General features: G+C 43.4%; 2 long non-coding RNA genes across 4 annotated transcripts; both read left to right on the top strand.

The window, feature by feature from the left end:
• The first annotated feature begins 1648 nt into the window (after positions 1-1648).
• On the top strand, positions 1649-25027 carry LOC120592966 (uncharacterized). Its single transcript, XR_005650263.1, has 4 exons — positions 1649-1739; positions 2348-2464; positions 7183-7269; positions 24912-25027. It is a non-coding gene; the product is annotated as an uncharacterized LOC120592966 (long non-coding RNA).
• A 9649-nt stretch (positions 25028-34676) lies between these two features.
• LOC120592946 (uncharacterized) lies at positions 34677-51120 on the top strand. Of its 3 annotated transcripts, XR_005650252.1 has the most exons (4): positions 34677-35103; positions 42040-42138; positions 43538-44113; positions 50189-51120. It is a non-coding gene; the product is annotated as an uncharacterized LOC120592946 (long non-coding RNA). The 3 variants fall into 3 exon arrangements; XR_005650253.1 differs by lacking the exon at positions 50189-51120 and having other exon boundaries at positions 34677-34917; positions 43355-44564; XR_005650251.1 differs by lacking the exon at positions 50189-51120 and having other exon boundaries at positions 43538-44564.
• The last annotated feature ends 9828 nt before the right edge of the window (positions 51121-60948 follow it).

Here is a 60948-nt window from a genome sequence, read left to right as displayed (position 1 = left end):
GCCACTGTTCAAAACCCATTTTCTATGAATCTGGATAAACAATGTAGAGACAACATTTTCTCAGCATCTCCACATAGAGAAAGGGTACCTCCCTATTTCTTGGCCTGCACCTACTCTCACATGTGGAGTACAGGAATCCCACATGGCTACTTTTCTCCACTGTAACAATCATTCCTTATTTCACATGGAGAGCTGGGACTGAGACATTTTAAAATGAATAAGAAGTCAATGAGAATTGAGTGAGACCAAGTCATCAGCTTATTTGTCAGCCTTGATTTGGAGTTCCCAGTGTCCTGAGTGGGGTGAGTATAGGAAGGAGTAAGAGTTGGCTGTATCCCCAAGATCCAGCGACTTTTCTCAGCATGCTAACAGAACGGGTGTGGACTTGGAGTCAGAGGGATGTAAGTTCAGACCTGAGCACTATCCCACACTTGCTATGTGATCTTAGACAGTTATTTAATTTTTTCGAGTCTTAGTTTTCTCACTAGTCAAAAGGATACAGTTTTAATCAATTTCTCAAAAATGAGGCTGCTTTAGTTTGGATTTGGCCGGAAGCAGACCCTTAGACAAGGATACAAGTGCAAATGATCTATTTGAGAAGGAGAAGGAGCACAAGTAGAGACGGGGGCAGTGATATCGAGAAGGGAAGGCAACCAGGTAAGTGTTCGCTGTCAAGCCAGTTACCTCTGTGGGCAACTGCACTTTAATTCCAACAGAGACACTCTTGAAAAGTTCTAAAACACATGCCTCAAAAATTATCTTCCTTGAAGGGTATTTAAACACCAACTCCTCTCAGTCATTGGCTGAAGGCTGCTCCCAGAGAGTGCTAATTTCTCGGCTCATCTGGATTGATCCTGGTTCTGGAAAAAGTCATCAGGCCTAGAGATGCAGATATTGGTAATTGGAAGTTTTCTGGAGCATACCAAAAAGGTGAGTTGCAGGTCACAGGTAGCATTCAGCCTCTATTAGAGAGGATTGAAATGTGCAAAAAGCTAGGATACAGCAGGCACCCCAAGCAATGCTAGCGCATTTCTCCTCTTCCCTGTCTTCATCACCTCAGCCCACAGTGACCTTTGCCTAATGAGACTTTAGAGCTACAATGACTCTCCAAGGGAAGAAGAAAGAAGAATATATTCCGGGGAAAAACAGTTTTCCAGTTCCCTTTTACTCTCTGCAATTATTGGGAAACAAACAAATCCTGCTGTGTGTTATTTCATATTTAGACATTGGTGTTAACCATTAGGTAGGTTGTGGGGGCATTGAGTAATTTATGGAAGGTATTCTCTATTGATTTAAATGTGTTAATTCTCATCGTAACTCTATGAAGGAAATTCTGTTATTTCCATTTTACAAATGAGGAAATTAGGTACACCCTGCCCAAGGTCACACAACTGCTAAATGGCAAAGCCAGGATTTAACTGGATTGTCTGCTCCAGTAGCCATAAGAATGAATGCACATAACACTGTTTTCTAAATTAACTGTAGAGCAGCATAGTGTCTGTGTCTTGAATCATTTTTCCCTTTTAGCACCAGTGTTCAGTGAAGCAAATTCTTGTATGTGGTCATTTGGAAATTGGTACCGATGAATCTAATATTATTGCTTTCTGTATCCTTTCTTCTATATTGCTAAAATGTCCATTGTAATGAGAAGTTCACCGAAGTGCTTAGCTGGATGCAGATTGATTTCCCAGTGTCGTATTTGCTCTGAAGACTATGATTCTTGGGGAACAGAGGATTTGGTAAGTGCGTCAGAACCTGAAGGGGGAGTCAGGAGGCATGGGTTTCTGTGCAGCTGGAGACTCACTTGGAGGATGAGGTGGTTTGAACAGTAAGATGACCAACTGTCACAGTTTCCCAGGACCGAGGGGTTTCCTGTGATGTGGGACTTTCAGTGCTAAAAGTAAGGTAGTCCTGGAAAAATTGAGGTGATTGGTTACCCTAACTTATATGCCAAAGTCTTAAATAAAGATATTTAATAAGGAGGTTCTGGTTTTTAACCAGAAAACAAGAAGGAAGAGCTCTATAGATTTTCAAAGTGTTGAGAAGACAGCTTCCAGAGGTATCTCAAAAGTCAAGTTTCTGAGACTGAAGAAAGTTACAGTAGAAGGAAATTTGAGCCAAAAGACCCAGAGTCCTACTTATGACACTTTTTTTAAAATCAGATTTATCGGGGTGACATTGGTTAATAAAATTATATATTATTCAAGTGTACGATTCAATAATATGTCATATGCATATTGCATTGTGAACTTTACGTTGTGTAACTTGGGAAATTATTCTAACTTCTCTGAATTTCAGTTTGTTACCTGAGAAACGGAAATGATAGCCCATCTGGTCTTACTTACAGGGGTTGTGTCTGCCATCAAGCGATATAATGGAATTGGAAAGTTTATTCATCTGCAGATGCTCACCACATTCCTACAAGATGACTAAGAGCTGCAATGAACAATCATCATGGAATACAGTAAGTTTAGGTCATCTTGATGAATAAGTAGGAGGTCAGCCTCATGAGGAAATATATCTCCACACACAACTCTAATACCATGTAGAACAAGTCATAGAATCCGGTGAACTGATGAACCAACCATGGATCAGCTGATACCAGAGAATACATCAATCCCTTTCGAGGTCTCCAAGATTCAATATTTGTTCCCAGAAACTCGGAGGGAACTATATTGATTAAAATGAAATCCATGCCATTAGAACTCTTATATCCCGCAAGAATCTGTAATAACCTGCTTAGTCTCCTCCCTCCACCTCCCTCTATCACTGCTCCTGTGACCTAGGTCCGCTGCCTGAAAGCCAGGACTGTGATGTCACCTGCAGCCCATTTCCCTCCCTTTGGGGCCTGGTGGCCCTATTTATTACTTTAGATGCATGCATTGGTCGTGCTTCCTTGTGCTAACATCTGCTGTGATCTCAGCTAAAGTCCAGACTTGGCTCTAGATCCAGCCTCTCCCATCTGCCTTTTCCAGAACCAGAGCTATGGATGTGAATGAAGCCTTGGAGCCTGGGATCACATGACTTGGGCTCCAATACATTTCTGTGTATCCGAGTCTCCTCTTCTGAAGGAGGCCAGGGATTGGCTGCTAGAGGACATACAGAGATAAGGTTTGTGTGACTGTTCTGCAGAACATTGTGGGGCTTCCAGATTTAGTGGCTCTCAATCTTGGGCATGCAGAAGGGCTGCCCAGAGACCATGTTAAGGTGCAGTTTCCGCATCCTATACCCAGAGTTTCTGATTCAAAACAGGAAAAGAATCTGGGGTTTTAAATAAGCTACTGGTACCTGTGATACCTGCGCTCTATGAGTTATGCTTTATGGAACTACTGCTGGGAACTGGGGCACTTTAGCTAGAGATATTCAAGTTAAGCTAGAAATATAGAAATTAGTTTAGAGATTGAGAATGTGATATTTAAAAAGTAACTTAGTCTTTGGTGCTTTGCCTCAGGGTACTGTTGTTGGCTGAGGTAGTCATTGTTTAGAATTGAAACCTAATTTGGGTGTTTTCCAATTTCTGACTGGATGTTGGTAAAATGGAAAATTGACTCAAGATCTTGGACACCTTTGCAAACATTAACTCTTCTGTCCTCCTGACGTTCTGGAAAGTGAGACGCAGAGATTATCGTACCCATTTTATAAATGGGAAACTCAGCCAAAGCTTTAAAAACCCATACATGTGCATTATTTTACTATTTCAAAGCACTTGGATGCACATTCCCTTACTTGACCTCCACAAGAGACTGTGTTGCAGGTAATGTCATTGTCTCTGTTTTATAAGGGAAGGAGTCTGGGCTCAAAGAAGTTATGGGGCCTGCTCAAGGTCATAGCGTGAATAAGTGATGACACCAGGACCCACTAGCTGCTCTGGCTCCTGACATCACTCTTTTCAATATATCCAACTACTCCTCCAGAGAAGACAGCAGTACAACTGAGATTGGAGCCAAGAGACCCTGACTGTTGGGGAAACAAATGGTTTTTCCAGGTCTGTGGACAACTCTGCTCCCAAGATTTAAGATCCACCGTGACAGTTTGCTGGATCCACCCACTATATCATCTCCCAAGCAGGGAAAAATGTAAAGATTCCTTTAGGATTTCCCCAATGAAACAAGGACAGACGGCAACTTAATTTAAAAGAAATGTAGAAAAAAATAGAAGATAAAAGTGACAAACAGACATGGATGTGTTTTGCAGACATGACCTCCCAACTGTGCACCCGCCTCCTGTCACAGCTTTTTTTCTATGTCTGACACCCTTGTCTCACCTCCTTTGAGGCACCCAGGGAGGTGAGATAGTGTGCATGACAGTTGTTGGAATTTATGGGGCCAATGCAGCCCCTCTTCCCACCCTTCTGGTAGGAAGGGGAAGCATGATCCATTTCCTCCTGGGTAAACATTTTCACAGGAAGCATTTATCAAATGTCAGCAGGGGCAGTGGAGGGGTCTGGGATCAGTGAGACAGGATCTGCTTCTCTGCTACTCCCTGGGCAAAGGCTGTGGGGTTTCTCTGGCACATTCACACCCTCTCTGTCTCCTGTCTCACCTTCTCTCAACTAGTTGAGCTGAGGGAGCAGAGGACGGATACTAGAACACCCCAAGTGCACTCCACCTTTCCTAATAAATGGAGTTTCTGTCAGACTGGGCACCTCTAATGAAGCTGATTGCCCAGACCTTCCAAAAGAAATGCTGATAAGGAAATGTCTGGAAAAGCCTCACGCAGATAAACTTCCATTACTCCTCGTGTGCTGGACTCTGATGGTCTTGGACTCTGAAGCCATCTCTCCTGCCCTAGCTGGCTACCTGTGACTCAGAATTGACTCTTTCCAGGTTGAAGAAGCCTGGCCCAGTACGACCACTGATTCAGGGGTATCTCCTGGATTTTCAGACTCTAGCCCCCATGTACCGATGTAGAGGGAAGAAGCCTTCCCTCACCGCATCTGCTTTTACCTCATGGTGCCCATAGCCTGTCATCTTTTCTTTTTTGAGAAGCAGGATGAAGTAGTTCATAAACCAGAGGGATCAGAATCTCAACTCTTCTGGATATTAACTGTAGGACCTTAGGCAAGTTACTGCACCTTCCTGTGCTCAGTTTCCTTATTTATCACTGCTTTTTATAAATTTACTGAGCACCGTCACTATCCTAGGCACTGTGCTAGGTGCTGGATAAAAACATTACCTCCTTCGAGATGTGTTGGGTGGATCAAATGAGACAATTCGGTAAAACACTTAGCAAATTGTCGTAGAATAAGTAAGTTCTCATGACTGTTAGCAAATACAGTTATTCTCACTATTATTATTTCCATTCACATTATTTCATCTCACTGTTCTTATTTATTTGTTGGAGAAGCGTAGATTTGAAAGGCCGTTTGCAGCCTTTCATACATCTAACCCTCCATGCCATTGCACAGACCCCTCTGGCTATTTTCATTGAGCGAGGGCTGCAGTCTTCCCAGACTGCTCTGTGGAACCGAGGCCAGTTTACTCCCTCTATTTCAGTCATTCAACAAAATCGCAGCCAGTGTGTCTTTTGCGCTGCAAAGAAGAATAAGAAAGCATCAGCCATCATTCTCACAAAGGTAGGAAGGGGTGAGAACTGGGTAAATAACCAACCGCAGCTGAATTGGGGATAGAAAAAAGTGAGGTGCTGGAAGACCTAGAAAGCCGCACTCCTTCAGGGGACGAAGAGGGCTCTTTCCGGCCAGGGGTTTGGAGAAAGGTTTGAAAGTCTTCACAGAGGATGTGGCATTGGGCTGTGCTTTGAAGAAATCACTTTAGCTCAAGAAAATGAAACCCTTGGTCTCTGGGCTGACAGTTAATTGTGCAGATATTTTAAAGCTTCCATTGTACTTGCGGGTCATTTTTCCAATATATTATATTGTTTAAATTTCACAAAAATTAAATGAGTCAGACAACGCAAGAATTATTATTCTCACTTTCTGGATAAGGAAATTACGACTCAGCGAGGTAAAGGGATTTAACTAAGTCTGCGAAGGTGGGCAGTGAGTGTGTGGTCATTGAACCCCGGTCTGTTGCCTCCACGTCCAGAGCATTTTCTGTGGCATAAAGCCATTACCTGCCTCTGCCTCAAACCCATCCACCCAGGCTGGTAAAGCTCATCTTTGGAGCCAGAGCCCTTCGAGTTGGTCCCTCGGCCTCAGCTGAGGTCTTGGCGGCACTTGCCAGGATTCTGCAGTAGCATGCTTAGAGGTCCCTGCTTCCATAGGATGGCCTCTAACCATCTTTGATAATCGCATCTTCTAAACAGAGTATCTTTTCTAAAGCCTAGACCTGATCGTGCTCTGCTCCTGCTTAAAAACCTTCAATAGTTATCCTGCCTCTTAGAAGACCAACTCAAACTCCTTCACTTGTTCTTCTAGGCTCTTTAGGATCCATCCTGCTCCTTTGGCCTCCCCAGCCTCCTTCCTTGCTGGCCAGCCTCGCTCGCGCTTCCTGTGTGTGAGATACTGAATTTCTTATAGTTCCCCAAATGTTCTGAGTTGCCCCTCATAGCTTTGTGTACATATGAGCTCTGGAGACAGACTTCTTGGATTTAAAACTCAGACTCACCACTTAATTAATTGCGTAATTGAGAAAAGCTTCTTAACTTCACTCTGCCTCAGCTTCCTATCTGTGAAAGAGGGATAATAATAGGGCCAATCTTGTGGGGATGTTTTGCAGATTCGATGGCTAAATATAGTAATGATTAGCCCTCGGCTTGGTACGTAGTAGGCGCTCAATAAATATTGTGGTTGTTCCCATTGCAGGAACGACTTTCTCTGTTCAGTGGATCCACACACACTCTCTCAGGCCCCTTCTCCTGGCCGCTTCTGGGAAGCTTGCCTATCTGGGATGAGTACTCCCTCCCTCTCTCCTGTGTTCAGAGATGCCTTGTACATGTCTTTCCCGCACTCCTCACACTGTAATTATCTGCCTAAATTGACCTCCTCACCATAGTTGGAGCTCCTTTGGGACAGTCTTGTCACTTTTGAGAGTCAGGTCCATGTCTGAGTCACTGTGGTTCTTGGCAGGCTCAGCATGGCCCTGACATAGTACACTCTACTACAAGTTTGTGAAGGGAAAGCGTGGCATACAGGGCTGGCACTCAGGGCCCTTGTCTGTGGCACAGCCACTGACGTGTAAGGTGACTGACCACATATACCTCTCTACTCCCTTGTTTCCCCAGAAATAAATGGACGGCTGTCCTCCCTGGTCTGACAGGTGTCTCAAAGATCACAGTGCCTACAGGACCACGCAGGCACAACTCTGGAAGGTATGACAAGATTTGGAAATGAAACGCTTAGTCAATATCCTGTCATAGGACGTTAGCAGGTTAATCTGAGCAGATTTTCTGGGAGGTAATAAAGCTCCACTATCAGGCCCCTCATCTGCGTAGGCTCTTTCCAAGGCCCTGTGCTTTGTGTTATACTTGTCTTTTTGTATTCTTTTTCTTAAAGATACCCTCCAACTGTACAAGCTTCAGAACCTCCAAATCCAGGTTAATAGCCCCTGTAGTTAATCCTTCTCTGCTTCTGATACTCCCAGTCAGGGAGGAGACCAGGAGCCAGCCCCTGTCACACTGTGCCCTCTCCTGGCTCCCCACACTCACCTGTATCTGAAGGGCAGCTGTGGGAGTTGCCTATGATGGTAAAATCCAGGCAGGACACTTGCTATTGCCCATGCCCACTGCTCCTTCCATCAGGTTTCTTGGGTTCTCAAACCTCCCTGTTGGTTTTGGCTCTGAATCATGCCCTACCCCACCCCAAGTATCCCCCACCCCACCCCATCTCATTTTGGGCCAGCCTTCTTGAGTGAAGGCTCGCTTGGACTTTGAGCATTTGAGCCTCTCCCAGGGCATGGTTTCCGGCTTCATAAACCACAGCCACAGTAAACGCTCCTTGCCCCTAACTCGCACTGCAGGCCCGTGGGTCCAAAAGGCCAACCTGCCCCTTGACCAGTTCCCATGTGTGGGAAGGGAGTGTGTGGGGGGGTGGGGCACTGTTAGACACATTCAAACCATTTCCTTAGGGAGGAAATGTCATTTTCATAAATACGCTATTTGAAGGCTGCCTATACACACCCCACAGGGTGCAGTTGTCAATCCTGGTTGCACTTTTGAATCACTCGGGGAGCTTTAAAATTGTAAACTGATGCCTGGGTCCCACTTCAGAGATTACCGTTTTAATTGGTGTGGGATGCAGACTATGTACAGGGACTTTTTAAAGTTCCCAGATGATTCCAACATGCAGCCAAGCTTGAGAACAACTGCTTTAGGGAACATTCTGTAAACATGAAGGCAGATGAAAAGTGAGGATTTGGAGCAAAATGAGTTTTAGCATGAGTGACATAACAACGCTTGATTCCTTTGCCTCCCTGATTTGACTTGAAGAGAGACACCATAGCCTTTCCTTCCTTCAGCTGACAGGGCGGGAAATGGGCCCAGAGTTCTGGATGCTGGGTGAGGGTCACACGAGCTCAGCCCACCCGCCACCCCGAGGACGGTATGAGTTTAAGGGCAGAAACAGTGACTTTTAGGGGAGCAAGTCCAAGTCATCTTGATTCGGGTGCTAGGCCTGAATCAGAGGTCATGGTCTTCCCGGGTGCTTGAGACAAGGATTCAGCGTTCACATTGCAGCCGAGCCCCCTGGGGCTGCCCATGCCCGTCCCTCCTCCTCACTCTTGGGCTCGGAGAATTGCAGCGTCATTATCTTGGCTGTTTAGCTCTAAAACTCACGCACCTTGGACTCTGCCTCAACTTCCCTCCAAATTCAGATAATCACCACATTCTATACTCTTCCACCAATCAGTCTCGAAAATGCCCTTCCTCCCCGATGCCACTGTCCACGTCCTCCTCGTGATCTCCCTTGCTTCTTCTGCTTGAAGCCCCTGAATTAGCTTCCAGGCTGCTCTGGACTTCCTGTTTTCTCTCTCTACACTAGATCAATGTTCCTGTCTCAGTAAGAACATTTTTTTCTCTCTGTTTCTTTCTCTCTCACACCGTTTTCATGTGATCCAAAAGCCAAAACCTTCTGTGATTTTCCTTGGCTTAACACAGTGGTTCTTAAAGTGTCTTCTGAGGACCAGCAGCGTCAGCATCACCTGGGAACTTGTTAGAAATGCAAGTTCTCAGGCCCCAACCCAGACCCACCGAATAGGAGCTCTGCGGGTGGATCTAGTAACCTGTTTTAACAAGCCCGCCAGGTGATTCTGATGTCTGGCCTGGACAATTCAGTCCATGCTCCTGTGTGTGGCATTCATAGTTCCCACACTCTAGTCCTAATTTGTCCAATTCTCAACTGTCACATCTCTCACATATCCCTTCCCAATGGACCCGGGCCATGCTGTTTCCTCCGGTGGAAAGCCTTTCACCAGTTCCATATAACCAAGTCCTTTTCTCCTTCAGATCTAGCTCAAATATCATTTCTTTTGATAAATCCCAAGATTTCTCCTACAGGAACATTATTCCCTTCCTTGACCTCCATAGCATTATTTTTTTCCTCTCTCTCTCTCTCCCCTGAGTTTTGCCTTGAAAGCAGGACTTCTCTCAATCATGACTACATATTAAAATCACTCAAAGAACTTTAAAAAATATGTATATCCAGGCTATACTTCAGAGCAATTAAATCAGAACTTTAGGATGGAGCCTGTCGTCATACATTTTTTAAAATTTCCCCAGATAATTTAAAGTGTACCTGAAATTAAGACCCTCTTTTCTAAAGCAACCAGAGGGAAAACCACGATGGAAGGAGGTATCAATTTAAAGTTAGGAGACCCTAGTTCTGCTCAGGACTCTATCCCACCTGGCTATTTAATTTTGGGCAAGTCATGTCCCCTCCATCTCGGCTTCTGTCTCCCAAACTGCCAAAAGGGGCATTGTTTTAGATCAGTGACTCTTGAAGTTGGCTGATGCTTGGATCCTACCCCTAGAGCTTTCTTAATCTTAAGAATCGATCTAGGGGCTTAGATTCTAATGTGCAGCCAGGGTTGTGAAACACTCTCTTAGATCTCATCCTAGGGCCCATGAAACTGTTTCCAATGGTTTACTTTTAGGAACAAGGATGTCTGCCTCTTCAAATTCTTGGACTTCTCTGCCATGGCACCTATTACCCTTTCTTCCCCCCTGAGGATGAACCCCACGCCTGGTGTCAATAATGAAGGGCAAGTGAAGTTTCCTTATCTGAAAGCAGGAGAGCCAAGGATATTTTCAGCCTACAGCAGAAGAAGACTATGTTGGGTGTGATTGGCTGTTGTGGCTGGAGGTGGATTAAGAATCAGATGGACATCCTCACCAGAGGCCTGGCAGGGACTATCCTTCATCAACCTCAAAGCCTCACCTCATGCCCCTCTCAGTTCCAAAAAAATCTTTGTCATACCAGCACAGACAGAGAGATAGGTTTTCTTCACGATCAGGTCAGGGTCTTATTTAAAGGCAAGTATAAAAAGACAACTCATTAAGTAGCAGAACGCAAGTTCACCAAGGGCAGTTGAGGTCCGAAACTGAATGAGAAGTCAGGCTCCAGCTTGAGGAAGGCGAAGTGACCCAGCTGAGAGAGGGGCGGGGTGGGCAGAGGAAACAGTGTGCTTACTTAGGGGGTGGGGGCTGGGAAGGGAAGTGAGTGCTTACATAAGTGCCTCTCTGATGGAGGTGTTAGGGTCCCCAGAGACACCCAGCAGTCATTCACAATGAGCCCCTCTGTTTATCCACACATCAAGCTGTTCCCCTGCAAAGGGAATTGGCCCAAGTGCAAGGGAGCTGGGAGCAGAGCCCCTCCACTGCAAGGCCAGGAGAGTGGAGAAGGTGAAGATGGGAGACACTCCCTGAAATCTTCATGGCCTTCCCTCTCTCCAGGCAAGGAAGCAGGCTATGCAATGTATCCTTTGCTAACTCTCTGCTGTGTTCTTCCACACCCTTTCCCACACCAATTCCTCTCCTGAAGACAGGCTGGTTCCTAAGTCCAGCTGCCACCAGGAGGGAGGGGGTGTGTTTTGCCAGGAGAGGTGATGGTGGCCTAGAGAGACCCGAGTTGTTTTGCAGGTGGGAAAGCCGTCCTGGAGGTGCGGTGTCTGGCCCAGGCCAGACCAGGGAGCCAGGACAGAGGTCAGGCTGTCTGTTTGGAGCTTAGAGCACTAGACCATGCTTCCTGATGACTTTACAGTCTAAATCATTGAGGAAGAACACGTACATGGAAAAGCAGCTTTGTTTTGACTTCTTGACGCTGGCTGGAACCAGCTCTCCCTGCAGGGGGTGGGGGTGGGAGGAGATGGGGATGTCACAGGGCAGTAGGTTTGACGTGTTCCCATTCCAGGCCGTCCTGCCAGGTGTCTGCTGAAGGCTGAGGTGGGTAGCTCCCTCAGATTAAGACTCGTGGGGTTGCTTCAGGTACTCTGAAAGATTTTGGACTTGAATGTTTGTCAAATAAAGCTTCCTGGTCCCTGGAAAGAGAGAAGTCATAAAAGTCACGCAACTCATGGCTTTGGAGGAACTGGATCTCCTTTGGTTACTTTTGAGGTAAATGGATCCGATCAGTCTGAATCCATTTCCTTGGCACAGGCTGGGGTCGGCAGAAAGGAGGGGAGGGACAGCTGGGTATGGCATCCGAGGTTTGGTGTACCCCAAGCACTCCATGCAAATAGAAAAAGGCCAAGGGAGTCTTTTCAGACCCTTACATTGTAAAGTAGTCAGATAATCCCCAAATTGGAAGGGAGCTTAGGTCAGTTTAGTATCTGTCTACCTCAGATGGCCCTACCTGCCAGTTTCCAGATGAGGAGACTGAGGCCCTGGGAGGCTTGGCGACAGGCTCTCCAGAGAGCTGTCGGCAGTCAAGCCTAGAGCATCCTTGCCAGTGTGCGGCCCCAGGCACTCTCCTCGGCTCTCTGGATGCTCTCCTCCTCAGGACTCGACTTTGGCCTGCTCATAACATCCCTGTGCCTTGGGAGGGCTAAACCTGGCTCTGTGATTTTTGGCAAATCTCTTAACCATGCTATCACTCAATCCAAACCAGCTGGGAAGCCAGGCATGACCCAGGCTCCTGGGAAATCAGCTGTGGCACCTAACTGGCCCTTCTCTGCCAAATCCTCCACAGCCTTAGAAAGAAGTACTGACTGGGGAGGAAGATTGGGAAGAGTTTGACATGGCTTAACAATACCCTGATAGTCTTGGCCTACGCAACCTCCCACCCCACCCTACTCCGCCAAGGGGAAAAAAAAACACTAGAAAAAATGTAAAGAAACTTCCTAAACGACGAGCCTTCGCAAGATCTTCATTGGTTCCTTCCCACGCTAATTCACAGGATTTGTTTTAAGAAAAAAACAAAAAGGAGGAAAAGGTTTGAAATGAGGCCAGACATAGTGACTGCCTCCAGAGAGAACCAGCCAAGAAACAAATGCCAACCGCATCAATTAAGACTGCCCACGAAACCCATTGAAAGACTCACAGTTTAAAATGTTATTTTTTCTCCCCCAGAGCATTTTACAACTGGCAGACCCCTAGGTTCTAGCTCACCCTAAAAGGGGAAAAAGTAGGTTCAGGGAAGGGAGAGGTGTTGTCCAAGGTCAAGCATCAGGGTGATAGTAGCAGCAGGGTCAAGAGAAACTCAGCTCTTTCCTGCCTGTCTAGGACTCAACTCCATCACACGGGCTGTTTGCACAGGTGAAGATTAAGGTCCAAGGTCACATCTTTGTGTTGCTCAGCAGCCACTGATGTCAGCCTGCCAGATGAATGCATGAGCCAGACCCCTGGCCTGATTCTGGGCTAATAATGAACTTCTTTGATTGGTGGATCACACTACCTTTTGAGCTCTTGTGGGGAGGTTAGGGGAAAACACACATCCTGAGATGTGGATACAATTCTAAGACTCTTCTAGAGCCACCCGAAAGGATATGAACAAGGAAGAGAGAGAGTTTGTATGATTAGCTCTGCAACCTGAGGCTCTGTTTAGCATCCCTGAGATGCCCCTTCTTAACAATGGAGTTCAGGCTGCTGGTGAGCAGACTTGGCAGAACACCTGGGAACTGACAGGTGCACCAGGATGGGATTTATGCTAGGGAGAGACGCAAGATCTATCTGATGGAAGGAGCAAAGTCCAGTGAATGCATAGAGGTGATGGGGCCGCTTTGCTAGGTGGTCAGCACAGGGGTGGTTCTAGCAAGGGAGACAGGCCTCAGCTGTGGAGGAGGAGGTCACAGGCTCAAGAAGGTAGGCAGGTCGGGGTTCCCCTGTCCAACGCAGCAAGTGACCAACTGTGTCGGAGCCACAGAGCTTAGAGGATAAGAAGACAGGCTTAGCAATCAGACCGAACGCTCTGACTCAACCTTTTTCTAGCAGTGTGCACATGAGGCAAGATACTTAACCCCTTTGAGCCTCATTAGTAGGGGTGGGGCTTAGAATACCTACCTCACAGGTCAGTATGACACATGTCAAATGTTTACCACAGGGCCTGGAATTCAATATAGAATTATTATTATTACTTTTTTTCTTTCAGGGATTATGACCAGATCTCATGCAGTTGCTGGTTTATAAGCCAAACATCTTTCTTTTGGCACCCAGGAAAGATAAAATAGAGGGATAACAGAGGCTATAGTGCCTTTTTGTGGGACATCTCCTGTCTAAGTGTTACTTTTTACTTCAGCTAGAGTATGTATGTGCAATAAGGTGAGGAGGACTGTGGCTACGTGATCTCCTACATATGCTTCCGAAGCACAAAGAAAGGTTTCTTCTTCCTTAGGATGTGGACTAGAAATAGATGAGATCTCTCTGTTCCTTACTCTTACTCAGGCCATTCTTACTCCCAAATCCCTCCCACACTGTGATATTTTCTTCAGGTTCCTTATAGTTGGCCTCACAGCTTAGATAGCTAAAGTTAGGTGTGGTTCAGGCCTTGCTTGGCTGAACATGACCTACCTACCATTTGCCTCTGGGAGCTGCCGGGATCTTGGTACTTCTTATCTGGAGCCTCCTTCTCTCTGAGGACGTGGGCTTGCTGGGCCTGTGTGGCTCCTCTGGGGGAATTCTGGACCTCATAGAGGCCTGAAGACCTTTCCTTAGCCTTTAGGTTACATTGTGCCCAAAGGCTCTGATTTGCATGAGGTTTAGGAAAATGCTGCATTTATAGGCAGCCCTGGAAAAGAGCTGAGAATCTTCATCAGATCTGGAGGCTGTTCAGGAACCGGAGCGAGGGTTTGGGCAGGATTTCCTTAGGTCAAAGTACAGCTCTCTTCCTTCCTACCTCCACACAGATCTCAGTTTTGCTATAAAATAAACTTTGAATAAATATTTAAAGAAGTGAAAGAAAGGGAGCAAATTATTAATCTTCCTGAGGCAGTCACAGGTTTTGGTATGAACCTTACTTCATGACTCCTTAAAACAAACTGTGACAGAAACTGCTGGTGTTCAATGAAATCTTGTTCTCTTCTTCCTGATTATAAGACTACATTTCCCAGACTCCCTTGCAGCTAAGCATGGCCACATGACTGAATTCTAGCCAGTGGAATATGAGCAGGAGTAATGAGTGACACTTCCAGGTGTGGCCAATCAGACATCCCAGATGCACTCTTACATGTTTCTTTCCCCTTTGGGCCAAAAAAGGAAAATGCCCAAGTACCCTTGTAATGGCTGTGTCCATCTCGCCTGAATTCCTATAGAGCTGAGTGGAGGAGAATCACTGGGTTGATTCACTCACCAGTTCAAAATTGATATCTAAACAAGAAATAAACATCTATTGCCTATGAATTGTTATGAATTAGGGGGTTTGTTTGCCAGAGCAGTATACTTATACTAACTCATATATGTATAAACATTTGAGCTAGAGAGACAGCCTCTAGTCCTTGCACTCTATACAATCTGTTCTCCTTATTCATGGTAATTATGTTCTGTAAAGTTGCTGTGAACACTGAATTGACAAATACTGAGCCATTGCTCTTAGGAGGAATAAAGAGTTAGCTTCCTGTGAGCCTCTGGTCACAACATTTTTATCAATCGATCAATATATAATCTTGTTTTACACGTGTTTCTGTTTAAAGGCACTTTATTTAGTATGTTTTGCTGAATTGAGCACATAAAGACACTTTATTTAAATATATTATTGATTCTTTAACAATGAACTCTCAGCCAACAGCACTATAACTCATGCCCGAATGAAACTTATCTAACACATGTATTATTTGCTCCATGTGGCACACTCAGCCTTCTTGCCCTAAGGAACACTGGACAGCACTTCCAAACCACACTTGGGGATCTTTTTAAATAGTGATATCATTTTTTAAAAAGGCATGAAAATGTAAAATAAAATTATACTAAATAGATTGTGGAAAGGACATTTTATAGTATGAGAGCTAAAACAAAAATGCACAGCATGGACCTCAGCTGGGAATGTGCGCATCAAAGGACACAAGTTTTTCATTGCTCTGCAAATGTCCACAAATGAATGCCAGAGCACCACGAGTATTGATGTGAGGGTTACAAATAAGTGAATCTGAAAATGATGAGGGTCGACTGTAATTAGATGCCACCAGAGCTCTTTGACCTGATTTCTTTTGGGGCAAATCCTGGCTAGTAAGGAGAATTTGACAGATGGATTGAAGGAGGTTTTAGGCTAGTACTAGGACTGGGGCAGTGGGTGTAGAGACCATGTGTGAGGCTCCCAAAAACTTGGCGGGTCTGAACCTGCTGCCTCTACATGCACTGCTCATATGAGGATGCTTTTGGGATGAAGATGGCACCAGTGTCTGGCCATCAGGCTACAATTAGTTTAAAAGGGATGGCAGGATTCCTGGCAGGATCCAGGGTTACTATGCTGCTTTTTAAGGCAGGACCAGGCCATGGGACCATTTTGAGTTGCATGAAAGCACCATGTTCTTTCTTACTTTAAGTTTTTTGCACATATTCTCTCTGTGTGGAACTCTATAACCTCCCTCTTCTTTTTCTTCTTTTCCTCATGTTGCCTGCCTGATGCTATCCACCTATCAAATCTTGGTCAATTCTTTCAAGTTTGGGTTCCAAGTTTGAATTAGGGGGCTCAGCTCTCTGCCCTTCAGTATCCTACATTTCTTTCAGTTTAGTATTCATTATATTATGTACTTTTCTCTCTCTTTGACTGCACTGTAAACTCCCCAGGGGCAGGAGACATCTTTTTTTTTTATCCCAAATCAAATCTCTTTAAATAACAAAGACGTATATTAGCTCTTGGAAATAAACATTCTAGAGGGTAAGCCTCAACATTGCTTTAATTCAGTGGCTCAGGGATGTAACCAAAAACCCAGTTTCTTTTGTTCTCTCTTCTCTGCCATTCGCGTGTCAGTTTCACCCTATTTTGGTTAAATGGTGCCTGTTAAGAACCCCCAGGATACCTGCTTTTTTTGTCAATGTGCAGAGAAAGAACAAAAACAAGCACAGATTGTTTCTCCTCCAACCATAGAACAAAAAAAGTCTTGGGCTTTCTCTGATTGGATGATCTTAAGTCATATGCCCACTCCTGAATTGTGAGAAGAGGAAGAGGATTACCATGATTGCTTTAGATCTTGCAGCTAGGTTGGGACCAGTTGTACAAGACTGGATGACTATCATTAAGTAGGGGAAGGGTGGAATGGGTGTTGGGGAGGGCAACCATAGTATCCAGGAGAGTAAGGATTGGTGGCAGAAAGATCCCTAAGGTCTGATCTGAGTGAGCACTCAGATCAGACCATGGGTGGTTCTTGAATGATCAAGTCCTGGGGCTGATTAACCTCTTAATATCTGCAAGTGTTTGAAATTTCCTGTATGTGCCTCAGCAACAGCCTCCTCTCAAATGTGTTCTGGAAATTCTGCAGGGTGGCCTCTCTCCCACAAAGTGGGACCTGTTCTACAAGGGCCGGAGAAGAAGGAAATGTCAAACAGGTGGAGTTATGAGAACTACATGGAGAAAACAGTCAAAATGTCACCCTATAACTAATTCGAGTGTAATAGAAATTTAATAATGTACAGTGATCCATTTTGCATTTACATATCATCTTTCATCTGAACATGGAAAATATTAATCTTTTCAGTCCTATGGTTTGCTTTATGTGAGGAGTCCTGTCCGTGTTTTGTTTTGTTTTGTTTCCTCCTCCCCAATGTAAAGAAAGAGTGACTTATTCAAGTTCACACAATAGCTCCTCAGATTTGAGAGAAGTCTGAGTTGGTGTTATTTTCAGGCCCCAGGGACAGGACAGGGGGTTGGAAAACAAAGATGGCTTTGCTCTGGCCAAATGGTCACCCAGTGAAATCTTTTCCTGATGGGCCAGCTCTTGCAGGTAAGCATACCAGTTCAGTTAAAAATATGAAAACAAAACAAGACCAATGTGGCTGGTATTTTTCATATGTTTCTGGGGAGAGGCGAGGGTGTGGCATGGCCTTTGGTTTCTTGGATCTCTGACTGACAATTTAAGAATTTGTCTGTTTTATTTCGTGAATGCTGCCAAATACTTGGCAGGGCGTAGTTTAGGGGTCTCAGGCGGGTCTTTGAAGGTAATGGTATCAGAGTTTGGCGATAACAAGAAAACGTTAGCAACATCAGGAAGGCGGGGTGGGGCATGTTTTATTTTGTGATTCCATCTGCCTTCTTCCCAATTCCAATTAAACTATGTCTGGGGAACAAATCAAGGCTTCTAAAAGCTAAAATTTGATCACTTATGGACCTCACTAAGATTTATGAAGATCATTTGATCTCTCTATGTATATATGTATGTATGTATGTATGTATGTATGTATGTATCTATTTATTTATTTACTTATAATTTACATCTCATCTATTTCCATAAGAGATTTTAGGGGTCTTATAACCAATATTTGAAATGAAAATCGAAGCTTGAAAACAACAGAAAAAGGGAGAGAAAGATGAATTGCAAGTCGTAAACTAATATAGTAACTATGATCAGGTAGTAGCTTTAATTGGGAACGAAAAGGCTCACATGGAGAGAAGGGAAATGCAGCAAGTTATGTGTACATTTTGTCTGGTAAAAAGAAACCTGACAGTTGTTCAGATGAGAAGACCTTTATCTAGCATCGTATTGCTTTCTGAAGTAAATGCATGTCAGAGATCTGTATACCAGGCACTATGAGAAACATGATGACTATATTTTTAACAGCACTTTTGTTAACAGTGTGTGTATGTGTGGGGACAATTGTGACATTTCATCTGTTACTCCCAGGAATGGCCGTCTGTCTCCCTCCTTTCTTTGAAGACAAAGGAGGTTAGGGTGGTTGGGTGCAAGCAGGTGTCTCTATTACAAGTTTTGGTTGCAGGCAATAAAAATTGTTTTTGGCCAACTCAGCAGAATAGGAAACCTTTCAGAGTCCTGAGTAGTAGAACCAGGCCTGGTTACCTCCCAGCATCCAGGCAGCAGGTCCTGGTGGACAGTTTCTTTGGGGCTCAGCAGCTGATGGAGGACGTGCAGCTCTTCCTTCTGGCATTACTGTGATTGCAACAAAAATCCTAGAAGAGAGTCCAAGGGGCAAAGTGTGGGTCACATGGTAGCTCCTTGGCAGGGGATGTCAAGGAATTTTGACAGCCTCACTAAAACTCTACACAGTGAGGACAGAGGACAATTCCCTAAGGGAGACTGGAATGCTGGTACCCAGCAGGGTAATCTAACTCCACCCCACGCTGGCTTTACTTAAGGAAATTTCTTGATTCAAAAATAAAGAATAAATCAATGCTTTTTACTGTTTCCATTATCTGAGCTTATCTTATCGATGCTTAACCAATCAGATGATTGTCCAGTGATCTATCCAAAAGCCAGGAAAGTTTGAATTTTCTATCACCAATAAAGCGATCTATTGGGCAGTTTCCTAGGGCTGTTATAACATGTTACCATAAACTGGGTGGCTTAAAACAACAGAAATTTATTCTCTTACATACAGTTCTGGAGGCCACAAGTCTGCAATCATGGTGTCAGCAGGGCCATGGTCCCTCTGAAGGCACTAGGGGAGAATCTTTCCTTGCCTTTTCCTGCTTCTGGTGGTGGCCAACAATCCATGGCATTCCTTGTGTAGAGGAAAGACTATTCTATGACGTGACTGCTGACTGAGTGCCCTCGGACCTGCCAGCTAGATTTGAGGCAGGACAAAGATCGCTTCCCTTAAATCCCCTCAGAGACTGTCTAATCAACCCCTCCCCTGTGCCCCACAGTGTGCTGGTTTGTGCTGCTTCCTAGAACAGGCTGTTGGGGGTGGGTCACACCCCAATACCCCATTCATCCTGCCCCAGCCTATATAACTGCTTAGCACTTGCCTCGAGGCACAGAGGATATCCTTGGCACCTCTCTGCTGCCTGGGATGCACACTGTATGTAAGTCCCCTTAATAAGCTCTTAATGTAATCATAGAGCTGTCAGTCTCTTCCTTTGGTCTTTTGGCCCCGGGATATTTTCCCAGCACATGAACCCGTGACTTGCTCCTGTATCACTCTAATCTCTGCCCCTATTGTCATATGGTCTTCTTCCCCGTGAGTCTGTGTCTTCACATGGTGTAACCCTCTCTGTGTCTCTTCTTCTTTAAGGACATCGGTGACTGGATTTAGGATCCCCTCTAATCCAGTATGAATGACCTTGTCTGCTATGTTCTGAATGTTTGTGGCACCTCAAATTTATATGTTGAAGTTCTACCCCTAAATGTGATGGTATCAGTAGGTGGAGCCTTTGGGAGATGACTAGGTCAAGAGGGTGAAGCACCCATGGATGGTGTTAGCACTCTTATAAAAGAGACCCCAGAGAGCTCTCTAGCCCCCTCCGCCACATGAAGACAGTGGCTATGAACCGGGAAGAGACCCTCACCTGACCATGCTGGCCCCCTGACTTCTAGCCGCCAGAACTGTGAGAAATAAATTTCTGTTGTTTCTAAGCTACCCAGCCTATTTTTGTTATAGTACCCTGAACAGTCTAAGAAAGAAAACCAGTACAAGCTCATCTAAACTTACACTTTAATTTCATCTGCAAAGAGCCTATTTCTAAATAAGGTCAGATTCACAGATTTTTAGATAGATGTGCATTTTAGAGGGACACTATTCAACCCACTACAGGCAAAGAATGAACTTTGCTCTTCTGGTGCTTGATGAAGTCAATTTAAGATACAAAAAAAAAACCAACCAAACAAAAAAAAAACCCAAAACCCCAGATAGATTAGACCCGAAACCCATGGAGAAGGAAACTTCCTGCAGTGGGATTTAATGGAGACTTTTGTTTTCTGACCGAACACCTTTTAAAAGTGCTTGGATTATATAATTTGGGGGGAAACAGGTATGATAAAGTTCTTGGGCTGGTATGTCAAGACTTAATTTTTAGGGACTCTAACATCAAGTCAGTTTAAGTTGCCCTGCCATAAGAAAAGAAAAGAAAAGATTTTTATTTTTTCTTTTGGACTAGTTCATGGTTTGGAGCTGGGGCATTCCTAGATCTTAATGCTTCCATTTATGTTGGTGTGTTGTCCCCTCGGCTTCAGGCCTACTTTTGTCTCTGTTCTGCCCCTTCTCACCTTCCTTTCTCCAAATTTGGAACTGACAATCCTTTGAGTTACTTTGAAAAAACAAGGGGTCTGGTCTCTAAGGGAGATTCAGGAAGAGAACAGGAACTCAGAACCGCAATGGGTTTTGTCCCTCTCAGCTTTAATGTTCACTCTGGGCTAAGTCACAGAGATGTGGTTCCCATGGTGACCTACCGGCATCACCATAGAGACTTTGCTGGTTGTCAACTCAGCTATTTTTTCCTAATCTCATATAACACAGCAGTCATATGGAGAAATGCAACTAGGCTTGATTTTAACATGGCTTTTTATTTTTCCTGACACAGGTCTGGCTGGCAGGATCTGGGGCGGGGTTTTGAGCAGTGAGGCTAGAATGGTGGATCAGGGCCAGATGACCAGGGGCACTGAAAGCCATGCTAAAAGTAGACTTTATCTGGAGGCCTCTTTTTCTCAATTCGCGCCGTCAGACCACCTACATGAGAATTCCTTGTGGGAACATGTTAAAATGTAGATTCTTGAGCTCCACCCAGACTTCTTAAACCTGAATCCAGGGAGAGGCTCAGAAGTTCACGATTTGTGTCAAACACCCAGGGGATTCTTGTGCAAACTAAAGTTTGAGAACTACCGCCACAGATAATGTGGAACCTGGCAGGTGGTGAGCAGACCTGAGTTTTAGCAAGAGTCTTTTGATGTTGTAGGAAGAGAATGAAGCTGTTTAATAATCCAGCATTTTATGAAACACTTACATACTGTGCTTACTATGTGCCACGCACTATTTTAGTTGCTTTAGAAACATTAACTTATTTAATTCACATAACAACCCCAGAAATAAGTTCTGTTATTATCTCCACATTCTGGAGGAGGAAACTGAGGCACAAAAACTTGCCCAAGGTCATATAGCGGTATGGCTTCAGAGCACATGTCTTCAACTTCTGTGCTCTGCTGAATTGTCAGAGTGTGGCAATCTTTTGGAGGAGAGACTTGAGGAAGGGGAAATCAAGTACAACCATTAGCCAGAACCTGAATCTGAAGGTATGCTGGGTCTAACGTGCTTATATTACCAGTACCTCCCCTATTTGTTGTGAGCTCTTTAAAGGTGGGATACTGAAATCACTGACAGCTTCCAAAAAGTAGCACATGTCTGACTGCACAGGCACCAGACTCAGAACTAGGGAGTCGATACCCTAGAATCAGATCTGCCAATAACCTGCTGTCTAGTGAGTTGCTGAACATCAGTTTCTTTATCAGTAAAATGAAGATGCTGGATAGATGATGTTTCTACCACTGCAAAATGGAGAAGGCTGCAGGGGTGCACTACTCCAGGGCTGCCTTGCACTTGGTGCTCTCAAAGATAATGTGAGCAAAGGTACCTGGGATTGGACAAGGTGGGGTTACCGAAGAGGGGATGATAGGAGTACCTGCTGGGGATTAAATGAGTCAATACAGGTAAAATGTTTAGATCATGCCTGGGATATGCAAGTGTTAGTTATTATTCTTGTTTTTTAAAAATCTCTTCCAGATTGAACAGCCAGTGTCTGAGATCCTTTAAATGGTTCCTCCCCTCACCCCCACCTGAGAAATAAGGAGAGTGGATTTGAACTTGAAAGACAAAAATCATTTATAGGCAGATGATTTTCTCTCTTAAATGGTTTGTTCCTCCTACCCAGTTACTTCTATTAAATTCCTTTGGATTTCTTTCTAGCATCTACTTCCCTAGAAATTTCCATCTCTAGGTAAGTGAGGAAAACAGGATTTGGTAGAGTCTGACTTGACCAGCTCCTTCTCTGCCTGGCTGGCTTAGTCTCTGTAGTTGATCAAAGTCATCTGTGGACAATAAATTTTCCCAATGAATGCCGCTTTGCCGAATGTTAAGCACTTGCTGCTGGGACGTCTGTACATTATTGCAAAAAAGCCTGGAGGAATAGACATTGGTTTTCTTAAACTACTTCTATGTAATGATTTTCTGAAGATATCTAGACTGAAGGAAGTACTTTCTACCGTTCCTAAACAATGTTAATCAGGCAAAGACACTTTCCTGAGGACATTTCCTGAGGATGTGTGATCTCATACTTAAATTTGGAAATGGGGTTTTCTGCGGAATTTCAAAAAATTCAGTTTCTTATTTTTCATTATTTCGTTTATTCATTCATCCAACCAACTTTTATTAAGTGTTTATTGACAACTTGCCAAGCACACATCACATGCCAATTACCCTGTGCACGATTTATGTAGATGTGAGGTCAGAAGGTTGGTTTGAAAATCCTCTACAACCCACTAACTTCGCTAACTCTGTGAGCTTCAGTTTTCTATTCTACCTCATAGCGACATTGTTGGGGGTCAAATGACTCCATATACATTATGAATGTCATGTGCAAACAGTAGATGTCGATATTAGGAATATAAGGATGTGCTGTTAGGGGCAAGCCTTAACTTTGTAGGTAACCATGGAATGATTTCTGATTAACCACACACTTCAGTGACTTCTCAGGACAATCAACAGATTCTCTATGTTGTTATAATAGGGAAAGTAGGCTTTAGGCCACTTGCTTTATCTCTGAGCATGAATTAAACATTTAAAACTTTCTGACGATTTGGGGATGCCCTATTTTTCATACAATTTTCCCAAGTCGGTAATCTTCTAAGACTGTGTGACTTCCAAAATTTTTCGCCAGCCATTCATTACTTTCCCATTTTACTGTCTTAACCATTAGTTCCTTATATCTCATCGTTGTAATACACTTACTGGTCTGCAGGAAGAATTCTCCTTCCCACCTTCGTGGTGATGGACTCCCAGAAAAGCCAGCGTGAAAGGAAAGAGAGGCAAATGTTATTTCTAATAAGAAATAACATTTCTTATTAGGCCTATGTGAGTCCTGTTGGGCATGGGCTTAGATGATCTGGCCAAAATTCTAGCCAGTTAGCGGCCAAAGAGAAGGCTGAGCTGAGGGCTCTGTGTTGGTGCTATTTACCAAGTCAGAGCTGAGTGGCATGAGAAAGATCAGTGCCCCTTTTGGGCTGCTCTGCCCTTTAGTCATACCCTTGGTTCATTCATACAGTTTTTAATTTGGAAAGGCATCGTCTGATGGCACTCTATTCACAAGTGCCTAGGCTGGTTGGTCTAGGAGTCCCAGAAGGCACCGACTGCTCTTGAGGACCTCGCGAAAATCTCTTTAATTTCTAGCCCATCCTACTCATTCATTAAACTCTCAGACTTTTGTTTGGAGCATGAGACAGGCCAGTTTCCCAGGCCACTGTGGACTGACCACTCTCCAGATCTCCGCTGTCTGGTATGGCAGCCATTGGCTCATGTGGGTATTGAGCAATAGAAATGTGTTTGGTCCACACTGATATGTGCTGTAAATGTAAAATAGTCACTAGGGCTTGAAGACTTAACCCAAAAATAGGAATGTAAACTATCTCATTGACAGTTGTTAAATATTGATTCCATATTGAAATAATATTTTGACTATATTGAGTTAGATAAGGTATATTTTAAAATTTCCTTTTTTTTTTTTTTTTTTTAACGTGCCTACTAGGAAATTAAAAATTGCCCTTATGGTTCACATTATGTTTCTATTACTGATTCTTGGTCTCGGTTCCAAGGCTCTTGTCTGAAGAGTCTTAGAACCCAAATCAAGGGTGTTGGCCAGAAGAGATAAGACGTAGATCTACTTCAACTGGGCCATCTTTCACTTGCTCTTAGCTCAGGCCTTTTTCAGCCTGGGACAACATTATGAACTCAATTACACTTCTTATTTGACTCGTTTTAAAAACTCTGAAATCCTACTAAAAGTACTCTTTCTAACTATTATGGGCTGAACTGTGTTCCCTCAAAATTCATGGATCGAGGTCCTAACTCCCAGTGCCTTGGAATGTGACCATATATGGAGATCAGGCCTTTGAAGAGGCAACTGAATTAAAATGAAGCTGCTAGGATAGGTCATAATCTCACCCAATGGGTGTCCTTAAAGAATAAGAAATTAAGACACAAAAGGAGACACCAGGAAAGTGCATGCTCAGAGGAAAGATCCTGTGGAGATACAGAGAGAAAGCAGCCACCTACAAGCCAAAGAAAGAGGCCTCAAGAGAAACCAAACTTGCCAGCACCTTGATCTTGGACTGCTAGCCTCCGGAACTATGAAAAAATTAATTGATGTTGTTCAAGCCACTCAGTCTGTGGTATTTTGTTATGGTAGCCCAAGAAAACTAATATACTAACCTATTTCTTGGTAGAGCTGGAGAAAGCTTAGTGACAAAGAGAAAATTTCTCCAAGGGCAGAAATCTGTTTTTCTGCAACAATCTGTCGGAACCTCAAAGAGAGCTGTGAACATTTCTCTCCCGTGTTGCCTCTGCCGGAGATCAGCGTCTGTTTTCCAGTCCCCATGTCCATATTGCATATTTCTCTGTCTCTTCTTCTATTAACAGTCCTCTTTGTCCTCTGACAGATGATGAAGATTTAAGAAGCAGTAGCGTCAGAGAACTGGCATCTTGAAGATTTGAGGAAAGGTCTGACCTCAAGGTTTTACATCTAGGTCTATGTAAACACACAAAATCCTTTATTCCCTGTCTAAAACTTCTTCAATAAACTTATTTGAATGAAAGATAAAGTCATACGTATTAAAATATCCACGAGAATCTGAACATGTTTATTTGTAGAAAAAAATTTATTTTCTCTAAGACTTATTTCTGCTAGACTGTGAGAGTAAGGATGCTGGGCCAAATGACCTCTATAGTTTTCTTCTAGCTCTATTATCAACATGTCTATAACTCTCTGGTCTCAGGGTTTCATCCACTCTGGGTGAAAACTATCTCAAAGATGGAGAGAGAGCATTCAGACAGACCAGGTATATCTCAGGGCTGGTGAACTTCAGTTGAAGCTTTATCTTCATAGACATTTGCCCTCTAGAAACAGAGTTAAGGTCAATCCCTTTGCCAAGAAGTCAACAAATTGCCTCCTCATCTAAGTCAGTAGAATAGACATAAAAGACCCCAAGTAACATCAAATCTCCTTAGACTTTTTGAACTTTCAGAACATGAGTCTATAAACTGGCTTGGACCCAGAATTCAATGAAGGAAGAAAAAAGAGACTGATAGAACCAGGGATTATCTTTTTGGCATTCCCTAGAACAGCTGTCTGGCAAATGTTACACCATGTCTGAGATTATTTTAGAAACTTAGTCTTGAAGGAGAACGTCTAGGGAGAATATTAGACAGATTTGCCGACCCCCACTTTTTAATCACAGAATAAGAATGTCAAGGACATTTGAACTTTCAATGAAATCATCCTGGTGATGGTCTTATTATTTTTTGAAACTTAAATCAAGCGTAGTTACTGCCATGAGTTGATACCAATGGCTAATTAGGTTTTCTTCCTTCTCTTCTTGTTGCTCTTCCTCATTATTATGATAAACAGAACATTCTAAACGTGTTTTAAACGAGAATTCCACCAAGTATCAGTAGAAGCCCGTCCTAAACATGTGTTTAGTGGTGCAATGATAAATGACACCTGTTTCTTAAATTTTCATTCAGTCCTAAATTTCTGCCCAAATCTCCTATTTTCTGGGCTCAGTGAGATAGATTATGAGAGAGCGGGGTGGTGGTGGTGGGGGCAGGTATATGAAAGCTCTGAAAGGTGGAGTAAAAATTACAGCAAGACAATGATCAGAGTATAATGAGACTCTGTGTAGGCTCTTGGGGTCTATACCTGTAGGGGTGAGAGAGAGTGGCCTAGCATGAAATCCTCATCATATTCTTGTTCACATCACAATTCCAAGTGAAGGAGCTATTTGTCAACATGGATACTTAAATTAAGGTAGTGTCTGAACCATGAACACTTGACTCGCAGCCATTACCTGAAAATGCCACTTTAGCAGTTCTGAAGAAGTTTGAAATTCTGTGTGTGTGTTGGCAGTGGGGGGAGATGAGTTAGTTTTTATGCTAATTATGGGGAGTTTTTGTGGCTAATCTAGAAATCACAGTATAATTTTTAACATTATTTCCAAGCTCTAAGTAAAAGAGAACTTTTGTGAGTTGGGGACAGGCTGTTCCACTGAGAGAGAAGGGAGAGTCAGTACAGCTTCCTATGGAACACTGTGAAAATATTCCAAGCATTCCCCAGCCATGTCGTATCTTTGCAAAAGAAGAGTTGAAATACTTAGAGGTCTGAGTTAGACCCAGCGCACATGGAGAACGCTTGATGCTTGCAGACTTTATTCATCCTTTTCACAAAGGAAATGGGTATATGCTAACTGCATGTCTCCTTTTATTCACAGCCTTCACTTTCTCTTTTGCCTTCCCCAGGTTATATAAAGCTTAATTATAGGTTCACTAGGTATTGTAGATTTCCGAAAGTCTGCAAGAAAAATAGACTTTCTCATCGACCCAGACAATGCTGAGTGCATTAAGACAATGAGGAAGGAAGGAAGGGAAGGAGGGAGGGGGAGGGCAAGCCAATCATTGGTAGACAAGAAGAGATATACAGTATATAATATTTCATTGAAAATTCATCATTTAGCAGGAAGGCAGGAGAGAGCACAGAAGAATCCAAGGCAGGAAGGCAGATTGTTCCGCGTGGTCATAAGTTGGTGTTGTTTTTGTTCATCTTATACTTCGATGATAGTACATTCATTTTTGGTGGTCCTCCTTATGACGAAAAACAGCATTCACATTACAAAATTAGATTAAAAATTTTATTTAAAAGTTCTTAAGATGAGCACTATTTTAATATCCTTAAGTGTTTTATTTTTCAGAACTTTTTAAATTAAAGGGTCAGATTTAAAAGTAAAGTAAAAGAGCCATTGCTAACTAAAGGTTGCTGTAAATGATGACCAGGCTTTATCAGTTTAAACTGGTGAGGATGTGGGACTTGTTCATAGATATTTATTGCACACAAGTCTTTCTAGAAGTGCACCAGGCTGCCTCATCAGGCAGGTTACTACCACCAGGTCCTTGAGCGAAACAGCTTATTTTCTGGAAGTAGCGACAAGAATGTGTTTAAAACTATTTTGGTTTGCTTGTACCTGAATTTCTTCTGTGAATTTTTTACTGGGAAATAATTACATATTTACATGAAAGTTGTACAAAAATACCACAAAGAACTTTTTTCCTGAACCTAAATACTTCAATGTGTAATTCCTACAAATAAAAAATTCTCCATGATTATAATGCAATCATCAAAATAAGTAAACTAACACTGATGTATTACTACCATCTATTCCTCAGATGCCATTCAAATTTTGACAATTTAATGTTTGTTTTAGCAAAAGGATCCAATTCAGGATCACCTGTTGCATTTAGTTCTCATGTCTTTTTAGTTTTCTTCACTCGGAATAAGTCCTCAGTCTTTCCATGACTTTTATAACTTTTGAATATTACATGCCTCATATTTTGTAGAATGTCCCTGAATTTGCATTTGTCTGATATTTCCTCCTGATTAGATTTAGATTATGCATTTTTGACAAGCATACCACACAGAAGCAATGCCATGTTCTTACTGCATTCAATTAAATTATACATGATTTCATTTTGACTCCACTATTGGTGACATTTGCTTGAATCACTCAGTTAAGGTGGTGTCTGTCAGGCTTTTTCATTGTAAAAGTATTTTTTTCTCTCTGTAATTTATAAGAATTTTGTGTGGAGGTACACAGAAACTTCAAATTTTCCATTTTTGTCAAACTTTGCCCACTACTTTTAACATCTATTGGTGATTTTTAGCTGAATTAATTATTTCTATGATGGTTGCTAGATGGTGATTTTTATAAATCCTTAATTTCTCCATTTATTAGTTGACATTTTACTGTAGGAGGAGATTTCTCATCTTTCCACTTATTTCTTTGTATCAGCATGGGCTTATAGATTGCTATCTTACTCAATGATTACAATCCATTACTATCATTATTTATTTTGATAAATAAATTGTCCCGGATTTGGCCAGTGGAAGCATTTTCAAGCTGTATCTTTGACATTTCCCCATCTTTGCTCTTTTGTTAATTTTTTGAATGATAGCTCTGCTGGGCTTAAGGGAAAGTAGATTCTTCTTAGAGTCTGAAGGCCTAAGATGCAGTCTTCTTGGCTTCTTTCATTCCTAATTGGGTATCCTTGGGAGATGGCCCTTCTGCTTTAAGGCTTAAATTGGAGACAATTAATCTTTTCTGGAGCAATTGCTGTGAAATTCAAGCTAAAGGAAGGAGATTATAATGTAGGCTGAATTCCATTCCTAGAGACTTTCTGCAATCATTCTGTGCATTGATATTTCATGGTGGCCTAATAAGTTGCAGGGGAATCATTTGGAAAATCCGTCTGCCTGTTCTGTTTGTAGCCTGTAAGAATTATATGTTTCAGGTAAATAAATATATGTTCGAGTGGTTTTTTTTCCTCTCCCAGGTGTTGATGCCGTGTAGGCTGGAATCCTCTTCACAAGGGTGTCCTGTCCTGGGTGGTATAGAGGTCAGTACAGCAAAGTCATTTTCTGGGAGGACAAGTCCCAACTACTCTGATGCCTGTCTTATCTTTCATCCCCAGCAAGGTCCTATCTTAGCTGGCTTTGGGCCATATGAACAGATGGAAATGGGTGTGGCCGAACACATGATTTCTAGTCATGTCAAGTGGGCCGTTTGGAGTCAGGATTCCAGAACCAGGAATGCCTCATGGTTGCCTACGGTGCAAGTGGCAGGTGGAGATAAGAATGGCATATAAAGTCACTTGTAATCTGGCCCTAGCTTGGTTTTCAAATTTTAGAGGAGATTGTGGACATGGAAGTACCTGGCTCAGTGTGCGACCTAGTGTAGACACTTAAAATCCAGTCCCCTGCTACTTTCCTTACCTACGTGCCATTCGCTAGATATTTCACACACTGACACCCCATTCTGATTAACTTACCTACTACACTCCTTCGTGTGAAGGCTTCTAATACTTCCCAATCCAAAAATTAGAAGGCAAGCTGGAAATTAATATCTGTATTGGTTGAATTAAATCTGTACAGAAGGACGCATGGTATCAGTCTTATTAATCATGAAATTTAGTATTCGTGAAAATTTCATTGCGTTCGAGAGCAATCTATGGGTCTGTATGATGATTGCCGAGCACATTGTAGTAAATCTAAAATCAAAGAAGTTACTTATAGGCAATTACTTTCAAAAGCAAAAATTATAAAAGAACCATGAAAACATTTTAAAATAAAAATGACGTTTAATGTGGGATGAGCATGCATTTTAAGATGTTTAAATTGATATGGAGCTGTGCCCCCAAACTAGGAGAGTTGAGGCCTTACAAGGGACCTAAGCCAGCCAAACCAGATAGGAAGTGAGCCCCCTGTTTCTGGGGTGAGGGTGTTGAGAGAATACCATAGAGTTTAGACGGCCAGAGTTTCATGCTGAACTAAGCACTGTCCTATGTTGGATGGTGGAATAGGAATCAGCCCCTAATTAGTTTGTGACCCTAGGCAGATCGTATCCCTCTCTGGGCCTCAAGGTCCTCAACAAAACCAAAAAATAAAAATAAAAAACAAAAAACAAAACAAAACAACCCACATAAAAACCCAAATATGCAAAAATCCTTTAAGCTCTTATTCCTCTAAAATCTCTGAAGATGTTGGGCATGATCTCTATCTTCAAAACTCTAAAATTCTATGTGCCATCTCCCGAGCTTTGATTCCAGGAGCTATTTATTTTGAGCATCAGTTACTGCATAGCCCATAATCAAGGATTCAACCTCTCTCACTGCTGGTGTCTCCTCTGGAGAGGAAGTAGACAAGTCGGATTTTGTGAGCTGGCGTTCTCCTCCCCACTTTGAACATAATTGAGGCCCTGCCCTAGGGACTGGGTAAAAGAAAGAGAGGCTTTCTTCCTAATCCATTAGTATACTGGTTTGTAGTTCTTGCCTTTAAGAATTATGTTAAAGGGAAAAACTCAGGAAGAAAGGATATTTTACAAGGAGGCGTATTGGTTTTCTATGGTTGCCATAAGAAGTTACTATAAACTGGGTTGCTTAAAACAGCAGATATTTACTTTTTCACAGTTCTGGAGGCCAGAAGTCTGAAATCAAGTTGTCAGCAAAGTGTAGCCTCCCCCAGGGCTCTAGGGGAGAACCCTCTCTTGCTCTTTCGACTTCTGGTGGCTCCTTGTGTTCTTTGGTTTATGGCTGCGGCACTCCAGTTTCTGTCCCGCCTTCTCTTTATCTTTTTGTGAGGGCGCTTGTCATTGAATTTAGAATGCACTTGGGTAATCTAAGATGACTTCCTTTAGAGATCTTACTTAATTACATCTGCAAGGACCTTTCTTCCAAATAAGGTCACATTCACAGTTTCTGGGAGTAAGGATATAGATATCTTTTGGGGGTTACCATCAGTCACTACAGGTGGCATGACTGATGGGCTACTGGCTCCTAGCTGAGCTCTAGGGTGTATGGGTGGTGATGGATGTGGAGGGTACTGTTAATAGTGTTAGGGAGAAGGAAGGATAGAAAGAGTGAGGAGTGTGTACATGGCCCCCGCTGACATTGGCCGGTGCTGTCATCAGCAGCCCTGCAAGATAGTGAGGGCCATTCTGAGCACACATCTCTCTTTTCCTTTCCAAAGGAGGATGTTGTACCAGTAAGTTAGGCTTGGCTCTTCTGTAGTCACAAACAACTCCAAAATCTCAGCGGCTCACACACCAAACATTTTTTCTCAGCACTCGCCTGAGGTATATGACAAAAGGACCACAGGAGCACTCCAGGTCACCTTCACTCTGGGACTAGGCTGATGGAGTGGTAGACTGGAATATGTCCAGTCTTGTGGCAGAGAGAGAAGAGTGTGCATGGTAAACCTCAGGCTGGCTCTTGAATCTTCTGCCTGGAAGTGACGGATGTTACTTTGCTCATTTCACTGGCCAGGGCAAATCTTGTGGCCAAATTTGATGTCAATGAAGAGGACAAATATTTTTTCCAGGGGAGAAGCAGTAAATATTTATGAACCACAGTAAGGCAGGCGACAAGTGGTGTCGGAAGAGCCCCCTTATCTGTTGAGAACCTGCATAGCTTCCTTTATCTCCTCCCACACAGGAAGATTGCTGCTCATTCAGGCTTTCTTAAAACCCTTAGCACTCATTTCTCCAAGGACTTTGATGTCTGCATGTTCTGACTACATCTTATTCTTTATTCTGTGCTACCTAGGCTTCCCAGCTGTCCTCATTCCCCATCTCCCAGAAAAACAAAACAAAGCAAAACAAGACAAAAAACAATGAGTTATAGTTTCATGCCATTGTCTTGAAGAGCTGCTGTTGGAACTATGTTTTCCAATCATAACCTACATGGTTATTTTCATGGCAGCCATCGGAAAAGACCCTTTTCTTCTTCCTCTGTTTGCAGAGGCTCCGAGAAATGGTCAAGGGCTTGGCCCTGATTTCATCTGTGGATTCTAAAAGTCTTCAACTATTAAGGCCTTAGAGAGGCATAGTGCAACTTCCACGAATCTATGGTCCGCCGATGGATTGCCAGGGTCTCATAAGGTGCCTGAATTGTAAGTAAAATTTTGTGAGAGTATGTGTCCAGTGCATGCATATTTTCTTGGCCAGGAACTATAGCTTACATCTGATTCTCAAAGAATCTGTGAACCCAGGAAGATTAAAGACCACGGAGTTCAATCCAAATCGCTTCATTATAGGGGTAATATAGAAATTGAGGTTTGATTCTGTGCACCAAATGGACTGACTCTATTTAATATATTAGCTGATTACTTCATAAAAAGCTTTTCCCCAAACCTTGGTTTTGTTTCAGTGAGTTAATTTCCCTAATATTACAACTTACCCTGGGAGAAAGGAAGACTCTTTGGAAGGTTACATTGACTTTTAAAGCCACAGGGGTATCATTTTGTACATTCTTACCCTGGCAATTATTACCCTTAGAGTGCCTGCAGAGCTACCTCCAGCCTTCCCGTTGGTCCCCGAGGGGACTTATTACATTTCGAACAGGCAAGTATGAAGACTTACAGGGCTGGCTTACCAGAAGGTTTTGCTTTGGGGATTTCACAAACAGGGCTGCTTCTGTCTTGTAAGGAAATTTACATCCCATGAAGCAGAATAGGGAATGACTATGGCAGTTGACGGTAATAGGGTTGCATCAATATTACATGTCTACCAGGCAGAGAACCAATATGTTTTAATAGCACAAGTCTATTTCTCCTCCACCTCTTCTATGAAGCTTGTTGGAGGTGAGTAATATTTCCTTTTTACAGATAAAGGAACAGAGGGTCAATATTTTGTTAGCCTCTGGAGCAAAGATTTTTAACAGGATCTTTGGATGGGGCTTTAGGGGTCTGTGGACTCCAGAAATGATCTGCAAAGATAACTATATAGCGTATGTGCATTTGGGGGTGGGGAGGGGAGAAGGGAGAGCATATGTTTTTCATCAAATTCTATAAAGTTCTATGACTATAAAAGGTTCAGAACCACTACCCTAAGGTTTCCATTCTTGTAAAATAATTGGCAGATTAGCCCAATCTTGCCATTCAGCCCTTTTTTTGATGAGTTCTCTTGTTTTTATTTATTTTTTAAATTTAAGCGACGTTGGTTCATAACATTATTTAAATTTCAGGTGTGCAACATATTTCAACATCTGTATATAGTACATTGTGCTCACCACTGAGAGTCTAGTTTTCATCCATCACCATGCTATTGATCCCTATTAACCCATTTTGTTCTCCCTCCACCCAGTTCTCTCCTTTTTTCCTTGGTTGCTGACCTCCACGATTGCAGACAAAATAGAAAGCAAGAACGGTTATGGAGGAGTCACATTTACATAAGTGTCCTGTCTCTGTTCTGGGCAGTTAATATCTTACTTCTACTCATGATAGTCCCACATATGTTAAAGTCCCAGTATAACAGAGTAGGAAAAAACCTTAAAAATGATCAGAATCCATGGATGGGAAAACTGAGGTGAAAACCTTAATCACATTCGCCTAATAAACCAGTAATCGAGTTAGTGTTCATTGCCTTTTAAGAAATAAACTCCAATCTCAACTGGGAACCTCTTGCCAATATTTCTTAACAAATGACAATTCAGTATGACTCATTTTTCTTGACATTATGCAAATGAGAGAACTAAGACTGAGTGGCTTTCTGTCCAGAGAGCAGGAAATGAAGCCTATCTGGGGTCACATGTTCCCTTGGGACACATTGTAGTGTCAGAAATGGGTTCTCGAAGAAGAAGGCCTTTGTTCGCTTTGGGTTCATGAGTGAGCTCCCCCTCTTGGCCACGGCTGGAGAGATGGCTCCCAACTCATGTTCCCCTGGGGAGAATCTCTTCAGAACTCTCATCAGGTTCTGCTACCTCTGGAGCTGCCATCAGAAGCCCCTTCACTCCCCAGCCATGCTTCCCACTGAGGGAAATGTTGAGTTTCCAGATTAAACGTTCTCGGCCACCCAGTCCCTCTCATATGAAACAGAGCCACAGTGGAAAGGCAGCTTACACTCGGAGCCCTGAGAAGTACTGGGCAAACGTGGTTAGTTTGCTGGATTTTATTTTTAAATGTCTTTTGGACTCACAGGCGGACTTCACTGTGCCCGGAGGGACACTGGACTTCTGTAACCTCCATGAGGGCTAAAGACTAGTGTTAATCTCACTAATGAGGGGTCAGTTACAGAAACTGACCACGCCCCAGTTTTCTCCACTGGGACATAACAGTGTTTCTTCAGAGGGACATGTGATAAGACATATCTGAAATGCAGTGATGTATAGGAAGGATGTCATTTCCTACAGAGTAGGAAAGCTGGAGGATCCTTTTAAATATCAGTCACTCATTACACAGACAGATAAGGAAAATGAGGCCCAGAGAGGGGTTAATGGCTGCTCCAGGGAGGGTAACCAGGTGACTAGAGCTGGGCTAGCGACCTGGGCTTGTTCTTTGGGGTGCTCTGCACAGCCTGTCTTTCTATATTCCTTCAGACTCATGGAATCTTCCTCAAACTTCAGTCTTGAAGTTGTACTACAAGTTAATTTGAGGGCTCCCAAGTCAAAATTTTAAAAACTAAAGGATGCAGATCATTAAATCTGCCAAAGAACATCTAAGAGACTTTTGAACACACTGTCTTTTAAATGGAGTGGGGTCCCTCCCTTCCTTTGCAATCAGAGTATTGCAGGCTCCCTCTGCCTCTAAATACCTAAGTGCCAGGCTTGGGGGCTCCTACTGTGACTTGGCCACAACAACCTATCATCCACACATGTCCAAGTCCACTTCCGTGGGAACCGGTTCTCATCACCTGCCCCTAGAGACTTCAAATCACCTCTCTCCACTCCCTACCTACCCCATTCCAGATCCTCTCAGGTTGTGCAGGAACCACAGGCACAGGCCCAACCCAGGCCAGAGGAGCTTGACCTGAGGCAAGAGTAAAGCATTCAACTCTCTGGGCGAGGAGGGGTGGCCCCGCCTCCAGAACGAACCCCCCGGAGCTGTTCCTAGAATCCATAAAACAAAAGGTGATGGGTTTCTGGGCAGGGGAAGAATGCTTGATTATTTATGGCGCTGGTCTGGAGGGGAGGAGAACACGGAACTCTTTACAAGTCGGAGTGTGATTCATGTTCCCCCGGGAGTGGCGGGGCCGAGCGGGCGTGTGCGCCGGCAGCCTCGGGCCACCGCACACTCTGGCCTCCCGTTTATTTACGGTAGGTTATCAGCGGCTGTGCCTGGTGATAAAGTTTATGAAAAGAGGCGGCGTCTCCAGCAGGCTGGCCGGCCCGCGCTCCTTTCCCACACTGATTAGGATCAGCCAGGGCTTTGCAAGCTACAGTTAAGGATCTCGGGTGCCCGGAGCCGCGTCTCCCCCTTCCTGCCCGCCCGCCGGCTGGCCGGCTGCTGCCCCGCGTGGGAGCCGAGGTCAGGGCTGCGGCCGGGACTGGTCAGGGGAGGGGAGGAGGCAAGGCGGGGGAGAAGCGGCCCCGCGGGGGAGGGAGAGCCAAGGCCAGGGAAGCTGGAAAGGAAGAGAAAAACTCTCGTCTAAATAAAAATGCGCAGTTCCCATGTTAAGGTTGAGGTGGAAAGGGGGCGATGGGAATTTTTCTCCTCTGAAGGAGTGGCGAATTCTCACCTCTGCGTTTACTTTTCTACATTCCCTTCCCATCATTTCACCTACATTTTCTTTGTCTTTTCATTTGGACTTGACTCACTTTTTTTTTCTTATGACCATGTTTTGTTATCTCTTCAGAAGATAGTAATTGAACGCCTACTTTGCAGGACACCCGTAAGCCCCAGAGAGAGACACACACACATAGAGAGGGGGTTGGGGAGGGAGGCGTAGAAAGAGAGAGAGATTCAGAGAAGAGGAGAAGAGGAGAAGAGGAGCCCTGGTCCTGGTCCTCAAAGTTTCCGAGGTCACAAGCAGACAGTGGAGTAGAATGCTTGCAGCCCTGGGCTATGAGTTGAGAACAGACACTGAAGCAGGTACCACTTAAACGCTGTAGGGGACACTAACTTTTTAAATCCTTACAGTGATTTTAGGAGGGAGGTGCTATTATTCTGCCATTTTGCAGATGGTGAAACAGAGGGTGAGTGACAGAGGGTAGGAAGGAGTATCATCACAAAGATGGGTAAGGTAACTTCTAGTTGAATAAGGAAGATTCAAATGTGCTCCTATAACATTACAGTACTTCCTGTAACAGTACTGTTAATACTGGGTGCCCTCAATAGACTGGTCGACCAGACTAGCATCATTTAATCTAGAAAAGAAAAAGATAAAAGGTGACTTAACTGTCTAAGTGCATGGTAAAGTAAGCTGAGTGCCCCTCAGGTCTCACCACCTGAGGAGAAATAACTTCTTAGTGGCACTGTACCCAAAGGCTGCTTAGAGCAAAGGCTCTGGGCTTCTCTGAGTTGTCTCAGGAGCCCCTGAGGCCATCTCCTGCTGGCCACTCCAGTTCCCATGGGGCACCCCTAGGCACTCTGGAGCCACAGCTCTGAGGAATGAGGAAAAAGGTTTTCCCCTTCTTCTCTCTCTCTCTGCATGACAGTCCTGTAGTGTGGCCCTAAAGCTCTGCTGTCTACGTGCTGATTTCCTGCCAAACTCCAACAAATCAGTCTTTTCTGGTCCCACTGCTCTTGATAGAACTCAGATATGAGTCCAAAGCATGTTTGGCCAAGGAATACTCAGAATTCATTGCTCTTCTCCTCCCAGGAACAGGACTGTCTTCTTGAGTCATCTGGGCTTCTCGGGTTTCCTTTCCCACAGAATGAGCTCCTCCCAGGAGTTAGTTAGCAGATATGCTGAGACACGTCCTATTCCAGATCAGGTTCAGAGTAGGACCTCGATTCCTCTCGTAATAACTAGCAAGTGTTCAGCCGTTTTGATGAAAGATTCTGATCTATTGTTCTGAAAGGAAGGCCAAACAAGAGGCTGTGGGTATAAATGATAGCAGGAATGATTTTAGTGAGTGAAAGGGAAGGATTTCTTATATCAGGATGCTAACCAGGAAAGTCATTTTGATCAACCTGAGGAAAGTCTACCGCCTTTCCTGAGTAGTTCAGGAATAAGAGTCAGTTCTTTCCAAGCTGAGTCCTTGGTATTCCTGAGATGGACTAAGATGCTCTACCTTTAAAATTGAATAGTGCAGCTTTTTTCCTAATTTGGGTAATATAGTTTTTCTGTGTAATATTTTTCCATACATTTTTCTTAAGTCTTAAACCTTTAACACCTGCAGGCAGCAAAACTAATGAACTAGCAGTAAATAGATATGAATGAGAAAGCTTGAAAACTGCCGATCATGCTGAGTTTGTTGCTTTTTTAAAGAACATGTGTGCTTGTGGTTTTATATGGCCTGCCCATAATGTAGCCATATTTTCTGCTATTAAAATTGTTCCTAGTTCGCGGATGGAATGAAACAGACCGTTATTCCAGGGTGTTCCCGGAAGAGCCTCATGTTTCAGGAAGCACACACCACGACTTCAGTTTTCTACCACCTGAGTATACTTGAGCACAGCTATTGTAGACTCTCCAGTATTAATTTCCTTTCCTCCTCCCCCTGTCCCATCATGGCCTAGACTGACTCCGAACCTCCGCCAGGCTAAAGATAACCTCTCCATCTGGGATATCATCCACAGGCTAAATTTATTCTCAGGGGTGAGTTGGGGCTACCCTGACCAGTGACTCCAGGCAAACATTTGAGCACCCATGGCTCTATGTCATCCTAAGAGATGGAAGGAGCTTAGGAAGGGAAAGAGACCCACAGGAGGGGTAAGGAAGGGTAGGAGTAAAAGATTCAGGCTGAGATTGACAGGAAGTTGGCACAGGGGCTTCAGAGCAAGGGTGACACGCTGTGAATACAGCATAAGCTGAGTTAGTCTGAGGGATTTGACGGCTCCCGGCAAAGATTCCTTTTTTATCAGTTATAATGTTACTGTAATACAACCCCCAGAGGGAAAAGCCCAGTGCTAATCAGGGCTGAAGAAGTCAGTGGACCTGATGTGCAGAACGGGGTGTTTAATTTTATGATGTGGCTATGGGTTACATGAGAGACTAAAAAAAAAAAACCTCCATAAAATATGGCTTGGAGCAATGGCGTTGCAGCTTCTACCAGAGAGTCAGCCATGCTCAAAAGTGGTTTTAGAGCAGGACTGATATCTAGCTGGTATGCACTGGTATGGCCATTCAGGTTCTTAAACTGTTGAAAGCCTTCCATACCGATCGTTGACTAGCTGCTGCACTTAGCTTCCTAAGAGTTTCTCTGCTGCACTGTCTGCCCTGCCCCCACTCTGGGACTTTCCCAGCATCCAACAACCAGATACAGAGTGCCCGCAGATCCTTTTTATGCTGTGTCTTCAACACCAGATTGTTTTGGAGTGGCTGGTGCCTATGCAGTATCAGTTGTCAAATACTTAAAATATCACCCATCTTACAGCATGTCTTCCATTGGATTGGGCCTGTCACAAGACTCTCCATAAGACTCTCCTTCATAGACTCAAGGCCAGCCCAGAGTGCCCAAAGGAAGCTTTCTTAAGAGATGCTTCTTTCTCCCTTGGTTGCTACACGAACACACCCAACCAATTATTCTCTTGAATAGTCTTTGGATGTTCAAAAGAGAATTTTAATAGGCATAGAAATGACTTCAGGGTTGACAACTATTTTTAAAAGATAGAGACAAATTTCCATAAGGTTTCCGAACCAGAAATGACAATTCCCTTAGAGTTTGAATTAGAAAGATTCTTAAAGGACCTCTGGTATCTCTTCACCACCAGTATGGAACCCTTCTTTATATACACCCTCCACCCCTCCCCGGAAGACAGCCAGCCCCTTCTGGGTCATATCTGTTACAGGCAACTCAGCTCTTTGAAAGAAGTCTTCTATGTGAACCAACAGGAGCTGAAATCTTCCTAAATAAATCTGAGAGTGAACTCTTTTTGTTAAGAAGAAATTTCTCTATACATCACAATTTTTGGTCCCTCACTTAGATGGAGTTGCAAGTCCAAAGATGGCCCCAAAGCAAGCAAAGCCATCTACTAACATATCCTATGGTATCAAGTGAGCTGAGAGATCATCCAATCATTCATTTGTTCAACCAATTTTATTTAGCGGGCACTAAGTGCCAGACAGTGTGCCTGGCTGCCATTTCCAGTTCACTGCTGGAGATTCATCAGTGAACTGGAAATGGCTCTGCTCTGAGAGACTGTCTAGTTTACTAGGGCTAGTACTAGAGAGCCGGGGAGACCAGGGGAAAGAGGGGGGCTGAGTTTTCCTTCTGAACCCCTTTCCAGGCCGGGGTTCATCCTCATTGGAGGCTGTCCTGAGTGACTCTAGGCAAGAAGTTTCTGTCCACTGTTCTCTTTTGCCCTCACAGGTTATTAACAGCTTTGTGAGAGCGTGGAATTCTCAAGATGGGCTCTTATTATGCAGTCACTGAGATGGACAGGCCAAGGGCTATTTGCTGTCTCCTTCCTTACACTCTTAAAAATGCTTGTGAGCATCAGACAACATTTTATAACGTATTTTGCCGAATTAACAATAGGATAGAACAATTCTTTATCTTTCATAAACAAACATTTTAGACAATCCAGATAAGAAAGAAGAGACAATAAAATTATGTATAAATTCATTATCTAGAGATAACAACTTTGTATTTGTCTATGCAAACTTTTTTCTGGGTGTATTTTGTATATCTGTGGAAGTGGGATATACATATACATATACATATATGTGCGTCTTTGTAATCTGCCACTTTTTACCCAGTTTTCTTCCCAATGAGTATAATTTTAAAGTAAATCCAATTATTCAAAAAGATTTCATTAATGCACGTAACTTTGAAGGACCTCCCCAAAGAAACCAGTGGAGAACAAACAGTTTAATCATCTTAGGAGTAAATTAGGCATTTGCCAGGGACAGCAGATCAAGTTTGTCTTTTATTTATATTAAGATGTTGGAGGTGGGGTGGAGATTTTCATGGTGTCCTGGGCTGCCCTTGACTCCCAACTCCTACTGGATACTTCTCCTGATGAGGCAACCACTGAGTGTGATGGAGGTGGAGCCTGGAGGAGCAGGGACAAGCCTGGCTCCGTTAGAGACCTCCTGAAGGGAGCTGGAGCAGGACTTTCTCTCCTTTGAGCCAATGGATGGAGAGGGAGAGCTTGGGGGTGAAGCTCTACGTGTGGTGGGCCCTGGGCTACATTAGATTCAAGAGTGAGTCCTCATGGTCCCAGGTGGCTGAGAAGAAGCTGAACCTGGGGAGACAGTGGAGCTGAGAGGCTTTTTTTCTCCTAGGGCCTCGATCAAGACTGACTTTGTGCAGCTTCTCACAGAACTATAGTCACTTAAGGAACCCCTGAAGCTGGCCCTATGCTTCAAAGAACACATAAGAGAAAACTGTGCATTTAAGGGGGCTCAGGAGACAGAGGGAGGGAGGAGAACCCATAGAACACCCCCTTAAGGAAATAACACTGGTAGAATAGATGGCCTGAGCAGAGGCAACAAGAACATTCAAACACAGTACCACCACCAACAACAAAATCCTGGAACTAAAACATATTTTTAACTAAAGTACCCATTGAATGAATTAAAACAGAAAAAAATATGGACTTAGAAGATCAAGTGCAAGAATATCTCAAACATAGAACAAAAATACAAAGAGCTGGAAGTCATGAGAGCAAAATGACAGACTAGGCAGTTAGAATCGAGAGACCTAAGATGTCAATAAGTAGGAGTTCCAGGAAGAAGAGAAAAATAAACAGATGAAGTAGAGGGGATAATGAGACAAATGATAGAAAATATCTTCTCTGAGTGAAAAAGACTTGTGTGTGAGGTTTAAAAAGAACTCATGGGGTTACTAGGACTGAAAACCACATTACTAAGCCCACCCCTGATAAAATTCTTGAACAGTAGGTGTAAAGAGAACCTCTTGCACATTTCTATACAGAGAGAAAAACATTAGTTACACAGGAAAATGGAAGAGATGGGTGTGACATTTCACACCTATAATAATGAGAACTTGAAGACAGACATATCTAAAATACTAGAGTTAGCCAAAATACTTCTTGCTGGTCAAGGGGTAAAATGTATTATTATCCAGGTATCCAGGCACCTGTCTGAGAAAAAAATGTTCTATAAAGCATCTTTAGCAAATGAAAAAATGAAGTGAAACAAATAACTCAAGATAGGAGAAGATGAAGAAGAGAGAATTTGGTGGTGGGCAATGAGGCCTCTCATTCTCATTGTCTCTGTCTCTCTGTCTCTGTCTCTCTTCTCTTTCTGTCTCTTTGGAGTTGGAGTTTTTCTGAATTGAGAAGGGGCTGGCTTTTCCACCCCAGCATTGACTAGTAGTTGCACGGAGGGTGCCCAGGGAAGGGAGCAGACCTGGGGTCTGGCAGTTACCTTTAAGCAATTCTGAGGGAGAGAGAGAGAGAGAGAGAGAGAGAGGAGAGAGAGGAGAGAGAGAGAGAGAGAGAGAGAGAGGCCTTAGCTGGGAGTTGTTAGTAGCCAACACTCATTCAGCTAGAAGGTGGTGAGAGAGAGAGAGAGGAAGCAGGGGTGTGGCATATGGGCTACATCTCCAGCATCTTGCACAATGCAAGCATGGTGCCATTTATGTGACATTATTCATACATACTTAAGTATGTATGTGCCGTGGTGTGCTGGGAAATGTTTAACAGTCCGCTCTGGGAAGTGGTGAGGTGTAGCTCTGAATGGTAGCTCCTGCTGATTTTTGTGGTAGAAGTACTCCTATCATGGCTGATTTCAACTACACATGTTTTGTCACTGCACCCAGAGCTGGGACAAGATGCACATAAGTGCCTCTCATGAGCTGGTGCAAGCTGACTCCTATCTGCTGCTGTGTACGCACAAGGAAATTTAGGAGACACATGTGGGAAAGGGCACAACATGAGGAGCCCCAGTTGTAGCATCTGCGTGTCTTGTTCAGCGGGAGTACTGTGACACTGGGAGTTCATTTCCCATTGGAGTCATTTTGTGTGTGTGTGTGTGTGTGTGCGCGCGCGCGTGCGTGCGTGCATGCGTGTGTGTGTGTGTGTGTGTGTGTGTGTGAGAGAGAGAGAGATATCTTTCTAACCCTTCCTTCTATAGTCCCCTGCCCGACTCCACCCCAGTGAGATGCTATTTTTTGCAGAGTATTCTGAAAGGAATCTCAAGTCCTTGTTCATACTGAAGTCCATGTGACCATTGAAATGGAGAGGCTGCTTCTTGGGAGGTGGCTCTGAGGATCAAGGTGAGAGTACGGGGAGGGGTTGGCATACCTGTGGAAGGGGCCAGTGGGTACATATTTTTGGCTTTGTTCGACATGTGGTCTCTGTTGCAACTATGAATCCCCCGCAGGACATAGTTTGCTGACTCCTGCTGTAAATGATACCATTGTATCATAAACCTTTGCGTAAGTGTTAATTATGGCTATTTCAAAGGGCCCAGAGGAAAGAACCCCTTAACTCTAGACATTCAGACCAGCCAACTCAGAGGAGGGATTTAGGCCTGGGGGAAGGTTTTGTGGTTCAGCTGGCTTTGTGAATTAGCCTTACTCAGGAATGTTTTTTTTTAACTTCTTTTTCTCCAGGGTTAAAGTAAGTGAGGAAAAGAGAAACCCTGGAAAAAAAGAAAAGAAAAGAAAAAAGAAAAGAGAAAGCCAACCCCCACCCCTCCAAACAAAAACCCTGTTCTACTAACAAACCCTTCTATTTATTAGGATTATAGAGTTAGGAAGGGGGCAGGCACTTACCACTGAAGCAAGGTATAGTAAATAGATTAACAGAGTAAACCAGATCAGGCAAGCAGAGCTGTTATGTGGACAGCTAAGAAATTAAACTCATTTTCAGCTTTCCAGCAAGTGAATTATTTGAATGTTAATATGAAATCCACAAGTTTCTATTTATAAAAATGAATCATATAGGATCTTTTTTTTTTTTTTTTTTTGGCAACACGTGATGAACATCTCCAGCACGTTGATGTAGATTCTAAGCTACAATTTTCCAAATATATTTGGGGTGAATCTCTTTCTTCCTGGCTTCAAGCTTTTCACCTTTACACGAGTACTTTTGATTTCTTGGACAGCCTTATGAATTTTTATGAATTTTGTATTAGTATAGAATCCTAAATTTCACTAAAACAATTAAGCCCCCCCACCCCACCCCCCAAAAAGAAAGAAATACCTTGCCTCTTGACCACTTCTTGCCTTTTGACTCCACAAAGTGAAGAGTACGAGAGACCAATTCTACTTTGGCTTCCAGTCTTAGAAAATGTGTGCGTGTGTGTGCGTGTGTGCGCTTATATTTTGGTGGTGAGAGAGTTATTTTCGAATGGAAAGTCCTTGCCTTATTGTTACTTTGTTGATTTTCCTCCTAGTGACCAGGAAGCTCAGAGCCGAATTTAGTATTCAGACAAGCCCACCTTGGTTATGTTGCAATTACCTTTCAGTAATTCTTAATCTTTTCCAGCTCACAGATGTCTATGGGAATTTGACAGAAGCAAAAGGAACGCCCCCCGCCCCGGCTCCGCCCCCAGGAAGCAGTCATATATTCTCACAAAACATATACCTAGAGTGGATTTTGATCACTCCTTTTGGAAATTTTCAACTACTCTATTTTATGTTTTATTTGTGTTTCTTTCTGGTTCCCCAGATGCTGATGTTCACAAGGACTTCAAGACACAGAAGAGACTGGACAGTGTTAGACAGTTTTGTTTGGTTTTTTATTTGTTTGTTTTAATGCAAAAGGGAAGAGATAGGCAACGCTTTCTGAGGAAGAGTGTTTACAACTTAGTCCTATGTTACAGGAGGAAAGCACCAGACTAAATGGAAACCCTGGTTTTATCACTAGCCAGCTCTGAACTTAACCCTGTCCTTTCACTTCAGGGCGGCTCCATTTCCTTACCTGGAAACTGAGAACACTACACAGGACGGTGGGAGATGAAGTGAAAGGCTCAACGTTGGCAGTGCTGGCTATGCTGTAAAGTCTGGTACAGATGAAGGCATCTGGTAAGCCTGGTTCTTCAGGATCCACCATTATCATTTCTCAGATTAAACCATGACCAACAGTTGGACAAGCAAAGGCCATCACCTTGCCTTGTACAGCAATTGCCACTTGCTGATGACCCAAGGAGCCTGTGCCTCCATTTGTTTCTTGCTGCTTCAGGAAAAAGATAAACATTTAGAAAGGCCCCATGGTTCAGAAAAAAGACCAGTCCCAAATGTAAAGGTTAGTTCCTTCAAATATAACCTTAGTTATTTTGGTTATTGAACCATTTCTTCTTTGGATAAAGAATGCACAAGAAAAGGTGAGTGCAGTTTTCTCCTCTCACACTTGCTTTCCATTAAGGGGACCTTTTATGCTGAAACAGATTTGCAGACCCACCAAACCAGATGATGCTGCTGGCAGAAAGATGTTCATGGACTGGTGTTAATGCAAGAATGAGGAGACTCCTGTGGCACAGTTGCAGGAATTCAGACCATAAGTAGAATTTCTTTTCTTCCCTCCATCCCTCCCTCCGTCCCTCCCTTCCTCCTTCCCTCTCTCCCTCCCTTTTCTTCTTCTTTCCTTCCTTCTTTTTACTTTTTGTAAACCTAATGTGTCAAGAATGGCTTGAGTCATTGGACAACGCATATTTTTCAGAAAGTCTGTTTTACACATTTTCCCCAGGTAATATAAATTCTCAAAAGCATTAAAAGAATAAAGACTTTTTTAAAAAATCCATTCATAAGATACTCAAGGATTCATCACAGAAACATCAGTCTTAAAAAAACAGGCTTCAGCAACTCCATTGAGATGGGTGTTGAGATGAGGTTGAGAGACCTTCAGCAATTTGTTCAAACTCAGTAGCCAGTAAAGCAACAGCACCAAAAGTCGGACCCAGTTCTGCTGATGCCAAAGTGCGTGCTTCAGTTTGTACCACTTGGCTAGTCTAGTTAGTTATAGTTCTCAATTACGTATGACCAGAAAGCTTTAGTTACAGTCTTTATGTGTTATCAGAAAGCCTGCAGCAGATCCATGAAGCAGGCTCTTCAGGGGACAGGGCACCGTAATGGGACATTGGCTAGAGTATTGGAGCTTGGGGCTAGGAGAGTTAGCAAATTCATGAATGAGAAAAAAATCCTTCATGGAGGCCAGAGTGACACGTTGGTATGGAAAATGAAAGAGATGGTTAGTGAAAGAAATTAAAGTGGTTCCTTTTTCTCCTCGAAAACCTCAGGAGCTCTGTGAATGAGTCTGTTTCAGGGTAATTTTGAAAGGCTGTGGAATTTATAGGACTACAGAGGAAAAACAGTGGGCCTCAGGAAGATGGAAGTAAACCAGATGAAGTTCTACCAAGGTGTAGAAATAAGGACCCAAGAGTCAGGGGGCCAAACTTCAGACATGGCAAGGCTTGAACAGGAAGAAGGCACCCAGTCGATTGATGGGCGTGGTGCTCCTTGGTTTTATATGGCAACTTCTCTCGTGAGGTGCATGATGCATTGCTCCATTGATTGAGTTCCCTGTCATCACTGCAAACAGTGCTCTCAAGAACTGGGGAATGGACGAGAGTAAGAAGGAGTACTTTCTGGTTTGGTAGAGTAGAATCTCTAAGATAGTGGCTTTCATACTTTTTTGGATTATGACTCATAGTGAGGGATATCTTTTTTATCACTAGTCAGTGACACACATATATGTATATAAAGCAAAATTTCAAGATACAGTACCTACCCATACTCTGCAGGGTACTCTGATATTTTCTATCCTCTTCCATTTCATTTAAGCAAAAGTGCCGGCACCTCACAAAACTGATTTTTCAGTCCATTAGAGAGTCATGACTTATTGAGTGAAAAATCACTGTTCTGAGTTGTACCATCTATCAAGAAAACAGAATGTCCACAAAAGTCATCATTTGTGCCTTTAGTAGCCATAATCGACAGCATGGAATTTGCTTATAGAATTTTTTTTAAGGAGAAGAGGTTAAAAAAAAAAAAAAAGATGTTTTAATTCTGGTTAACATCTGTTCTTATAACCTGTGAATAACTTCTACTGTGGCAGGTTTGGAATTGTCCGGAATGTGACTCTTTAAGGCCAGAATTGGAAGCCCATTCTGGATACGTGCAGAAGTTTCCTGAGTACCGGTTAAGTTCAGTCTTGCTAAATCAGAGAGAGGGCGTCATCCCTCACAAGCTTCCCAGGACCCTTTGGCTGTGCACACAAAGAGAACCAGGCTTTTCTTGTTTGGGCCTTTGCTCTTTCCTATTTGATTGAATTTGAAGAGGAACTGTTTGCCTTTGGCCGCACATCCTGAATCATAAGCAGGATGCTGCTGGCACAGAAAATCTGCTCCCACCCTTGCCTGAAATAACTGAACAGGGAAGTAGAGTTCCTCCTCTCTCCAACCTTAAAGAAAGAGACTCATAATTTATGGTGTGCTGGCAGTACATCAAAAGTCAATGCAGTCACTTACAGTAAAATCAAGGCGGACAGAACAATGAATATCGAGTGAGATTAAAACACCTTATTAAAGGGGCAAATTATTCAGCTGACACCAGAATAATGATTCTCAACGTATTCGTTAGCCAGAGTCCAGTGGCCTTCAGAGATGCTTCCTTGTCTGTAAGATATGAAAAAGGTATAAAGCCATACCCTCAGCTTTTGAAATTCTTCAACAAGTATGCTTTGCTCAAACCATGTATCAGGGATGGTGCTACTAGGAAATGTTAGTTTCTCAGGACTGCTGTAACAAATTACTATAAGCACAGGAGCTTAAAACAATAAGAAATTATTCCGTCACAGTTGGAGGCCAGAAGTCTGAAATCAAGGTGTTGGCAGGACTATAATTCCTCAGAATTCTCTGGAGAGGAGAATGCTTCCTTGCCTCTTCCAGCTCCTGGTGGCCCCAGGCATTCCTTGGCTTGTGGTTGCATCACTCCAATCACTGCCTCTGGTTTTATATGGCCTTCTCTTCTTTCCTGAGTGTCTCTTCTCTGTATGTTTCTTATAAGGGTACTTGTCATAGAATTCAGGGCACACATTGATAATCCAGGCTCACCTCATCTGGAGATGCTTAATTTAATAACAATTGTGAAGACTCTTTTTCCAAATCGAGTCACATTCATAGGTTGTGGGGGTTAGGAGTTGGATATATTCTTTGGGAGGCCATCATTTAACCCATGATACAGAGGATATAAAGTTAGAAAGGACAGGATTGTGGTTCTCAAAAAGCTCAGTCTAGTAAGAGAAACAAATCGTTAAATCACAATGTCAAAAGAATAACATGAACAGAGCTGCATTGCAAGTGCTGAGGGGATCTTATAAGAGTTTGTATGGGGAGTTTTTGTGGAGGTTATGGTCAGGCAGAGATAAGTTGTTTTTTTAAAAACCTTGGAACTCTACAATTTTCTGGCATCTAGAAATCACTATAGAAAGCCACCAGATTGAAAACATACGTCCAGTTGAATAGAGAGGATTAATACCAGCCCAGTCAGATCTGTTGGGTCTGGCTGAGTTCAGCCAAGCCTGTTGATTATCTCCAAGTTTGGGGGAGTTGGCAGGAAAATGAGAGAAACCTGAAGCCAGGAATTGGTTGAGATTTTTGATGGCTATATTGTGGATGGGTGACGTTCTGGACACCATGAAATGGGTAGTTGGCTTTCTCTGTGGTCGAGAATGGAAGGAAGGAGCATTCGCATCTACTGCCCATCCCAGGTCAGAACATGTGTGCCCCTGAGGGGGATGCCACATGCGGAGTCAGCTGCCCCACTGAGGTGTCCGTCTTTGCTCCAAGGCCTTGGGCCAGTGTTCTACCGGGGTTGGTGTGGTGGGGGAAGGCAGCTAATGCCCCAATAAGCTAAAGGGATAAGATAAAGACATTTTTTTGCTCACTTCTCTTTTTTGGACAGTGTTTTTACAATCTCCACAGACCATCACCAGCAGCTCTTTACATTCTCCTTGAACTTTACCTTCTTCATAATTATTTATTATGTTAAAAAGTTTCTTGATAATAATATAGAATTGTTCATATTCTTGGGTGCGATATGCTTGTCGTTATGAAGAAGAACATCTTTACATTTTAGGAGCACATCGAAGTATTTATGGGTGACCTGATATAGTGTTTCCAATTTTCAATGTCTCAGTGAAAGTGTATAGATAAAGCTAATATCACAAATATGTCCAGGATTGCTAAGTCTAAATGGAATGCATGTGGGTGTTCATTGTTCACTTCTTTCAACTTTTCTCTATGCTTGAAATTATTCATAATTGAAAACTTAGGAAAGATTGAGAGACGAAAATTCTCGAAGCAATTTCTTGACCTGTGGTTCATGGACTCGGGACGGGGGGCCAGGGGTGGGAAGCTGGATGGGTGTTAGGGGCCAGGAAACTTCTAAATTTATATGTAAACTTTTTTTTTTGGTGCGTGTGTGTTTCTATCCTCACTGAGGGGAAAGTTTTATTGTTTGCAGCTCTCCTCTGATTCTCAAATGGGTCCATGACGCCTTTCCCCAAGGTTAAACACCATTGCTTAAAACTAGAGATAAATTTGTATCCATTATACCTTTTGTAAATGGATACAAACAGCCAAACTGAGTCTGTTGCTGATGTATCATTAGTACTTTGTTGCAAAATTTGAGTTAGTTTATAAATATAAATTATACACTTCTCTTCCTTTATGGTCATTAATCCTTTTCTTGATTTTTCTGACTTAGTTTTTTTCTATTATAGTTAAATTCTCAGACTTCTTCACAAGTTTAAAATATTGGTTGCTAATATGAACAAATCTGTTTTCCCTTGCACTAATTTAAAACTGAAATAATAATTTTGATATCTTTCTAGATTATAAAAATAGCAGACTCATTTTATACAATTTGCAGGATATAGAAATGTATCAAGAAGGAAATAAAATTATCATTAACCCATGCTCCAGAGGTAGCCACCAGTAATATTTTGATGTATTTCTTGCTTTTGGTAGGTATGCATATCTATCTATCTATCTATCTATCTATCTATCTATCTATCTATCTATCTATCAAAATTGAATAAGACTGAATGTGCAGGTTTATATTATTTTAAAAAAAACATTTTAAAGTTCTTTATATTTTAATGCTGTTCCAGTTTTTACAACATTCAAATGGATTTCCTCAGTCTTTGTATTAAATATGATTGTTCAAATTCATGTTTCTGTTATCTCTTTTGAATACTTAGTACTCAGAGTAATATTTTTATTATTAAGCGCCTTGAGTTACAATTTATTTTGCCCTGTTGCCCCACTGAGATTGGTAAAAAAAAAAAAAAAAATTATTTTGAGTCTATAATGGTTATTAAGGATGGAACCAGGGCACAGCCAAATTGTTGAAAATATAGGTAGTTTGGGTTGGCGATGGGGAAACCTGGATAAAACTCTGATTTGTGTCTAGCTTGTCCTTATAGACTGCTATCTGGTGAAATCAGAATAGTGCCAAGGAAACACGCTGTGGCTGCCTGCTGGAGCCCACTTCCAGAAGGACCAGGAGGTTGCCTGATCTGCCCCTCAGAAACGTGATAGGAGCAGAGGAGAGAAGAGGGTTCCAAGAGGGAAAACAAGGTTGATGGGGCCTGCAGAGATTGGCCCTCCTCTGATTCCAGTGGCACTTGGAGAGGCCCTAATCACATTTTGTTTTAAACCAGCGTTATTTGTTTACTTACGTAAAGGCCCAGGAAAGTGTCTTGCACTTAATAGGCACAAAACAAATACTAATTCCCTCCTGTCATATAAGACAATGAGGTCTTGGGAGGCATCTGCATTTTTCTGTGCAGTAAATAAGAGCATGGGGCTTGGATCCAGGCAAACCTGTTTAGGATCTTGAGTTTGCCTCTTGTTAGCACTGTGACCTTAAGACACTTGCTTAAGGCCTCTGAACCCATTTTCTCGCCTGTGAAATGATGGCAGTAATAGTTCCCATCTCTTGGGAACTATTGAAAGGATTAAGTAAAAATATTCCTGTAATAATAGCTAATACTTATCAAGGGCTTACTACATTTTGGGCACCATTTTAAGTGCTTTACATATAAACATTTTATTTAATTACATAACTGTGAGCTGGGTGCTAGCATTCCCATTTGCAGATTAAAAAACTAAGGCACAGAGAAGTTGAGTAACACACCCAAGGTCACATGACTATTAAGTAGGTGAACTGGGATTTGAACTGAGGAAGCATCGTACTCGCTCTGGTATCTTTTCATTCCACTTTGCCCAGCACCTTGCCTATGGCCAATCCCTTATCACATGTTTGTGTGACTACACACCTGGTAAATGCTTGCTGAATAACAGGAATGTCTTTTCAGGTTGCTACTCAGAAGAGCACTAAATGTATTCCTGTCGTGGATGAGAAAATGGTCTTGTTTAGAAAAGAGACACATATAGGAGCTTCATCTTCCATCCTTTGCAACAGTAGTTTCACGTTTGAATAACCTCATGGAAGAAGGGCTGGTCTGGTGAAGATTTCTGCTGTTCCCTGTTCCAATCAGCTGCTGAGTTGGGCTGCCGCCAGACTGATGACTCTTCTCCCAGATGCAAGAGGGTGAAACATGAGGGTGTTACCAGGAACTGTGAGACCTGGATGGGCTTGCAGGGCTGGGCACCCAGCCGAGTCACACCCAAGTGGTGGGCGCTTGCCAGCTTCAGGGCTAAGCTATTGCCCCTGAGAGGCTGGGCAGGGCAGGCAGCTTTTTGCTTGCTGATTCTCTCGTCTCCCAGGGCAACAGCCTGGAGCAGACTGTGGTCACCCGTGGGAATGCTCCTCCTGAGTCAGCGGAGCCTGCAGTGCCCCAGGGTGTGGCTGTCTGTGTGTTCCTATGGGCCTTAAACATATGGCTTTAATCTCTAAGGATGTCACTGCGCCATCATGGGTTCAGGGCTGGAGCTGCAGGATGGAAGCTGCTTGTTTTGAGCTCTACAGGTTCCCAGAGAATGCTTCCTCTTAGGACTCTTCACTGGGCTGCTGCCGTATGCATACAGTGTTTAAGATAGTTTAAGATTCACTTCATCAGTACATGGACATTGGAAAGAGACTAGAGACCTTGATTCTAGAGGCAACTCTTTCTCTGATTTGTTGTATAAATTCGGAAAATCACTTTCTCTCCTTGAGGCCTCAGTTTCCTCACCTGGAAAATTAAACGAACACCTGCCCTATCTATATCCCAGGATTATATTGAGAACTAAATGAGATGATGAATATAAAAATGGTTAATAAATGGTAAGGTGTTGCCCAAAAGCAAGGAACCATTTCTTTTCATGCAGTTGGATCATATAGCCCTAGTTTCTTCTAGCTGCTCTCCTATTCGAAGAGTCTCTAGCCATGCCCAGCCTTGGATGGCAGGCTTTTGATTTTATTAAGAGAGCTGGATTTCAGACCTGATGTGCCAGCAAGGACCTCTAAGAGGAAGGAAGGTGTCAAGGAGACCATGGGATCCAGCCTCCCACCATATCCAACTTCATTGGATTGGGCTCTCATTTTATTGAGGTTTCCTTACTCAGTACCTCTCACTCTTCTGTGGTACTCTTTGGGAACTCTTCTATTTTAGGGGCGCATACTGGGGGGTAAGGAACACTCTCACAGTGAAGATTTCCTTAGGAGAGTGAACAGCTGCACTTACAGATAACTGAAGAGGCAGAAGAAGCCCCGACAAGGTTAAATCGCAGCATAGTAGGGATCAGGATGGAGAGAAAGGAGGAGAAAAGGATGATGCTAATCCAAGGGCAGCTGTGCTGTCGCTGATACCCTCACCGTAGATATTTTGGTAGGAACAACACAAACTTTGTGACTGATCTTGGGGGGCACTCTTGTTTTTGTACCCCGAGATATAGCTGCTGTTGCACCAGAATAGTCTACTGACAGCTGCACACTGGTAGATGGGAGTGAGGTCTGGCCCCCAAGAGCTCTGCACTCAGTTCCAACCACAGGGGTTCACCAGGACTTTGGCCAGGAGAGTGACAGACTGGAACTCATGTCACAGAAAGTAATGAGATGTTAGTTTGGACATCAGACTTGTGTTTATATATATACCTGAGGGCCCATCATGCAGAAGGGTAGCCAGCTCACTTATCCTCCAACTTTTCCTCCTTTTACCGTATTCTCCAGGGGAAGAATTTGGCTCATTATAAGAAATAACCTTCCATAAGTCAAGAGACCTGAAAGTGGTGAAGCAGAAACTAGCTGACTACATAAAGAAGCCCAGGGGACCAAGAGAATGGGTGACCTAGGCGACCTCCCTGCAAGTCCTAGAGGCTGTGACCTGAACTTTCGGGGTCCCCAACTTCAGGGGTACTGGTCCATGGCCTGTTAGGAAACGGGCCGCACAGCAGGAAGTGAGTGGCGGGCTACCGAGTGAAGCTTCATGTGTATTTGCAGCTGCTCCCCAGTGCTGGCGTCACCGCCTCAGCTCCACCTCAGATCATCAGGCAGTAGATTTTCATAGGAGCACCGGTCCCTGGTTCTGAAAAGGCTGGGGACGCTGAAGGGCTGATTTTGCATTTATACCCTGATCTACATGACGTTCAGCAGCAGCAGTCCCCGAATGGCTTCGTCCGTGATGGAAGTATTCTTTACGACCGTGGAGCTGGATCTTCCTCCATAGCGATAAGCCTCTGAGATGCTGTAAAGTTCCATTTCCCCCTGGTTTTGCTGAGAAGGGAGGATGGCCCACATTTGTCATTTGGATTTCTGACTAGCCCCCTTTTCATACTTCGTGTTCCTTCTTTATTCTCAATTTGTTGCTCCTGGCATAAGAATTTGTGTGGATTTGTTTATAACAATTACCTCCTTCCTTGAGAAGCATGTAGAATGTTTTAGGGCTGTTTTTCAAAGTCTTGGGCCACATTTTGATAGCTGGAAATTAACCAGAAAACTACAGAAATGTAGGCTCGCTTCTCAGCTTTACGTCCTGAGGATGAGCTCTCGCTACCCCTGCTTCCGTATGCTAGATCTGTGGGCCATGTGGATTTCTTGGACGGGACACTTCTTCTCTGACAGGACTTCAGGGTTACTTTTAGCTCTGTGCTTGTATTGTCAAGTCTCCTGATCCTCCTCTCACCTCCTAGATACTGTCATTCTCTTTGATTTCCTTTTTTTATTTTACTTCAATCCCTTGCTTTCCTAATGCTCTTCCTTGTCCATAATATCCTTCTCCCTCGCAAAGTTTTACTCATGTACTTTAAGACCTACTTGAGATTTCACCTTTTTAGCTGAGCAGGCTTCCCCACTGTGCCTGTACCATCTCTTCTCCCCACACCCTGTATGTCTTCCATTTTAGAAATCACTACTCTTTGGGCTAAAGGAAGCTGTGTACCCCAATGTTTACACCTGCTTCCTGGAAAGACTTATGGAGAGCATGGATATTGGATGGGCGGGCTTTAGTTCTCTTTGAAATGGCTTTAGCCATTCCAACTACTGTTTCTCTTGGGAAATGAATTGATAGGATGGTAAACGCCAGCAAATATCCTTTTGCTCAGCCATTACTATAAAGTCCTAGTCCATTTCCACATTTTAAACATTTGATCATCCTTTTCAGATCATAAAGACATGCTTCTGGTGCCTTTATTTTCAAATGTAAAGTTCTAAGGCCTGAGGAAAACTGAATCTTTATTGTGATTCTACAGAGTTCTGTTTGTCGCTCCATGAACCCACGTTAAGTAGGCATCGACACTGGATTAGGCATGGAGTAGGTGCCAAAGACAAGAGAATTTGTGTGACAGTTTCCTGCTCTCGGGCACTCAGAGTTCTGGCAAGGAGACACCCTCATGGAACGGTAAGGGCCAATCAAGGTGAAGTGGGTTCGCCGAGGAGGAAGGCTTGAATTCTGCCTGAGTAGAGATGGTACAGGCACAGTGGGGAAGCCTGCTCGGCTAAAAAGGTGAAATCTCAAGTAGGTCTCAAAGTACATGAGTAAAACTTTGCTAGGGAGAAGAATATTATGGACAAGGAACAGCATTAGGAAAGCAAGGGATTATGAGAAGAGTAGTATGTTTAAGGATCAGAGAGCAGCTGAATATAAGTAGATGTAGTGGAGGCGGGTAGGAGAGGCTGGGGAGTCATCTTGTAGAGTGCTGTGAAGGGCCTTGGGCACCATGTGAAGAAGTTTGGGCATTGACGATGGGAATCACTGCTCTCCACCTCCCATCACCATGACCTTTCTGTAGGAGTTTCCTATCCACCAAATCACTATGAGATGCTCTGAAAGACCCCTGTGAGTTTCTGTTTTTTTCCAGTTGCAAAATGAAGGACAAATGGGGATAGAGAGAACACAGCCACAAGGAGAAGCCCTCAGAGAATTTTGTGATAACCTAAGTGAGAACCGTCCAGTGTCTATGGAACCAGCAATCCCTGCTTCATAGACTGTGTTGGGGATGGGAATCTCTTCCCATATTCCTTTAGTTCTTCTGGCTGGCAGAATAATTCAAAGGACATAGAGCAAATTAATAGGAGAAAATCAAATTTTAATACATGTTCACAGAGAATTCACATAAGCACGAAAATTCCAAGGCAGTAGGCAAAATGAGGTATATATATATATATAAAATTATATATATAAAAATTATGTATATAAAATTTTGGAGTAAGGAGGGGGAGGTAGGTAATTCATAAGAAGAGGAGAAAGAGCAAACATTTGGTAAACAAATTTTCACAGGCCACCCTGAAACAGTGGGACACAACAGGGTAATGTAGCAAAGAGATTTTTGCTTGGATCCTCCCTGCCACACTTCATTTATAGGTGCTAAGGTAAATATACCATGGTGAATATGCTAAGGTTCCCTGCTTGAAGCAGGGATTTCTATCTGAATCTTTTTAGGCAGGTAAGGGAGAGGTAAAAAAAAAAAACAAAAAACAAAAAACCCTTCTTTGTTGGTTTTAATTGTTTTCAGCTTGAAATAATCTGCATGCCAAAGTGGCACATTGCAGGGAGACTCAAACCCAACCCCCACAATTGCTTGTCAATACTGCTCTGCCACACTCAGAGTGCTTCGCCTAGTGCTCAGTTGGCCTTGGACTTGACTCCTGGCCTCTGCGGTTAGCCATCACCTCACTTACTGGAGGTCACCTCCCTTATCAGAACTCGTCCTCTCCTTCAGAATGGTTTTGACTGGGGCTGTGCCACCCACACCCTCTCAGGCACACCCCCAGGACAGGAATGCCAGAGACAGGGCAGGTTGGATGAGGTGCAGCTTCAGGTCCGCCATGAAGGAAATGCTTACGAGAAAACAAAGGTTCTGTGTCTGAGCTGAGTTTGGGTTGGGCTCACATTTCCTTAATATCAAATATCAAATGCAGTCCTTGTTGCCATCCTCATTTGAGGAAATGGATTAACGTGGCTCAGAAGGCCTACCTGCGTTGATATGAACTCAAAGGCTTCCTGCTCATGATGTGGGATGGCTTTGGACGTGTCTCTGCAGGCCCTTTGGCTGTGCCTGGGTAGGTTCTTGCATTACCTCACCCAGATGAACATTTGCTAGTGTCATCCTTAGGAGCACTGGAGGCTGCTGGATACTCTGCCAGCTTCCATCTCCCGGAGAAGGCCTATAATTCTAGCCTTTCCACTACACTTTGCCTACGAAGGCTTAGATCAGTGTTTGCCTCAATGTTTTAAGTGTTTGCAATGTTTTAGGTGGTCGCAAACCTTTGGGAAAGCCCTGGGTCAAACAATGCTAAGTAGTTTAATTTACTGTGGGTCTTCCCAAGATCTCTAATTTGCTAATTCATATTAGTCTCCCAGAGCGGGTAGAGTATGAACAGTCTATTTCTCACACTTGATTAACTAAAGTGCTTCCTCATACCCCATTCTTTGCCATTGTGGAGACTTTTGCCCAGGGTAAACGAGCTCAACTAGGTGCCCAGCCTTATCTGGAGTAGATTCTGAGGGCAGCCAAACTTTATCTCCTAGACCTTGAAGAGAGTCATAATTAGGGTCAGCAATGCCAGTTTGCCTAGGGCAGTCTGGTTATATAGGTTGCCAAAAGATAATTCTAATAGCCTCAATTTGGGGGATGAAAGTTATGGGGTTACCCTGACTATAGCCTACTGCAGAGCCCAGCCACTTGACATTTTGGAGCCCAAAGGGCCGCTCACTGTTAGGCTGGCTTCTTCTGCCCATAACACAGTCTGATGTCACCCTTTGACTCACCACTTGGTCTCTGACAACCTCTGATATTTGCCATTGGGTCCTGAATTCTTTCCCCTTTATTCAGCCACCATAGTCAGCCTGGTAAAATGCCTCACCTTCTCAAAAGTGGTTCTGCAAGGGAGTTGACAGAAAATCAGTGCCCCTAAGAAATACAGACCTTTTGTATTAAGTGTCGCTTCACAATGCATACTTTCAGTCGTGGCATTTCTGGACCTCCTTAGCTTGTGAACTTTTGGACTCTGCGCTTGCTGGTCTGTTTCTGAAATGTGTGTCTGTGTCATTCTTTCTCCTCTTTCTCGTGTCTCCTTTTATTACGGCTACCTTCCTGATGTCAGAAGCCCTGAAGGAATTTGTGTTAAAAAATAGCAAGAAACCATCAGGAGATGAGAGAAATCAAAGGAAAAATGCCACACAGGCAAGGCAGCAAACAAGTAGCTGAATTAGGGAGATTACAGAATTTATTGAGAAAGAATTCGAAATTTTCTTGATTCTTTTGAAGGGGCAATTAATGGCTCGGAAGATGTGATTTTAACTTTTGTTCACTTTTTTTGTTGTTACTTTGGCTGACACATTCATTTTCAAAATGTTAGACATTTGGCTTTCCAAAATTCTTTAGCTAGAGACTCCAAGTGGAAAGATGGGGATTTAAGCAATGTTTTCCTTTTTATTTGACAAAATAAGCAGTGACAAGTATCTTTAATATTTGCAAAAGCCTCAAAAAAAAAAAATCTCAGCAGTTAGAAACACAAAAGTAACAAAAAGAAACTAGTGATCAAGTATTCAGAATCCTTTTTTATTATGGGATGTTTTTAGATTTAAATCCTACATACCTGATTTTTATCTGGTTGTAAATAGGGTTCCCACAGTTACTTCATGGATATTTTGTGTAATGTTCCTGAAGATGTCTGGAATGACTCTAACAATTAACACTCCCCCGCCCCCGCCCGCCTCTGCTTTCTCAAAAAAAAAAAAAAAAAAAGTAACTATTTTGTCTTTAAATGTAACCTTTTAAAATTGCTCAAGTTATAGATCTTAAAAATTAACTGCTCTTTTTTGGGGAACCATTGTGGCATTTTTTTCCTCTGACCCTCCTCCCCCCAACTGCATAGTTTTGCTTTGCCTTCTTTTGAGCATGTAAAGTATTTTTTTCCTTTCAATTCTTTTGAAAGTATGGGTGTTTCTGGCTTTAATATTGTCATCTTGTATGTGTGTGTTTATAGCAGTTTTTAATTGGCCTAAATACCATAGTTTTCAGCTCATCCGCCTGTTTTAGAATCTTCACAGAGATAATTTTCTCTGACCAAACCAAATAAAAATCAAAACAGAGCTCACTCTCAAAAATACAACAAAATCATCCCTCTAGTTCTCAGAAGATAACAGACTAAGGTTATATATGTATATATATTAGTATTTTCATTTCAAATTTTATTTCAAAGGACACTTCAACCCTATTATGTGAATCCTGACTGAAAAATTTAAAAGAAATATTTGAACCTAGACATTAAAATCAAATCTTGATTCCACAAGCTCTACCTTATTCTGTTGACTTTATTTTTGAGGAGAGAGAGCATTTAATTTTTAAAAATTCTTTTTTTCCCTGCTCCCTTCCCCCACCCCTGGATTGTCTCCTAGGACCAGGAAGTTTATATGTAAACAGAACCTGTAAACAGAAGCCCTAAACAGAAGCCCCAAACAGAAGCTGTAATCAGACCCCTGACCTCCTCTGGGCTTTCAACCCAGTGTTTCCACAGAGGGATTAACCCCAAATACCAACTTGCTTTCAGAGGCAAAATTGTTCCCTAGGCGGGCATCACCAAAGGGTTTTCTTCTCTCTAGGCTTTCACATTCACCCTGCAAATAAGGTCTTCTCAAAGAGAGGCTTAAAGACAGCCACTGGAAAGCAAATTGCCGGGCAGGCTGGAGCCAGGAAGGATGCTAAAAATTCTCCAGGCTCTCAAACCCCTTAGTCTGTCCTTCTCTGCCCCCTCCCCCCATCAGCCGTCGTAACCTTCCAGATTCACGAGTGCTATGGGAAAGGACCAAGTTGTTTTGTCTAATAATAATACATCGCTATGTGTGTGCATGTGTAAATCCATCTTTGGATTTATGCATAGGGAGTCCTGTGGCCGGCTGGGTTGGGGCATCTCAGGGATACCAGCAGAAAGGGGGATGTATGGGGCAGAGATCAGGATTTCCTTCTCGGGGACGTGAGCAATAGCACTAGCCTGTTGTGCAGAACCAGAGCCATGTGCCTGCAGGGGAATGTTTGAGAGTCCTTCTGTTTCATTCTTTACTGCAGGTGTTAGAATGTCCACTCAGGAGGCAACGCTTTGAACCGGGCATCAAGCTCTGGGCTGAATTCCAAGTCAGCTCGGAAAAACAGTCAGAACTACTCCTGTCCCCTATTTGCTGGGCAGAGTGGCTAAAAAAGTGGGTTCTTACTTCTAAATGTCCCCCTTCCACCCCCGCCCCAAGTCGGTTCCCACGTTGTCTGAACAGCGCTGCTCCAAGCCAAGACACGGACAAGGCACTTCTCTTATGGCACAGCATCCCCTCTGCACCCAGACCCCCGATAACTTCTCACCAGAGAGACAAAGTATCTTTATTTTAAAGGCTCCATGTAGCATGTCCAGAAATTTCTCATGTTATTAAGAAGGGGGTGGGGTGGGGAAAGGGCCCAATGAGGCTACTTACTTAATAGCTCCTAACAGCTGTGGAAAGTTTGATGCAGCAGGAGCACCCAGACAGAAAATTAAAAAACTAATAAAGTCCTCAGTGTGGGGGCGCTGGCATCAGGACAGCTTTACTTCTCCAGACACCTAATAAAGAGACATTCCCGGACACTCGCTCATAAGGGGCGTCTGCAGGGGTCACGGAGAACAGTGGAAAGCGAGCCATGGAAACACTGCAGTCACTCGCATCGCTGCAGGAAAAGTTTGCTTACTTCTCCTCTCTTCCCTCTTTCCTCTATTTTAGAAAAATGGCTGGGTGCTCCAGACGGAAAGGAAAAAAAGAAACCAACACAACACAGAGGTCGATTTCAGGAACCCTCAATGTCGAAACCTCACTTCCGTAGACAGAACCAGCATGAGGCTAATGTTTGACAATTTAGGCATTAGGGGGACAGGATGTGATGGTCACTACACAGGGCTGCATTGAGATTGAGAGGTGATTTGGCTTCTCGAGGTAGCAGAGAAAGGGGTTTTGAGACTGAGGTTTATTCAGCTGGATTTTATGAAGCATCCTCCTCACCATAGATTTTCTCACATGGGTTTTTCCACTGCTGTTACTAGGTCATTTTGGATCTGAATTCCTTGGGGTCTGCTGAGTTATGGGGTTTCTGGTTGAGACTTTCGGTTTTAAGGGACATTTATGTTATTCTGCCTCGTGTCTCAAGTTGGGCTGTGTATATCTGAAGAAAAAAAAAAAATGGTGACTTTGGACAACCAAACCGTCAGTGGTGGAGCTATTTCGTCGAGGTGGTGGTACCAGTCTTCTCACACAGACAATGCAAAAGTGCTAAAGGTGGAACAAAGCAGCCTGTTAAGAAAAAGAGAGTAAAGTGAATTAAGTCAGACAGAGAAAGACAAATACTGTATAATCCCACCGATATGTGGAACCTAAAAAATATACCCACTCACAGACACAGAGAAACAGATTGATAGTTGCCAGAGGTATGTAGGGAGTGTGTTGGGTGCATGTGTGGGTGTGGGGTGTGTGGTGGTGGTAGGGGGGGGCGGAAAAAAAGAGAGAGAGAGAAAGAATAAAAAGAAAGCTGGCTCCACGTCCTAATCTGATGTTGAGTTCAGCTCCAGTTTTCGAGAATGGCTTGGGGTAGTTAGTTCTTACTTTCTGCACAATATCCCGGCCGATTTGTAATCTGGAAACCAGCAGCCAAGGTGGTTCTTCAGGATTACCTCTCCGCAACAGTGGTTACAATTTGCTTTAGAAGAAGATGCTTTCCTGTTGTGCAAATTTGTGAAATGGCTTTTACACACTGGCCTCGAGGTAGTCCTTGCACAAATTTCTAAGGGCTCCTGGCGTGATGGAAAGAGAACTGGAGTCAAGGGCCCTGGACCCCATCCCAGCCAGCTCTGCCACCGACAAGCAGGAGCTGCTTGAACAAGTCATCTGTCCTCTGGGGGCCTCAGTTTCTCATTCTATAGGATGAAGGGGTAGGAAATACTTCCAAGGCCCCCCTCCTACTCCCATATGTGGTGATTCTATGAAGTTAGAAGGCTGGTCTCTGTATTGGTGTTCCTGGCTCTCCGGTGTCAGAGTGTTTTCCTTCTGGCTTTTCATTTAGCTGTGGCTTGGCAGAAGTGGAGCTGCAGCCCTTGGGTGTGATGCAGGACAAATCTGTGGTTATGTGAATAAAATGAAATATGGGCGTTTGAACTGCTCAAATCCAGAACGCTTTCTTGGTCTTTTCTATCTTTCTTCTTCTTCTTCTTTTCTTTAAAATTTTTAAAAAGGTTTTTCTCTCATGAGAACATTTAAGAAAAGAGAAATACTGCCACCGGTGTGGGCGCGGACTGGCTTCTAGTAGGTAGGTCTCTCCGAGTGAGGCCTGGGGGATTCTGATTTATACTGGAGGAGATAGTGCTTCTCAAATTTCAAAGTGTGTAAGGATCACTTGAGAGTCTTATTAAATCCAGATTCTGCTACAAAGGTTTGGAGTGGGGGGCTGGGATTCTGCATGTCCAATGAGGTCCCAGGGGATGCTGCTGATGCTGGTGCATGGGCTACACTTGTAGTAAGAAGGCTAGATGATCCTGAGGCCTCCCCTAGGCGCCTCCAGAGAGTACAGGATGGGGATACGGCAACCAGGACCTCCATACTGTGGCTCTTTAGGCCTCTAGGTTCAGCATAAGCCCAGATGAAACCTGCAAGGGCAGCTTTTTACGTAGGGGGTCCTATCCTTCTGG

This window comes from Pteropus medius, unplaced genomic scaffold (assembly GCF_902729225.1).
Source record: "Pteropus medius unplaced genomic scaffold, Ma_sr-lr_union100, whole genome shotgun sequence".
Classification (NCBI taxonomy): domain Eukaryota; kingdom Metazoa; phylum Chordata; class Mammalia; order Chiroptera; family Pteropodidae; genus Pteropus; species Pteropus medius.
The sequence above is the reverse complement of the archived record's forward strand: the minus strand, read 5'-3'. Positions and strand labels throughout refer to the sequence as shown.